Here is a 58,033-nt window from a genome sequence, read left to right as displayed (position 1 = left end):
ATTAAAGTAGCACCTGAGCAAGCAACAAACTGAAGGCTTCACCTCTTCCTCTTCAAAGAAGGACTCAGAAAAATTATTTTGGGTTCATTCAAAAATTCAAATTTGTTCCTTACAGTATTCTCCGAAGTGTAAAGAATAACTTGGTGAATGTGTCTGCTTGAGATTTGATCGTTTAGAAACTTTTTTTTTTTATTCTTTAGTGCAGTTGGAGGCTATTTTAAAATGTAGTAGTATTTTTTCAAAGATTCCTATCCAGAAAGGATAATAGTCATGAGAAATCTGTATGTGCATATATGCACGTGTTCCATTGGTTATTGCAATAGCTTAAGAGAGAGGTATGCCTGACCTGTGGTAGCGCAGTGGATAAAGCGTCGACCTGGAAATGCTGAGGTCGCCGGTTCGAAACCCTGGGCTTGCCTGGTCAAGGCACATGTGGGAGTTGATGCTTCCAGCTCCTCCCCCCTGTCTCTGTCTCTCTCTCCCTCTCTCTCTCCTCTCTAAAATGAATAAAATAAAAATTAAAAAAATAAATAAATAAAAATTTAAAAAAAGAGGTAGTGAAAGCAGGCATTTTATGATGTTTCTGACTTCAGTGGGAATGCTTTTAAGGTTTTAATGTTTTTTACCATGCATGCATAGAAGTTAAAGCTACATCACATCAGTTAATGTGATGAATTGCAGTAACAGATTTCTAGAATTTTTTTGGTTCAAAATGTCTTTCTAGAATATTAATATTACAACTCAGTGTCCAGTCTTGTGTCGTTGCTAACGTCTATCAAAATCTCCCTCTTTCCCACCATCCCAAAATAACTTTATATCTTAGTTAATATTTTATTAACAAACACCTGTGGCTTTCTTCTAGTGTCTTTATAAGTTTAACATATTTTTCTTGAATTTTGTGCTTCCCATCCGTTTTGGGTTCTGGCTTTTGGGAACCCTTTCCTGGGATGCTTCTGTTTCCTGTTTTAGTTTTAACTCTAGCGGTTCCACTGCCTGGTGAGTCCTCCACCTCCAGCTGCAGCCTGTTCTTGTCTCTGAAGTCCTGCTTGAAGAGCCGGTTGTCCAGTTCAGCAGACTGGCGGCTTCACTCAGCCTGGTGCAATCTTTGTTCAAGTTATTTAATGGTAGCAGCCATCTGATTAGTTTTCTCTTCCAAGTGACTGTTCAGTTCACTTTTCTGCCTTACTCCTAAGTCTGAACTCTGCAGCTTAGAGGCAAGTTCATGCTTGAGAGCCCAGAGATCATCCAGCTGCTGCCACAGACACACCAGGGCATCCTGCTTCTCACAGACATCCTTCTCCAGCATCTTCACCACCAGTTCCATCTCCTGCCTCTTGCTGATCTGGATCTCCAGTTCTTTTTCAACATCCAGTCATAATTGTGGCTCCTTCTTTAAATGCTTTCTTGCTTCACCTAGTGTTTGTCCTTTTGAAGTTCTGTCTTGCTTAGGACCCTTCCGGTTGGATTCCAAATGTAGGAGCTTTCCTCTATAACTAGTTCCATTTCTTCTTGCAAGTTCCTCTGTCAGTTTAGTATTGGATTTTTCTAATGCATTCACTTTTGCCTGAAGGTTGTTTACAGTAGCATTCAGGTGTCTGTTGAGTTCTTCTACATAGTTTTTCTGGTCCAGAATTGCAGTAATCTGGCCATCACCTTCACTATCTTTACTGCTGTTTCCACCCTTGAGATATATTGAAAAGTCTATAACTCCAATGTGAACATCCTGATCTTCTCCTTTCATACAGAAATTGGCATCAATGACATTCAGACCCACCAATAGACCAGCAATTATGGATCCTTCTTTTTCCATCATGAGGGCATTTAGCTCATAGAAATCACTGAGTTCCTTTTTATTGATTAAAGCTTTCATATATTCTGAAATTTTTTTTTTTGCATTAATGCCAGTCAAAGCCAGGCTCTTCCTCTGCCTACTGGTGTATTAAATCCTGGAAGATCTTTAACACTTGCTGTTATCTCTGCAGCTTCTGGAACAAGCTTTTCTACTAGTTCTAGAGCCCCCCAGAAGGATTTATTTTGTCCAAGGAAAGTTTTCTTAGTTTTCAAGCCATGTTTCAGGCAGTGCTTCATCACCACGAAGAACTGCTGGAGAAGTGCATAGTCCAGGGGTCCCCAAACTTTTTACACAGGGGGCCAGTTCACTGTCCCTCAGACCATTAGAGGGTCGGACTATAAAAAAACTATGAACAAATCCCTATGCACACTACACACATCTGATTTTAAAGTAAAAAAACAAAACAGGAACAAATACAATATTTAAAATAAAGAACAAGTAAATTTAAATCAACAAACTAACCAGTATTTCAATGGGAACTATGCTCCTCTCACTGACCACCAATGAAAGAGGTGCCCCTTCCGAAAGTGTGGCGGGGGCCGGATAAATGGCCTCAGGGGGCCACATGTGGCCCGCGGGCCGTAGTTTGGGGACCCCTGGCATAGTCAGAGTCCAGAGTTCTCCCCAGGTTCAGAGCTGATTCAATCAAGCCCTTAATGCTCAGCTTGGCCATGTTCATCAGGTTCATGTGTTTGTTAGCCATGAAATAATTAGGATCTTCATGGGTAGGCTCTGGGTCAGGCATAAGTGAGATGTCATCCAGCTCTTGCAGACAGAGCCATTCTCCATCTATAGACACTCGGAATTTGCAAAGGTAGATGGTCTCCATGGCAGCCTGTGTGATCTTGTCAGTGGTGGTGGTTGGCATATCGGTTGGAGGCGTCAGAGCAGACATGATGTCTCAGCTGGGACCACAACACACACACACACACACACACACACACAAATAAATAAAACCTCCTCATCAAAAAAACCCCCAAATCCAAAACTCTGGAACAAAGCTCTCAAGAAAAGGGGTGCATAAGACTAAGGAAAAACACAAGAAAAAATATCTTATGGTTTAAGAACCACTGTTCGAGAAAAACAATTCTGTACTATCTTTTCTCATAGATGGTTCCTACCACATAGCAAAATAAAATGATGCTTGTTTTCTCCCAGGTTCTCTCCTTTTATCTTCCCTTCTCTACCCCCTTCTTCAGCTGAGCTAATAGGCTTTAAATTCTGCACAGCGGATGCTGTTTTAGCCGGCTTAAAAAAACAAAAAAATAAAAACTGGCCTCTGATTGAGTAAGTGAAAAAGCCTCCTTCTTTGTGCAGAAAAAAAAAATACAAAAGAAAAAAAAATACCAATATTTTCAATTTAGCTTTAAAATAATCCTGAACTGCAGAAATCACTTCCAAGACCTGCTCAGATGAGCCGGGATGCTGAGTTCTGATAGGACTGGTTAGGCGCAGTAAGCAGGGTGTTGACCAGAATGGCTGACTAATCACAGATTTCTATTATTAGATCATTATATGTCTAAGGTAAACCTATTTGAGATATTCATTTATAAATATATTGATTTTTGTTTGCTCATACTTTATTTAGAAATTTTACATTTCTAAGCATAAAGGGTGTTGGCCTATGCTTTTCTTTCTCATACTGAGTTGGAGAAATTTTTGCTTGAATTTTAGTTTTGATTTCTTCTTGATTTTTGTATGATAAACTTTTCCAAGACTTATCTACTTTTAATTAGAAATTTTATTTTAAGGATAGCTGTTTTACTTTCTTTTTGATGATCAATCTTGTCAGTTTGTTTTTTCAAAGAAAGTCTTTTTCTTTGCTGATCCTCTGTTCTGATTTTATTTGGTGTTACTGCCTTCTTTCTTTCCACATCCTTTGGATTACCAATTGAGCCACTGGCTGCAAGAGGGGAAGAATGAGAGAAGAGGGAGGGGTGGCGAGAGAAGCAGATGGTTGCTTCTTACTTGTGCCCTGACCAGGGATCAAACCCAGGTTGTCCATACACCAGGCTGGCACTATCCACTGAGTCAGCCAGCCAGGGCCACATATATCTTTTCAAATAATTGTTTTGGATTTCATTGGATAAATACCCAGAAGTGAAACTGGGGTCTTACAGCAGTTCCGGTTTTATTTTTTTGAGGAACCTCCTTACTGTTTTCCACAGTGGCTGCACCAATTTGCAACACCACTAACAGTGCACAGGGGTTCCCTTTTCTCGATATTCTCTCCAACACTTTATTGATAACCATTCTGACAGGTTTGAGGTGGTATCTCATTGTAGTTTTAATTTGCATTGCTCTTATGATTAGTGACATTGAGCACCTTTTCACATGTCTATTGGTCACCTGTCCTCTGTAGAATGTCTATTGAGGTACACTGCCCATTTTTTATTGGATTGTTTGTATTAAGTTATATGAGTTCTTTACAGATTTTGGATATTAATCCCTTATCAGATGTATCATTAGTGAATATCTCCTCCCAATTGGTAGGCTTTTAATGATTTCCTTTGCTGTGCAAAAACTTTTTAGTTTGATGTAGTCTTATTTGTTTATTCACTTTTTTGTTTCCCTTGCCTGAGGAGATATAGCAGAAAAAATAATACTAAAAGCAATATCAGAGTTTACTGTGATTTCTTTTGGAGTTTTAAGGTTTCAGGTCTTACATTTAGGCCTTTAATCCATTTTGAGTTTATTCTTGTAAATGGTGTTAAGAAGGTGGTCTAGTTTCATTTTTTAATAACATGAGACTAAATGAATTGATAAGAATGATTATAATTTTTATATAAAATGTTACTGCTGTTTGATCTGTTTTCCAGATAATAAGAAATTGTTTTCTCTTCTAAGCCACTTACAGTAATTTAGTAAATTACACCTTTGTAAGCTAAATTAAAAATTTATCTCTTTCTTCCTACATGATCCCTCCAAAATTTCAGGTACTCTAATCCATATATTTAAAGGTGTTAACTCTTGGATTCATGTTTCCTATTTAAAGAAAGATCTTACACCTTACACCTAACTCAACCAACTGATTTTTAAATTTTAAATTACTAAAAACTGAAGTAGGTGAAGTCTGCTGTGAAAAACTAATCCAAGATTCTGAACCAGGTCTATATAATCTACACCTTCTTTTTTCCTTACTTCAGTTCTTTCCTAGCTAACAAATAATATTAGAGGCCAAGCGCTTGCTATAATAGTTATTGTTTCCTTTTACCCCTTAATTTCTAACTGGAAAGACAATCAACATTAGGCATCATCTTTAAACCTACTTCACAGGTCAAAATGTGCAACTAGTTACACACATAGCCGGGGATGTTTAATGCCTGGCGTTGCCAACCCCAGCAAAGGAACCAGATTTTGAAGAATACCTTTTCCTTGGACAGGAATTACAGTGATTGTCATGTCAACCCAAAAAAATCTTCAAATTCTCTTGCACAGTTTCTTTTAAACAGAATTTCTCTTGACTACATCCTAACTGAACAAGTTGGGGTTTGCTCTTTTTTTGATAGTTCTTGTTATACTTGGATAAAATACCTCTGATGAAATAAAAATGAAAGTGGATAAAATCCAGGTATAAGCCAAATGATTAAATACAGGGCCTACTGACACCTCATGATTCTTTAATATCTTCATGAACTTCCCTCAAGTATTGCCTCCTGGGTCAGATCTACTCTTCAAATTGGACTTAGCATTTTGTTTGTTATAAAAATTGTTGCTGTTATAAAACTTTGTCTTGCATAGCTCTATGTTATAAGGACACCACTCTGATAATGGGTGCTCAATGTTTTAACATAATCACAAGACCTTTGATACTTCATATGAAAAACTACAGAAACTACAGAAGGTCTTTGCCCTTACACCTAATGGGAAAGCCTTCTTCTATTCTGGTGTTCTTGTTGCTCATATGTGGCCCAAGGCTCCTAAGAGATAAGAAAAACAACTTTCCTCCTACATAGGATGTGACATACTGGGAATGAGTCTTCCTGGTGACAAGGGACCTACAGTGGCATGATATCTCCCTGAAAATGAGCCATCCTGACAGTGGAGTACCAAAGATGCTTTTAATAATTAGTGTTGCTTTCTAGTAATTGATCAGCAATGTTTTCAAGGAAAATCTTGATCAAAAGAGGGAAAAGGTCCTGGCTGGTTGGCTCAGTGGTAGAGCATTTCCCAGCCTATGGATGTCCCAGGTTAGATTCCTAGTCAGGGCACACAGGAGAAGCTCCCATCTGCTTCTTCATCCCTGCCCCTCTCGCTTCTCTCTCTCTCTCTCTTCTCCTCCTGAAGCCATGGCTTGAATGGAGCTAGTTGGCCCCAGGTGATAAGGACATCTCCATGGCTTCCACCTCAAGCACTAAGTGCTCTGTTGCTAAGCAGTGGAGCAGCGGCTCCAGATGGGCAGAGCATCGCCTACTGTGGGCTTGCCGGGTAGATCTCGGTCAGAGCACATGCGGGAGTCTGTCTCTGTGTCTCCCCTCCTCTCAATGAATAAAAAGAAAATGAGGAAAAATATGAAAAATAATATAAACAGAGTTACTTTAAATGGAAGAGCTGCCATCCCAGAGGAACTGCCTTGCATGTCTTACTCCTCAAACCTTTGGAATGTTAAAACAGGGCAAAATAACCTTTGTACTGGGCCTAACGCAACATTACGTCCCAAAAGAACTGTTTGAAAAGACAAGGAAGCAGATATGACTACTGAGTTGATGACTACTGGAATGAAAATTAAAAGAAAATTTAAAACATTGTTTAGAATTAGCTTATCTGCACAAAGAGAAATATCTTCCTTCTATTGATATAATTGTCTCCTTTCCTTTCTCATAAATATCCCTTGCCTTTGTCTCCTAAATCAGAATACTATTTGGGTTTCTGCCTGAACTTCTGCTTTTCAAATAGATTTTCTGCCCCCCCCCCTTTAATGTCAAATAAATGCTTTTTGTCTCTCACTATGGCCTTTTATTTTTAGGTTAACACTTTTATGGTGGATGTATAAACACTAGTTCCTCAATTTTTAAAACAGCATTTACTGGTTCTCTTACTAATGAATTGATAATAATCTTTGACAAGTGTTTATCCTGCATGTGTATAAGAGTCATGATTTTAAATCCTTAAAAATTATACGGTACTACATCACTGGATCCACAATGGGCCAGTTAGAGCCTTTGGAAAACATTTAAAACCAAAGCAGGGGTATAGAAGACATTTTTTCTTCTTGGTTGCTAAGCTGAAAGTATGCAATTTTAAAGCTGCCTGTGACATATTTCTACCACATTTACCTAATACCATAGCCTCAAAATGTTTAAAACAAAAATTTAAAGAACTACAGGAAAAAAATAGAAAATCCCTCCATCATATTAGAAGATAATATTCTTAATAGTATTCTCATAGATTAAGATAGTATTCTCATAGATTGAGCAGAAAAAAATTAGTAAAAAAATGTTTTTATTAAGTTAGGGGTGCGGAGGCAGAGAGACACTCTCGCATGCACCCTGACCGGGATCCACCTGGCAAGCCTCCTACTGGGCCATGCTCTGCCTATCTGGGGCCGCTGTTCTGCTGCTCCACAACTGAGCTATTTTAGCACCTGAAGGGAGGCCAGCACCCAGTGCCAACTTGTTCGAACCATTCAAACCATGGCTGTGGGAGGATAAGGGGGGAGGGATGGAGAAGCAGATGGTCACTTCTCCTATGTGCCCTAATCGGATATCAAACCCAGGACTTCCACATGCCGGGCCGATGCTCTACTGCTGCAGGCCAGGACCTACAAAAATATTTGAAATACATAATTACAAAGCTTAATTTAATGGAGATGTGTGTGTGTGTGTGTGTGTGTATACATGCTTAATTATGGGAAAATGCCTATTCTTTTCAAGTACACATTAGAAAATTGGTTATATACTAGGTCATAAAGTCTATTTTAACGAATTTCCAAAACCATTTCATACAGAACACGTTATTACCTGATAATAACTCAAAATAAAAATCAATAAGATAATTAAAAAAAACCTAAGTTTGTATAGTCACAAGCATACTTCTATGTGACACATGGGTCGCAGAGAAAAACATTCCAGTGTAAATCAGAAAATATTTGAACATAGACTCTAATGAAAATACTCCATATTCAAGATTTGGATTCAGCTAAAACATACAGAGAGGGAAATTTATAGTTTTAATGTTTATCACAAAAGAGTCTAAAGGCTAGAAATCAATAGGGTAAATATCTAACTTAAGAGGTTAGCATAATGAAAGAAGGAATTCAAAGATAACAGAAATAATAATTTACAAAATAAATTTTTAAAAAGATAAAATGTAAAGAATTAACAAAGCTAAAGTGTGTTTTGACCACATTATAACTATACTATTTAAAATCGTAAACACTTCCGAACCCAGGGCTGTTTAGGACAAGGGAAGTGATTTACCTGATGCACAGGCTTTAAGGAGATGTCCCCCAAAAGCTCCAAAATCAAGATAAATACTATTGCAGTACAATATTTTTAAAAATCAAAATCAACACAAAAATATCCACAACCAGTATCAAAAATTATAATCAAGTACCCAACACTGAACTGGCACAAGCCCGAGAACAGTGCTTCCCTTGCCTCACCCCACTCCCAGCCCATGGATGATCTGATAGTGTGATACCAGCCATATTTTCCAAATCTGAATGGCAAAGCTTCTAGTATACTGTTATTAGTTTAGGGTAAACATTCCTCATCACATTATAGATGTACCTGACAAAAAAAGACTAAATTTTATTAAGTGCCTTTTCAAAATATATGAAGGTGATTATTTGGTCTTCCTCCATCAACAACTGATGCCATAAATTATAACATTCCTTCTAATTATCTTCTTTCGCACTGCTGTTATAAGTCACAATTGTCATGATATATTTTAATTGAATGCTGGAATTAAATTTTTTTTTTTTTTTTTTCCGAAGCTGGAAACAGGGAGAGACAGCCAGACAGACTCCCGCATGCGCCCGACCGGGATCCACCCGGCACGCCCACCAGGGGCTACGCTCTGCCCACCAGGGGGCGATGCTCTGCCCATCCTGGGCGTCGCCATGTTGCGACCAGAGCCACTCTAGCGCCTGGGGCAGAGGCCACAGAGCCATCCCCAGCGCCCGGGCCATCTTTGCTCCAACGGAGCCTCGGCTGCGGGAGGGGAAGAGAGAGACAGAGAGGGAAAGCGCGGCGGAGGGGTGGAGAAGCAAATGGGCGCTTCTCCTGTGTGCCCTGGCCGGAATCGAACCCGGGTCCTCCGCACGCTAGGCCGACGCTCTACCGCTGAGCCAACCGGCCAGGGCTGGAATTAAATTTCAGATATTTATATTTAGTCTTTGCATATATACACCTAAGTGACATTCAGTTGTAAATTTCTCTATAGTGCTCTCTCTGTGAGATTCTATTATCACCGCTTTTCTAGCTTTATAAAATGAGATGGGAAAGTTATCTTCCTCTATTATGCTCTGAAATGGTTTAAAAAAATGCACAAGAATTTTCCTGTATCTGAAAGTTTGGTAGAAATAACCTTGATAAGCAGCATTTATCATCTCCTTGGAGTTTTACCTGGGCAGCCTGGAAATACTGTTATCTGTTGTTTGAAGGATAATTACTGCCATGTGAAAGGAATGTCACTTCTCTGATGCCAACAGCAGTCCCCTTATTCTGCAGTTTTGAATTCCATGGTTTCAGTTACCCAAGGTCAACCATGGTCCAAAAATATTCAATGAAAAAAAGAGTCAAGAAATAAAGAATTCATAAGTCTTAAATTGTGTGCCACTCTGATGAAATCTCACACTGTCCTTCTCCCTCTTGTGTGGAACATGTATCATCCCTTTGTCCACACTGTATATACTCCCCACCTTTAGTCACTTGTAGCCTAGTCCTCTCTGTTACCAGATTGACTGTCACAGCATTACTGTACTTGAGTTCAAGTAACTCTTATTTTACTTAATAATGGCCTCAAAGTGATGCTGGCAATTCATATATGTCAAAGAGAAGCCATAATGTGCTTCCTTTAAGGGAAAAGGTATGTATGTATAGAAGAAAAAAAGTATGTGTATAGGGTTCAGTACTATCTGATGTTTCAGGCATCCACTATGGGTCTTGGAAAGTATCCCCTGTGGAAAAGGGGTGACTATGGTACTTACTTTTCTGAGTCTGTTCTGACAGCCTGTGGCTGACTTTCTTTCTCTAGCCAGCATGACTGTCATGACGGGGCATCAACCTCAGTAATGATCCGTCTTCTAAGTATTATCTATGATGAATGTTAGCCATATCCCTTCTGTGTAGGTATCAGCTCCAGTAATATCACCTATAACTTTTCACATGACTGCCATCTGCCCCCTTCTGACCGCCATGGTCCACTCTTTTTTTCATCCCTGTCACATTATCTCGGGGGCTATTATACCAGCTAAGAGGCCTTCTTATCTCCTACAGACAGGGAGAAAAAAATATATAGTTTGTAGAGGACTAAAGAATGTCACAAATTCTTTGACACTACTTCCATCAAGCATCAAGCAGTGACTGCCCTTGAATCTGGCTGGCCCATACTGTTCTGACCAATGAAGTAAGACAGAGTAACTTTATGCCAGTTCTGAGCCTACTTTTAAAGAGAACCAGCAACTTCCTCATGGCCTCCATCAGACCTGAACTCCCATCAAGGAACTTTATTTTTTTCAGCTGGAGAGGCCATATGGAGAGGCTCTAAGATTACAGAGAAGAGGGGACCAACCCAACCCAGCCTTCTAGGTATCCTCTCTAAGGCACCAGGCATGTGACCAAAGTCATTCTGGGGCTTCAAGAACAACCTAACTGTCAGCTCAATAGCACAAAGGAATTCCAGGTGACGTTCTTGTGGAGTAAAAGAATGCTTAGCCAAGCTCTTTCTGAATTCGAATCTGCCGAGTCATGACATATAACGAAGTGGTTATTGTTTGAAGCCACTAAGTTTTGGGATTGTTTGTTACATTGCAATAAGTTTCCAAAACATTCTTTTATAGAAAATTTTATTGTGCCATGTTTTCATCAAACACTCCTGTTTCTCTAACACCAATAATCTTTCTGCCTTCCTTGTATTAAAATAGGCTACAGAAAGTGCTCACTATAGATGTGGACTCCCACTTCGACTAAGACTAGTGATTCTCACATATTAATGCATCAAAAAATTGCATGGGAAATACTAAAAATGCCAGTTCCTAGGACCCTCACCCAGATATTCTGATTCAGTGAGTCAGTCTAGTATGAGGCTCAGGAATCTACATTTTAAAGAAAGATCCATGTGATTCTAACACTAGTGATCCTAAGAATACACACAGAAAAGCATGCAATAAAATGTACCAGAGATGGCAAGACTGTGAACTAAGCCATGACAGTGGGGACGGAGAGAAAGCAATACAAGGTGTTCTTTCCTGGCCTCATCCTCTAGACTCATTTCTAGGCTTCTCACATCTGGATCCTTAAGCTCTGCATCCAAGGAAAAAGATCAAGGTACACTTTTTACAAAGCTTTATGTTTTTCATTTTATTTTAGCCTTTTCAACTCCTATGTGAAGTAGAACAGACATTTTACAGTGAGATGATTAACCTATATCTAACATCAAATACAATATGTGTAAGAAGAGTATCTAAAGCTGAGAGCCCCAGGTCTTGTTACTCTGAGGTCTTTCTTTTACTTTAATATCAAGTTCTTCCAATTAGAAACATTGCCACCAGGAACCATATTCTTCGTTATGATCATTACAGTTGTGCTTAATGACTAGGTGTGGATTGTGAACTCCCACAGCTTCCAGCAGCTTCTGGGCTTCCTCATCAAAGGCCTCTTTGCACAACCTGAAAAAATAAGAGACCATCTCTTCTAAGTATGTAGAATAATTCATTCAAGTTTACCACAGCCCTTTACTTTCTTTGGAAAATGTATTCCAACAGTGGCAGAGGCAGGGAGATTGTTCTTTTAAAGTAGAGACAGAATATTAACATGGCTGGGAGTAGAAAAGGAAACTGAGGGATACACTGAGGGGGGTACTGCAGTTGGAGGACAATAGCATATAGCAGAGAAATAGATTAAAATTTAAAAGGATCCTCCAAGAGCCTTTTTTTAGTCAAGCAAAAAAGTACGACTAATGATGATGAAAAGAGCTAACACATTGTTTATTATATGTTAGGCACTGTTTTAAAGACAAGCTATATTGACTAAGGTGATCAATCCTTAAAATAAGCCTATGTGTAGATATTATCAATTTATCCATTTTATAGATCAGGTAACCAAATCACAGAGAGATTGGAACTAGCACAAGTTCAAATATCTACTAAGTAGCAAGGCCAAAAGTCAAACGCAGGTAGTCTGGTTCTAGAGTTCATGGCTCTTCATCACTGTTACATTATGTCTCTCAAAATTCAGTGTTCTATGGGAAAAAAGCAAATAAGAGCCTAGAAAATATCTAGGGATCCACAATCAGATTAACTCCAAGGCCTGCAAAAAATTAGTGGCTCCCCCAATCTCTCATTCCAGAAAATCTTCTTCCAAAGAAGCCAATGAAGACTTACCCTAGAACTTGAAGTTTACATTCAGGAGACCTCAAGACTTCACATAACTTTGTAATTCCTTCACAACCTAACGTATTCTGGGTCAGGTTCATTTTTATCAGTCTTTGGTTGCTGCTGAGAGTAGAGGAGAGATCCTGACAACAGAGCGAAGTCAAACCACAGTATTCCAGCCTACAGGGAAGAGAGACTACAGATAAAATTAATTGTATCCCAAGACAGAGAGCAAGCACACAGAGATCTGTGAGCTTGGAGTGTAGGACAACTCTAGAAATTTAAAATAATAAGCACAATTAGGGGAAATTCAAAGACTCTAAGTACTTATAATACTCATTATTCTACAACTTATAAGCTGAATATATCCCTTCTTACTATCATAAATTAAAATTTCATAATTATAGTTGAAGGAATAAATAAAATGTGAAATCACACGAAGGGAAACTATTTGAATATTTGAACAGCATTAAAAATATGGACAATACTAGGATAGAAAATTTTAGAAATATGATATCATTTAAAAAGCAATGTATATAATGAGGTCTCTAGTATCATGCCATTTATGTAAATAGAAATGAACGCACCAAAAAACAACCTCACATCTTTTACAAGCACACACACAATTCTATGGCAAATTTCAAATATATTAGGTCAGTTGCCTACAAGTAGGGAGGAGAATGATTAGTGAAAATAAGTTAACCAACTAACCAACCAACAATCAATGGGCCTTTGCATAAACCGATAATATAATACCATGAACTAAGGAAATATGTTAAAATCAACCTTCTGTATCTGATGATTCTCACAACCAACTAATTTTAATTTTTACTTTATGTTTATCGAGTCATTCAACAATTGAGTGCCTATACAGATACTAAGTATACAAAATATTTTTATTAAGTTGTTGCCCACATGGAACACACATTAACACTGTGGAGCAATAGTCCCAGTAATGACATAAAGTACACAAATATCATAGAAAATAAACCTTAGGGTATAAAGTATTATTAGACATAAAGGATTGTCAAGAATGCATCAGGAAACAATCATTCCAAATTTGTAGTCACTAATAACAGTATTGAAATACATAAAACAAAAACTAACAAGTACAAAATGAAAGACACAATCTAACTGCTCACAAAAATTAGAGGATATTTTATCGCTTCATATTCATTTTGAAATATCCTCTAATTTTTATAAGCAGCAAATAATTATAAAGGAGAGTTTTAACATTTTCACAGTAATTGAATTATCTAGAAAAAATCACTACAAATATAGATGATTTGAACAACAGGATTAATAATCTTAACTGATATAAAATACTGCATGTTGTTTCCAAGTGCACTAGGAAGCTAAAATAAAACTATATACTGAACCACGAAACAAATGTCATCTTATTTTAAAGAACTAAAACCAGGTATGTTCTCAGACCACAATGCTAGAGAGGAAATATTAAAAAGGAATAAGAAACTTCTCTTATGTTTCATAATCAAGAAATATACTTTAAAATAACCCATGAGTGAGGCAGCAAGATGGTGATGGAGTAGGCAGATGTACCAACTTCCACCTCCCAGAACCAAAATGGATTACAACATAATTTTAAGAACCATCATCTGGAAAAACCAACTTTGGACTAAGAGGAATTTTCAACCAAGGAACACTGAAGAAGCCACACTGAGACTGGTAGAAAAAGCAGAAATATGGAGAAAGCTGCCCAGCTCCCGAGAGCGAATGGCAGCCCAGAGAACCTCGCCTGGCGGGAAGTGAGTTTAACGGAGAGGAGAGGGTCCTGGGCCCCAGGAGCAAAGCCCCAGCCTGCAGCCCCAGAGCCTAGAAGAGGCACACGGACAGTATTTAGCTGTGAAACAAGTCAGGATACTGTTTGTGAGAAAGAAACAGATTTCTCAGACCCAGGATTCTTCTTAAAGGGACCACGCAGAAATCCACTCTCACAACTACACTCCCGGGGCTCTGGGGGACAGGAGAGAGGAGAGGACCAGAGCAGCGGGAAGAAAGTGTAATCTAGGAGGCACAGGGAGAAACACTTTGAGGGACAGTCACCCTAACCCCTGGGCTGAGTCACCCCCCAAATCTAAAGTGAATATTTCCTCTGGAATCAGCAATACCAGCAAAGATAAGCAGGACACCAGCCAAAGAAGCTCTCCCGCGGCACTCAGAGTAGAGTCGCTTAGAAAGAGGGAGCCTTCAGGAATAGAGAATTGAGTGCTAGGGTCTGAGCTGCATTGCCCTGACCCACACTGCTGAGGGCTTGCCAGAGGGCTTGCCAGAGGGCGGGTAGCAGCGGGACATGGCAGCGCGGACCCTTTGGCAGGGATGGAAACTGGGCTGGCCATGACTGAAGCCCAGCATGAGCTCAGTCTCGCCTGGCGGGCATGGAGTGAACACACAAAAATGGTCCAGCCTGGCTGCAGGGCCAGACAAGCTAGAGCGGTCCTGCCTGCAATCCTGCCCACAGGAGAAAGGTGAAAGCCTGGGAACTGCAGAGACCCATGGCTGAGCACCAGGGCATGCAGCCCTGCCCAGCCCACAGAGCCGGGGCTTGTGAAAACAGCTCCGCCAGCAGGGGCCGGGTGAAAGCCCAGGAACAGGCTGAGACCCGGAGACCCATGGCTGAGTGTGGTTGTGTGGCCCCACCTAGGCCACAGAGACAGGGCTTGCTGCCGCACAGCTATACCCGCAGGGGCAGGGCGGAAGTCCGGGAACAGGCAGACACCCGTGGCTGAGCATAGGTCCACAGCCCTGCCCATGGTGCCAAGGCTTGCGGCTCCCTGGTGCGGAGCGCAGCCCCAACTGCAGGGGCTGGGCGAAGGACAAGGCTGGTGGAGGCTTGTAGACCCGGGCACGTGAACACAGCCCCTCCATCTTAGAACAACAATAGATGGACATAACAAACATCTAAATAAAAAGATAGCAAGTATAAAAAAGGACATTGAAATAATAAAAAAGAATCAGTCAGAAATGACAAATACAATATCAGAAATGAAGACCACAATATAAGAAATTAAAAGCAGGAAGGATGAAGCTGAGGATCGAATCAGCAAGTTAGAGGACAAGATAAACAAAGGCACAGAAGCAGAGCAGCAAATGGAAAAGAGACTCAAAAAGTCTGAGGAGGCCCTGGCCGGTTGGCTCAGCGGTAGAGCATCGGCCTGGCGTGTGGGGGACCCAGGTTCGATTCCCGGCCAGGGCACATAGGAGAAGCACCCATTTGCTTCTCCACCCTCACCCCCTCCTTCCTCTCTGTCTCTCTCTTCCCCTCCCGCAGCCAAGGCTCCATTGGAGCAAAGATGGCCAGGGCGCTGGGGATGGCTCCTTGGCCTCTGCCCCAGGTGCTAGAGTGGCTCTGGTCGCGGCAGAGCGATGCCCCGGAGGGGCAGAGCATCGCCCCCTGGTGGGCAGAGCGTAGCCCCTGGTGGGCGTGCCGGGTGGATCCCGGTTGGGCGCATGCGGGAGTCTGTCTGACTGTCTCTCCCCATTTCCAGCTTCAGAAAAATACAAAAATAAAAATAAAAATAAAAATAAAAAGTCTGAGGAAACACTAAGCTCTGTGACAACATGAAGAAAAATAACATCCATATCATAGGGGTTCCTGAAGAAGAATAGAAAGCAACCAAATGGCACCGTGATTGGCCCACCATGAAAGCTGGAATGCCCACTAGTGGATAGGAGGAAACAGGTTGGTCAGCACTGCAAAAGTGGGCAGTTTTTATAAAAAGGTTTGCTATCATGGGGATAGAAACCTTGTTCAACCCAATTATAGCTGAAAACTTCCTTAATTGATGCAGGGAAAAGTCACACAAGTTCAAGAAGCACAGAGAATTCCATTAAAGAGAAACCCAAAGAAATCTACATCAAGACACATCATAATTAAAATATCAAGCTAAGAGATAAAGAGAAAATATTAAAAGCTGCTAGAGAAAAAAAGGCTATCACCTACAAAGGAGCCCACATAAGGATGACATCCGACTTCTCAACAAAAACACTTGAGGCCAGAAGGGAATGGCACGAAATACTCAAAGTAATGCAGAACAAGAGCCTATAACCAAGACTACTTTATCCAGCAAGGTTATCTTTTAAAATTAAAGGAGCAATAGAAAGCTTCCAAGAAAAAAAACATCAAGGAATCTATTACAACCCAACCAATGCTGCAAGAAATGTTAAGGGGCCTGCTGTAAACAGATCAAAGGGGGAAAAGAATAAGCAAAAGAGGAATACAGCTTTAAAGAATAAAATGGCAATAAACAACTACAAATCAATAATAACCTTAAATGTAAATGTATTAAATGATCCAATCAAAAGACACAGGGTAGCTGCATGGATAAGAAAACAGAACCCATATATGATATATGCTGTCTACAAGAGACATGCCTTAAAACAAAAGATGCACATAGACTGAAGGTAAAATGATGGAAAAAAAATATTTCATGCAAATGGAATTAAAAAAAAGGCTGGAGTAGCAATACTTCTATCAGACAAAATAGATTTTAAAGCAAAGGCTATAGTAAGAGATAAAGGAGGTCACTACATAATGATAAAGGGAGCAAACAGGAAAATATAACCGTTATAAATATCTACGCACCTAATATAGGAGCACCTAAATATATAAAGCAGACTTTAATGGATATAAAGGGCGAGATCAATAGCAATACTATAATAGTAGGGGATTTCAATACCCCAGGAACATCACTAGATATATCCTCAAGAAAGAAAATTAACAAAGAAACAACAGACCTAAAGGACACACTAGATCAATTGGATTTAATAGATATCTTCAGAACCTTTCACCCTAAAGCAGCAGAATACACATGCTTTTCAAATGCTCATGGTACATTCTCTAGGATAGACCACATCTTAGGGCACAAAAGCGGTCTCAACAAATTTAAAAGATTGAAATCATATCAGACATTTTCTCTGATCACAATGGCATGAAACTAGAAATCAACCACAACAGAAAAACTGAAAAATACTCAAACACATATTGTCAATAGAAACTAAATACCATGTTATTAAATAATGAATGGGTTAACAATGAGATCAAAGAAGAAATAAAAAATTCCTACAAATGAATGATAATGAGCATACATCAACTCAAAATTTATGGGACAGAGCAAAAGCAGTCCTGAGAGGGAAGTTCATAGCATTAAAGGCATAACTTAAGAAGCTAGAAAAAACTCAAATAAACAACTACACCCTGCCTCTAAAAGAACTAGAAAAAGAACAGCAAGTAAAGCCCAGAGGTAGTAGAAGAAAGGAAATAATAAAGATCAGAGCAGAAATAAATGACATAGAGGCTAAAGAAACAATACAGAGGATCAATGAAACTAGGAGCTAGTTCTTTCAAAAGGTAAACAAGATTGATGAACCTTTAACCAGACTCACCAAGAAAAAAAGAGAGAAGACTCAAATAAAATTAGAAATGAGAGTGGAGAAATAACAACTGACACAGCAGAAATACAAAGGAATGTAAGAAAATACCATGAAGAACCATATGCCAAAAACTTAGACAACCTAGGTGAAATGAACAAATTCTTTGAAACATATAATCTTCCAAAAATTAATATGGAAGAATCAGAAAACCTAAACAGACCGATTACAACAAATGAGATAGAAACAGTTATCAAAAAACTCCCAACAAAGAAAAGTCCTGGGCCTGATGGCTTCACAAGTGAATTCTACCAAATATTCAAAGAAGAACTAACTCCTATCCTTCTCAAACTATTTCAAAAAATTCAAGAGGAAGGAAGACTTCCAAGCTCCTTTTATGAGGCGAGCATAATTTTGATTCCAGGCAAAGACAACACAAAGAAAGAAAATTATAGGCCAATATCCCTGATGAATTTAGATGTTAAAATCCTCAACAAAATATTAGCAAACCGGATCCAGCAATATATGAAAAAAAATCAGACATCATGATCAAATGGGATTTATTCTATGGAGGACAATGCTGGTACAATATTTGCAAATCAATCAATGTGATTCATCACACAAACAAAAGGAAGGAGAAAAACCACATGATAATTTCAATAGATGCAGAAAAAGCATTTGATAAAATCCAGCACTCATTCATGATCAAAACTCTCAGCAAAGTGGGAATACAGGGAACATACCTCAACATGATAAAGGCCATCTATGACAAACCCACAGCCAACATCATACTCAATGGCCAAAAATTAAAATCAATCCCCTTAAGATCAGGAACAAGGCAGAGGTGCCCCCTTTCACCACTCTTATTCAACATAGTTCTGGAAGTCCTAGTCACAGCAATCAGACAAGAAGAAGAAATAAAAGGCATCCAAATTCGAAAAAGAAGTAAAACGGTCATTATTTGCAGATGATATGATATTATATATAGAAAACCCTAAAGTCTCAGTCAAAAAACTACTGGACCTGATAAATGAATTCAGCAAGGTGGCAGGATATAAAGTTAATACTTAGAAATCAGAGGCATTTATATACACCAACAATGAACTGTCAAAGAAATTAAGGAAACAATCCCCTTCACTATTGCAACCAAAAAAAAACAGTACCTAGGAGTAAATTTAACCAAGGAGATTAAAGACTTGTACTCAGAAAATTATAAAACATTGATAAAAGAAATCAAGGAAGATACAAACAAATGGAAGCATATACCATGCTCATTGTTAGGAAGAATAAACATCATTAAAATGTCTATAATACTCAAAGCAATTTATATATTCAGTGCAATACCAATTAAAATACCAATGACACACTTCAAAGATATAGAACACATATTCCAAAAATTTATATCGAACCAAAAAAGAACACAAATAGCCTCAGCAATCTTGCAAAGGAAGAATAAAGTGGAAGGTATCACTTCCTCATATCAAGTTATACTATAAGGCCATTATACTCAAAACAGCCTGGTACTGGCATAAGAACAGGCATATAGATCAATGGAACAGAATATAGAACCCAGAAATAAACACACACCTTTATGGACAACTGATGTTTGACAAAGGAGGTAAGAGAATACAGTGGAGTAAAGACAGCTTCTTTACCAAATGATGTTGGGAAAATTGGACAGCTACTTGCAATAAAATGAAAATAGACCACCAACTTACACCATTCACAAAAATGAACTCAAAATGGATAAAAACTTAAATGTAAGTCGTAAAACCATAAGCATCTTAGAAGAAAACATAGGCAGTAAGCTCTCTGACATTTCTCACAGCAATATATTTGCCGATTTGTCTCCATAGGCAAGTGAAATAAAAGACAGGATAAACAAATGGGACTATATCAAACTAAAAAGCTTTTGCACAGTTTAAGACAATAAGAACAGAATAAAAAGACAAACTACACAATGGGAGAACATATTCGACAATATGTCTGATAAGAAGTGGTTTAATAACCAAAATTTATAAAGAACTTGTAAAACTCAACACCAGGAAGACAAACAATCCAATCAAAAAATGGGCAAAAGAAATGAATAGACACTTCTCCAAAGAGGACATACAGATGTCCAATAGACATATGAAAAAATGCTCAACATCACTAATCATTAGAGAAATGCAAATTAAAACCACAGTGAGATATCACCTCACACCAGTCAGAATGGTGCTCATCAAGAAAACAACACAGAATAAGTGCTGGCGAGGATATGGAGAAAAGGGAACCCTCCTGCACTGCTGGTGGGAATGCAGACTGGTGCAGCCACTGTGGAAAACAATATGGAGATTTCTCAAAAAATTAAAAATCGATCTGCCTTTGACCCAGCTACCCCACTTTTAGGAATATACCCCAAGAACACCATAGCACTGTTTCAAAAGAAGAAATGCACCCCCATGTTTATGGCAGCATTGTTCACAATAGCGAAAATCTGGAAACAGTCCAAGTGTCCGTCAGTGGACTAGTGGATTAAAAAGCTTTGGTACATATATACTATGGAATACTACTCAGCCATAAGAAATGATGATATCGGCCTGACCAGGCGGTGGCGCAGTGGATAGAGTGTTGGACTGGGATGCGAAAGACCCAGGTTTGAGACCCCGAGGTCGCCAGCTTGAGTGAGGGCTCATTTGGTTTGAGCAAAAGCTCACCAGCTTGAGCCCAAGGTCTCTGGCTCAAGCAAGGGGTTACTCAGTCTGCTGAAGGCCCACGGTTAAGGCATGTATGAGAAAGCAATCAATGAACAATTAAGGTGTTGCAACGCACAAAGAAAAACTAATGATTGATGCTTCTCATCTCTCTGTTTCCTGTCTGGCTGTCCCTGTCTATCCCTCTCTCTGACTCTCTCTCTGTCTCTGTAAAAAAAAAAAAAAATTATGATATCGGATCATTTACAACAACATGGATGGACCTTGATAACATTATACTGAGTGAAATAAGTAAATCAGATAAAACTAAGAACTATATGATTCCATACATAGGTGGGACATAAAAATGAGAGTCACAGACATGGACAAGAGGGTGGTGGTTTACAGGGGGGGTGGCTGAGGGAGGGTAGGTTCACAAAGAAAACCAGATAGAAGGTGACAGTAGACAATTTGACTTTGGGTGATGGGTATGCAACATAATCAAATGTCAAAATAACCTGGTTTATGGCAGCATTATTTATAATAGCGAAGATCTGGAAACAGCCTAAGTGCCCATCAGAGGATGAGTGGATTAAAAAGCTGTGATATATATATACAATGGAAAACTATAGGGCCATGAAAAAGAAGGAAATCTTAACTTTTGCGACTACATGGATGGACCTGGAAACTATTATGTTAAGTGAAATAAGCCAGGTAGAGAAAGAAAAATATCATATAACCTCAGTCATTTGAGGAATCCAATGAACAAAGTGAACTGAGGAACAGAATTGAGACAGAGGAGAGGTCAAAGGGACCAGAGGAAAAGAGAACAGAGGGAAAGGGGATGATAGGATGGGATAAACCTGAAGGAAAGGGGGGAGGGTATTTTGGGGAGGGGGACAAGGGAGATGTTGAGGGGAATATGGGGGAGGGGCGATGCATTCAGGGCAACACTAGAATCTATGTAAACACAATCAATTAAAATCAGTTAAAATAAGGCCCTGGCCGGTTGGCTCAGCAGTAGAGCATCGGCCTGGCGTGCGGGGGACCCAGGTTCGATTCCCGGCCAGGGCACATAGGAGAAGCGCCCATTTGCTTCTCCACCCCGCCCCCTCCTTCCTCTCTGTCTCTCTCTTCCCCTCCCGCAGCCGAGGCTCCATTGGAGCAAAGATGGCCCGGGAGCTGGGGATGGCTCCTTGGCCTCTGCCCCAGGCGCTAGAGTGGCTTTGGTCGCGGCAGAGTGACGCCCCGGAGGGGCAGAGTATCGTCCCCTGGTGGGCAGAGCGCAGCCCCTGGTGGGCATGCCGGGTGGATCCCAGTTGGGCGCATGCGGGAGTCTGTCTGACTGTCTCTCCCCGTTTCCAGCTTCAGAAAAATACAAAAAAAAAAAAAATCGGTTAAAATATAAAATAATCCATGAGTCAGGCCCTGGCCATTTGACTCAGCAGTAGAGTGTCGGCCTGGTATGTGGGAGTTCTGGGTTCAATTTCTGGTCAGGGCACACAGGAGAAGCAACCATCTGCTTCTCCACTCCTCCACTTCCCCTTCTCTCTTTTTCTGTCTCCTACCCTCCCGCAGCAATTTGGCCCCAGAGCTTGCCAGGTGGACCCTTGGGGCAATGCAGGAGTCCAGTTCTGCCTCCTTGCCTCCTGCCTATCACTTAATAAAAAAAAATTAATAAACTAAAATAACCAATTAGTTAAAGAGTTAAAATACTCAACTGCAAAAGGCAGTTAAGTATTTTAGACTCAAAAAAGTAACACATAATATCAAAACTTGAAGGATGGAGTGACTTTTGGTGATGGTTATACAACATATTCAACAGTCCAAATGCTATAGAAATGTTTACCTGAAACCTATGTATTCTTATTGATCAATGTCACCCTGTTAATTTTCTAAATTACAAAAAATTAATTTAAAAAAATTTAAAAAGTAAGAAGGATGAAGTTAATGCAGTGATTTAAAGGCAAATCATAACCATAAATTTGTGTTGGAAAAGAAGAAATATATATGAACTAAGCATCCAACTTAAGAATTTAGAAAAAGAATGGTAAAATAAATTCAACCAAAATAGAAGAAAAGAAATAAGTAATTAATGAAGTATCACTAGAGATATAGATCACTAGAGATAATTTATAAATTAAGCAGATAATAGTATTAAGACACTTGCCAATAAGTTTTAAAATTTAAATGAACACTTGACCAGGCGCAGTGGAGAGAGCATCAGCCTGGGATGCTGAGGACACAGGTTCAAAGCCCCAAGACGGCTGGCCTGAGTGCAGGCTCACCAGCCTGAGCACAGGGCCGCTGGCTGGAGCACAGAATTACAGACATAACTCCATGGTCACTGGCTTAAGACCAAAGGTCGCTGGCTTGAGCAAGGGGTCACTGGCTCAGCTGTAGCCCCCTCCTCCCCCCATCAAGGCACATATGAGAAAGCAATCAATGAACAACTAAGGTGCTGCAATAAGAATTGATGCTTCTCATCTTTCTTCCTGTCTCGCTAAAAATTTTTTTTAGATAAACAGATAAAAGCATAGGAATACTATTACCAAGATTGCTCAATAAGAGAAAATCTACATAATGTATAATTATTTTAAAAGTTAAATCAAAAGTAAGAAAAGTGAGCACACAAAGGAAACTTCAGATCATACAGCTTCATCAGAAATTTCTACAAAGCTCATAAAAAAGTAATTCCAATCTTACACAATCATATGCCAAAACACACACCTGACGAGTTAAATTTTAAAATCTAAGTCTGACAAAATTTGCAAGAGTCACCCTTATACACTGGCAGTGGTAGAATTAATTGGTACAATCCTCTTGACAATATCTGATAAGTTTGAAAACATATTCCCTCATGATATAACAAGTCTATTCCTAATTATTTACCTTAGATAAATGTGTGTGCATGTGCCTCAGAATTTAAGTATTAAAATATTTATAACAACACGAAGTCATAAATGAAAATAACTCAAAGTCCACCTACGATAGAATGGTTATTACAGATTTTGGTGTGGTCACCTATCAAAATCTTTTTTAAGATTTTATTTTTTGATTTTTAGAGAGAGAAGACTGAGAGAGAGGCAGCAGAAGAGTGGGAAGCATCAACTTGTTGCTTCTCATATGTGCTTAACCTGACAAGCCCGGAGTTTCAAACCGGCAACCTCAGCATTCCAGGTTGACGCTTTATCCACTGCACCACCACAGGTCAGGCCAAAGATGTTTTACAGCAATAAAAATAAATTAACTACAGCTACCTGAAGCAACTGGTTGACTCTTACCATCATAACATTGACAGTATAGAATACATAAAGTATCATTCCATGTATATACAGTTCAAAATCAGGCAAAATTCAACTATATTTATAGTTTAAGATTACATACACTCATGGGTCAGTGTAAAAGAAAACAAGTAAATGACTGCCATACAGTCAGGATAATGGCTGCTTCTTGGGGAGGAGGGAAGAAGTTGTGATTTTGAAAGAATGACTGAGGGGAATTTAGTTGGGAAAACTCAAATTTCCTGGCTTGGGTGAGGTTACACCTACTTTTATTTTTAAAATAATTAGTTTTATTCACTTTTCTGTATTTATTTTATATTTCATAATGAAATTGTTTAAGATATGATGTGGCAGAGCTTAAAAGTAACAGAAGAGAAACATAAAAATGAAAGTCATGTTAGAAGTGGGCAAGTGTACTTCCACAACTTCTGAATGACTCGAATGACTGCTTGGCTGTGTTCCTAGTATTTTGGTCATCCTTCCTCTGAGAGTTTCCAAGAGAGTCCATTGCCTGCTAGGATTGAAACTAGTTGTAGAAAAGTCTGAAACGATCAGATTATTCTCCTTCAATGTCCTTATTTGTTAAAAAAAATACTTATATTTTGGCCTAGATGTCCAGGTCCAATAATTTGTCCTGTGTTAACTTTTCTTTATTAATATTTTTTTGGGGGAAATGGCATGCTTTTAAAATCTGTAGATTATGCTCTTTGGGGGTAGGGTTTCCTATCTTTAATTTTTGCTTATCTATTTTCCCAATTTTTCTTCAAGATCACTAATTACGCTTATGTTGGATCTCTTGTCAGTATTTCTTATCTGTAATTTTCTTTAATCTTTTAAAACTCATTCTTCTGTTGCTTGATATTTTCTAATCCATCCTACATATTCCTAAGTGCATTTTTAGCCGTTGTAAAAATGCTGAAAAGTATTTTTAACACAGAAGGGCACTAAAGGGTAAGAATCCACTGGTTTCAGACTTTTCTACAATTAGTTTCAATACTAGCAAGCAGTTGACCCTCTGGAAAACTCTGAAGAAAGATGACTAAAATACTAAATACACAACCAAGCAGTCATTCAAGTTGATAGTGGGAAAAAAAGACATTAGCAGATATGAAATAACCAAGGAGTACAGCAACCATGTTCTCTATTTTGAGGAAACAGTGGGTCAAGAGTCAAGGTATTCAATGAACATTCCATGGTCTCTGCAAGCATCTGGTATTGCTGAGATTTGGAATGGCCCCTCAAAATTAAATAAAAAAGATTTCCTTTTTTTTTTTTTTTTTTAGAGAGAGAGGGAGAGAGTAAGGGGGACAGCAGGCAGGGACAGAGAAAGGAAGTGAGAGAGATAAGAAGCATCAACTCATAGTTCTCATAGTTGCAACACCTTAGTTGTTCACCGAGTCAAAAAGATTTCTAACTACCTCCCTCATTAACTATAGGTTTATATATCTTAGCAGGGCAGTTTGGTCACTAAATGCAACTATTTCTTGAAATGGTTCATGTCTTTTTGGCCTCCTCCTGGTTAATAATTATAGGATGACAGTGAGAGAAGGTTATATAAAACTATTTTGAAATTTCAGGATTGCATCCGGACCATTCCTGGGCACAGTGCTTTTCCTTCCCGAGCAGTAACTCCAGGTCAGCCTGATTGGTATACCCTCCAGGTGGCTAGCCAGCAAGCAAGAACCTTTGGTGTTTAAACTACTCAGTTCGGATGCCTGGATTCTCTTTTGGATTGGCTAGGCCTTAGATCATGATGATAATGATCATTTGGTTGAGAACAATACTAGACAAGAACTAAGGTGTAGCGTATAATGGCTTTCTGTAAATACTGTAAAATTACTTTTCTCTCTTCCACCTGATCCCTCTGGACTGAGGGTCAGGTCCAAGTGGGGGATGATTAGAGAAAGAGTGAAGTTGTGCACATTGGGACAGGACACACTGACTTCATGGCTTGGGGGAGAGTAGCAATACCAATACATGGGAAAGGACACCTTAGAACCTGAGAGGGGCAAGGACTGGGGAGAACCATTAAGATTCTCTTTTTCACAATAATGGGTCCAACAATGCTCCCTGGAAAAATAATGATATGATCTGTGTTTAGTCAAGCAGCAACAGTTATGGCTAGCATGTTGTCCACATGCTATGAAAACAGAAAATGTAATGTAGACATGGCAGACATTAGCTATTCTGCTGTGTTTCAGACTGTTGGTAGCAGCCCCCAAATGTGGACCCCTCCATTTGTTTACAAACACAACAAGTACAACTTGTTTTGATCTGACCAATACAAAAATCATCAGCTTCCCGATGCCAGAACAGCCTGGGTTAGGCCATGTATGGCAAACAAAACAGCTGTGACTACTCAGCAACACTATCTACCTGACAGCCCCAAATCCATGTAGTGGTGACCCAAGTAAATATAACAAATTACACACTGCAGTGACGAGGGCCACATCACCCACTGAATGTCTCTTTAATGGGGATGGGATTGTGGTCCATATTCTGCCATTCTGCCCCCTTTATATACTGTCAATGACAGCAAGATCAGCAGGTCATTCTACACTCCCTTCTATGAGCTGTAATGCGTAAAAAGCCTTATTGTTCCTCCCTGGGTCTAACTCAATTGGCTGAGTCTAGGACGCCAGGTGCATAGTTGAAGCCAATACTGCAATTTGGCCTCCTCCTATGCTTGGACTTCTGTTGATAGTAGTTTTAATTAAATGGTGTATCAGACAAATTGAACAAACTTGGTCCTATCCTCTGTTGGTCTGATTAATCACAGTGGCCAATGGAATGCTACATCCTTGTGAAAATACATCAGAAGCCAAGACTGTATTATATAGAAAAAAGGAGTGCATATTGTTGGAAAACCTTCTATGGGTCTTTCAGCCTCTTACATTTTTGCTGACAAAAATGCAAGACCCTGACAAGTTTTTACCCGGGCCTTTTCCTAGGATGTGTGTGCAATGCGCAGCCTTGAGGGATGAGGCAATATCTCCCCTTCTAGGACAAAGAACAGGCTTGCTCACTGCTTGCCATAAAATGGCGTGTTCCCAAACTCAATGTTCCTCTCTTGGAGTGCAACCTATTGCATGGGCAGTATCTACCAGGCCCTTCACAATGACCCTGTGGACTTAAGGAACAAGGGAACTGACATAAACATGCTCAATGTTTGTGCAGCTACACTGGGAGTAATACAGTCCTCTGTCTCCGACAGGATTCTATGTCTCCTGCCAGCACCCATGAGACAGGAACAGATTAACTTATTAGGTGATAAGTAGGATAAAATTAAATTTCAGACCCAACAGTTACAACATCAGCATTGCGGTGATAAAAATATATAAACAATCAATGGAAGCACAGGGAAAAGTAACACTTTCTTGGAAGGTTCAGAGAGACATATCACAGTGGGGCTTCCCGCATGTAAAGCAAAATTTTTGACCCGGAAGTCAGTAATTCATGCGGTATGAGTAAAAATGTACTCTCCAATATTAGTACAAGATTAAAAAATATAGGCCCTGGCTGGTTGGCTCAGTGGTAGAGCGTCGGCCTGGCGTGCAGAAGTCCCGGGTTCAATTCCCGGCCAGGGCACACAGGAGAAGTGCCCATCTGCTTCTCCACCCCTCCCCCTCTCCTTCCTCTCTGTCTCTCTCTTCCCCTCCCGCAGCTGAGGCTCCATTGGAGCAAAGATGGCCCGGGCACTGGGGATGGCTCCTCGGCCTCTGCCCCAGGCGCTAGAGTGGCTCTGGTCGCAACAGAGCGACGCCCCAGAGGGGCAGAGCATTGCCCCCTGGTGGGCAGAGTGTCGCCCCCTGGTGGGCGTGCTGGGTGGATCCCGGTCGGGCGCATGCAGGAGTCTGTCTGTCTGTCTCTCCCCATTTCCAGCTTCAGAAAAATACAGAAAAAAAAAAGATTAAAAAATATATAAACAGTATCTGAACATAAGTATTCAGAACATAGGATTAGATTTTATTAGATTACAAACTCCTTGAGAGCATCAACAGCATTTTTCTAGATAGAAGATGATTAGTAAAATCTCCCAATTTAATAAGAATAATTATTATAAGGCCAGATGGGATATCTGGAGGATGACAGAATGTGAAAAACCTAAATTAAATATCATTTATTTAATACTTAGCCTGTCCAAGGCACTAAGAAGAATGCAAAGAACTGTGAACTATGGCTTCTTTTTGTTTGTTTTTCTGGAATGCAAAGAACTGTGAACTATGGCTTCTTTTTGTTTGTTTTTCTGAAGTTAGAAGCGGGAAGGCAGTCAGACAGACTCCTGTATGCGATCCCGACTGCAATCCACCCAGCATGCCCACCAGGGGGCGATGCTCTGCTCATCTGGGGAATTGTTCTGCTGCGGCCGGAGCCATTCTAGCATCTGAGGCGGAGGCCATGGAGCCATGCTCAGTGCCTGGGTCAACTTTGCTCCAATGGAACCTTGGCTGCGGGAGGGGAAGAGAGAGACAGAGAGGAAGGAGAGGGGGAGGGGTGGAGAAGCAGATGGGTGCTTCTCTTGTGTGCCCTGACCGGGAATCAAACCCAGGACTTCCACACGCCGGGCCGACACTTTACCGTTGAGCCAATCAGCCAGGGCCTGAACTATGGCTTCTATACTAACAACATGTAATACATATTGATCCATATATTTGAAATTCAGATTCTCATTTCTGTGGGTAACTTCCTTTTAACCCCATTTATATTCCATCCTCTCACCATATATTAAATTTCTTCTAGTTATTCTAGCCACCAAATAACTATAATTTTCCTAATGGAAAACTAAACTCACCCAAGCCTCTGAATATTACAGTTTGGCTGTCTCAAAGTTTCACACAGAATTTTAACTCCATAGTCCTGCAAGTCATTGTTCCCAAGGTCCAGGCTCCGCAGGTTTGGGTTGTTCAGAACAGCAGAAGCCAGATCCAGACAACATGCACTAGTGAGAACACAACCCATCAATCTGCAAGAAATACAAAAGAACAATGAGATGTTTAGTTGTGAGGCTTAGTTTATTCCTGGGAGAGATGTCCAGGTATCTGAGCCTTTGTTCTCACCCTTTTCTATCTATAATCCAGAATGCACATAGGAGGGTCTAAAATTACCAATAGAAACATGGGATTTCCTAATAAGCAGGAAAAAAAAGTAGGTGAAACTGCTTTCTCCCACAAACAGGTTGTTATATGTCAAGCGTCCCAAATCAAGGATATTAACACTTATTCTTACCAATCCTAAAAAAAATACTATAAACTTTCCCAAGGAACCCACTGATGTCTATACTTTCAGTTTCTAATACATTTTTTATATAAAAACACTTTCTAGGACTCTATCTCAAAGTGTTATCTCCAAAGAATCAAGAAGTTACATATAAAAAGATATTTCTCTTGTATCTTTTGTAGGGCATTCTGATCTCAAGCATTCTTTCCCTCTTTTGCCCCCACCCTATTCTTCAATCATACAATCTATTATTCTTCAAATATACCACATTTATCCTGATTCCCCTTCTCTCTCCTCTTTCCCTCTGCCTAGGATATAACAAAATCCTCTTCATTTGTCAAGCCTAAGATGACTCATATCTCCTGTCGCATTCCTTGCTCCTTGAAACTTTTGTCATATCCCTATAACAAAATACGGAATAGATCAGAATTGGTATTTATTTCCCTACTATCAGCATTTTGCAAGTTACTGAAGGACAAGAACATCACCTTAGTAATAACCTTTAGTCCCCTCAGCATCTAGCTCATGTTTGTTGTAAACATAGGCTGAGAGAACAGGCGTGGCCTACAGAGACTATGGAGGGAGCTAAGAAAGCACCAGCAATGCTACAGAGAGAAACTGGGTGAAGCAAATATCTTGTATATATAGGTCACACAGAAATTATGTCTCTCTAGCTGAAATAAAGACATTAGATTTTATGATAATATCCCCATTAAGTAAAATTTTGTCCTCCAATTGAATAATAATCCAGGAAACTTCAGAGAATCACCTTGTAACTCATATCCTATACATTTTCCTAAAGGAAGTACCAATGCTTATTGGACCCAACAGTTCAATCACTTAGTATTGACAGATTTGACAATTAACTATTAAACTCATTTGGAAATTTGGTTATCAAGAGTCAGTGCAGGCAAAGCAGACACCTCGGGGTATACCAGCAATCTTGAATTTGTGGTTTTAAAACAACAATGCTGGGGTGAGACCCTTAATGACTCATCTAGGCTACTAGTCAGTCCCATGGGAGGCCCTACTGGGAAAGTGAGCTGAGATTGCTAAGTGACACCTATATCTTGCTTCAGTCCAGCTAAAATATTTATATAATGAAATATTAAATACTGTGCAGCCATTAAAAATAATCATTAAGGTGACTGTATATATTTAATTGAGTTTCTGAAATAGTATCATGTGAAAAGGCAACCTCAAAGTCACATCTACACAATAATCCCGATTACACATACCCACACCATGCATAGGTATATATACCTATTTACAGGGTAAGAGAGAACGTAATTAGAATAAACACGGTTGCTATTAAAGAATGATTGGATTGTTGGATATTTTTAAAAATTCCCTTCCCAGTTCCTTTAAAAGTCAACCAAATTCTAAAACTGGATTTAAGAAAGTAAAACTAGTAGAGCTCAATTTCGGCTTCATGGATGTAAAGGACACACAATAGAGTCACTGGGGCACAAACGAAGGAAAAATATAGTGTCTACAGTGCAGCCTACTGGCTCTGGTGCTCCTTACCAATGGGAAGTTGACTGTAATTACTGTATTAACCATTTAAGAAAAACCTGATGACCAGACTTCCCCAGCTAGTCTCAGGCGGAAGAGGAAAGAGGGAATTGTTTTCTCTGATAGATACTCAGCTCTCCACCTTTTTTCCCATCCCTCCCCTGCCTCCACAGTAGTTAAAGCTACATAAAAACCAAGGTCAAAGAGACCTACTCCAGGTCCTGAAGGTTACAGCCTGGAAGCCGCAAGACATCACACAGATGCTTCACTCCATCATCCTGCAGCCAGTTTGAGCCCAAATCCAGATGTGTCAGGCTCTTGTTGCTTAGGAGAGAAGATGACAGATGTTCACCGCTAACTGAAGTGAAATGGCAACGTCTCAGCCTACAGGAAGAACAAGGTGAGGAAAAATGGAATCATTGCTCTACTGCCTGGAGATTTGTATCTTTGAAAAGAGTTCATGTTATGATCCCTGTCTACCTGCCAACACTCCACCTCAGGTTACATAGCCTCTTCCCTCATTGCCTCTTTGTTTGTCTCATTTGGAAAACACAGGTTTGAAACCAAATTGGGTTATAAACTGGATTCCTGTTCTTCAGAATTCTCATTATTATATATAAAATGTTAACCTCTTTACCTTGTATGTAAATATAGTACCCTGTTGCAGAAGAAGCTACATGGAGGAGAGCAGTCATGTGGAGTAGAATGGGAATAATAATAGAGTAAGTACTTTTTGTACATAATAAAGTGGCATTTCCAATTAGTAGGGAAATAATATATTCTCCCATAAATGATGTGGGACAAAAGACCTGACATGGGGAAAAACAGAGGCAGACTTAATGGCGGGTGCACCGGGCATGCACCCTGAGCCCCAACTTCTTTTTTTTTTTATTTTTTTTTGTATTTTTCTGAAGCTGGAAATGGGGAGGCAGTCTGACAACTCCTGCATGTGCCCAACCAGGATCCACCCGGCATGCCCACCAGGGGGCGATGCTCTGCCCATCTGGGGCATCACTCTACTGCAATCAGAGCCATTCCAGCACCCGAGGCAGAGGCCACAGAGCCATCTTCAGCGCCCGGAGCCCCCACTTCTGAAGGGCCCCACAAAACCCCAACTTTACACTTTTTTCTAATAACACCAAGTTTAGTTTCATGTGTGCAACTTTAACATTAATAGTACATAATATTTTTTTATTTATTTAAAAATATGGTTAACATGTATTTTTATTTTCCCTGTCTCTCTCTCTTTTTTTAAGGGGCCCAATATTTTCTTCTGCGCCAGGGACCTCAACTGACCTTAATATGCCTCTGGGGAAAAATAAGTTTAAAACTTATAACAAAGTTAATTTGAAATAATTTAACATTTAAATGGTAAAAAGTAAACCATAATGAGTATAAGTCATTTTTTTTAAAGAAAGGTATTTCCTATTATGACAAAACTAGAAGTCATGAGGGGGAAGATAATTAGACTTCACAAAAGTCTGTATTTTTTTTTTTTGTATTTTTCTGAAGGTAGAAACGGGGAGAGACAGTCAGACAGACTCCTGCATGTGCCCGACCGGGATCCACCTGGCACGCCCACCAGGGGGCGATGCTCTGCCCACCAGGGGGTGATGCTCTGCCCCTCCGGGGGGTCGCTCTGCCACGACCAGAGCCACTCTAGCGCCTGGGGCAGAGGCCAAGCAGCCATCCCCAGCGCCCAGGCCATCCTTGCTCCAATGGAGCCTCAGCTGTGGGAGGGAGGGGAAGAGAGAGACAGAGAGGAAGGAGAGGGGGAGGGGTGGAGAAGCAGATGGGCGCTTCTCCTGTGTGCCCTGGCCGGGAATCGAACCCGGGACTTTTACACGCCAGGCCGATGCTCTACCACTAAAGTCTGTATTCAAACTTCTATATTCTAAAATATTCTAAAAATGACCAAAAAGGAAATTAGATATACAACAAGATGCACGGTAAATTTTTTACAATACGTAAAATATAATAGTAATAGTGTATATGTGATATCAGTAACCATAGTATGTAACATAGATAAAGAAAATGATCCAGAAGAAAACTGAACCTATGAAGAGAAATTCATAGATTAAGGGTCAAAAACATTAAAAAAATATGCTCAACATCAAATGCTTTTTAAACTTATTTTCAATTATCTAATTAACACTGATCAAAAAGATTGTAAGGCCTTAGCTGGTGGCTCAGTGGTAGAGTTTCTGCCTGGCGTGCAGATGTCTTGGGTTTGGTTCCCCACTAGGGCACACAGGAGAAAGCAACCATCTACTTCTCTACTGCCCTGCTCCTGCTTCTCTCTCTCTCTCTCTCTCTCTTTTCCTCCCCTCCTGCAGCCAAGGCTCGATTGAGGGAGTTGCCCCAGGCGCTGAGGATGGCTCCATGGCCTCCGCCTCAGGCGCTAAAAAAAATGGCTCCAGTTGCAACGGAGCAATGCCCCAGATGGGCAGAACATCGCCCCCTAGTGGGCTTTGCCAGGTGGATCCTAGTCTGGGCACATGCAGAAGTGTGTTTCTACCTCCCCTCCTCTCACTAAAATTAAAAAAAAAAAAGATTGTAGATACCCTGTGGAGATATCAAAGTGCAGGCCCCTAGCCTGCTGAGGAAATATAAACAAACTATCTGGAGGCAATTTAACCATATATGACAAATAAAAATTTCGGCTAAGTCAATTCCGTGTCTAGGAAATTCTCTAATAGCAACTAACAGAATAATCACAGCATGATCCAGCCATACCATGGCATGCTGCATTTCTGTTTAACGGTATCCCTACATATTTACCTGTTCTGAGCCTAGAATATGAAGTTGGATAGGTAGACTTTAGTCCTGAATTCATCATTTTCTTGTGAGCATTTGGCAAGCTGCAAAATCTTTCTAACTAAGCCTCACGTTCCTCACCTGTTCAATGAGGCACTTAGAACTCAGGTTGCCAATTTCACACCGACAGGTACTTTCGTGCAGGTTAAAAAAATTTAGCCCAAGGCCCAGAACACAGTAAGGACAAAATAAATGGCAGTTATTAATATCATCCTTCTCATCCTCTTCATTATCATTACAACCAACAGTAGGGCGAAAGGAAGAGACAGAGTATGTTCATATTATTTGCCCATTTTAAACATATTTCAAAATGCACATTGTATTAGAAAGCTGAAAACTAGTAGAAACTTACACCAGGCTCCGCAGAGTGCACTGTGGATGTTTCAAGACATCACTCATAAGCTTTACTCCACCATCTCCCAAGATGTTGTCTGCCAAGCACAAATGTGTCAGCCTTTTATTGCCAATGAGAGCCAAAGAGAGATCCTCACAACCAGCTGCCGTGAGGCCACAGCTCTCCAAGCTGAAGGAGAAACACAGATGGGAAGAGATCAGTCCAATCCAAGTTCATGTTTCTCTTCTCCTTCACTGGGAAGTTAAGTTAGTTGTTACAACCCCTACACCTCAACCATAGACTTAACCTCATCAAAGTGACTTCAATTTTGGATTCCATTTCAGCTATGTACAGGGTGTAACAAAACAAAAAATAGGAGGGGAGAGTAGAAGCCTAGAAAAAAATGAAAATAAAAAGTCAATCAGGCAGAGAAAAGTATCTAAAAGTCAAGTACAAGAGGAAGGGCAGTAGAGGGAGAAAAGGAGGAGGTCACCCATGATGGAGAAATGAACTGACTACTGTCACGACCCGGGCAGTTTGCCCACTCAGATCATATGTAAGCCATGTAAGACTCAACAACAACAGCAACAACAAAAAAAACACAGAAAAACCAGAAAGACTCACGACAGTCTCTCTAGGTGACACTTTGGATGTCTTAAGGCTTCACACAACAGCTCCACTCCGTCATCCAATAGATGATTGGTTGACAGATTCAGAAATACGAGGCTCTGGCTTCTGACAAGAGTCTTAGAGACATTCAGACAACAAAGTGTAGTCAGGTTGCAGGATTCCAAGCTAGAAAACAATACAGAAAAACAGAAATGACTTCCTCAGGGAAGAAATATAACCACGGCTCACTCAGCCAGAGCGTTAGGTCATGTGAATCTGGGTCTTTGGGCCCTTTTCTTAAAATCCAGCATGCCTACATAGAAAGAGAGCTGTTTAACTCAATCACAAGGCTCTGGTAGAGAGAGTTAGGATGGGGAGGGTACAAAGCTTGTGTTTTCCATCCCCACATCCCATCTCCCTATGAAAATATGAAATCATTCAAGAATATTTTTAAATGGTCATCCTTTTTCAACCTAGGAGGAATGTCCTCTAGCGACAATATGGAAGAAGGCAGGCTGAAGGAGAGCTGCATCCTTGCGCTCTGACTCTGGAACAGCTGGGCAGAATACTAGGGGCACACAGAGAACTGCACAATAAGGGGACTTCAGGGGGGAAAAGAAAGTGTTAAGAGTCCTATCTGGAGGAAATCAGCCTGCATTACTGATCCCCGCTCTACCATATCATGAAGGTAAATTTAATTTAGCCCCATGACCAGCAATTCCAGGCTGGAAGGCTGTATTTGGACAAAATTCTCAATTGTAATAAAAACAAAAAAAATTATGACTTACCCCAGACTCTGTAGTTTACAAACTGGGTGTTTCAGGGCTTCACATAATGACTTTACTCCACTGTCCCCTATATCGCTTCCTTTCAGGTCGAGATGCAGCAGATTTGGGTTATGTGTCAAGGAACTAGCAATATTCTGACAACCATCAGGGAAAGAGAGAAACCTCAACCTTCAGAAGAAAAATATGCCAGAAGGATTAGGAAATCATCTGTCCCCGGTTAAACACCTTTCTTTGCAAACCCATCTCTTAATACACTGCTCACAAAAATTAAGGGATCAGGGAACATGCAGATACTCCAGTACTTTCAGCCTTTTGTATAGCACTGTTTCACCAATGAAATAAAAGTTGGTTTTGTATCTCATTTGCATAATCAAACAACTTTCTTTGACTTGTCGTTTGCTTTTCTGGTGTTCTTGTTTAATAAAATGCTTTTTTTATTGCTTCATATTTATTTTGAAATATCCTCTAATTTTTGTGAGCAGTATATTATCTACATATTCCTGCCATCTCTTATCTCACACGGGGTTTCTCGTATTTCAGGTCAGGTCATAAATCCAAGTTTCAGAATGTTGCTTAGAAAAACAACTGGATTACAATTTAGGTGTCTGTTATATCCTGACAACTAATACTCTTGACTTTTTTTGACCTTGAAGGAAAGGAATAAAGAAGGTAATAACATCAGGAAAAGTAGAAGAGGAGTTTTTGAACTCTCAACCCCAGAATGACTATCAAAAGTTTTTGGGACTATTCCAAATACTTCAATTACAACATTAATTCACAATATTTAATCCTTTAACCCAAGGTAAGTTTACTGTTATTATCAACTGTGCATCATTAGCAAAACACATTATTGCAAAATATGTCCTATCATAAGCAAAATATGAAGGATTAAATCACCTATTTTTCTTCCATTTTTCTATCTCCTAACTCAGTCAACTATTAGCTATGGCTTATTCTTCTGTAGTGCCTCTGCTAGCCCCAAATTCCCAGCATGTTCATTCACACTGCTCACTAATTGTTCAAAACCTCTCTCTGAAATATCACCTCTCCTCCCTTTGCCCACTAGTTACCCTTCACTTTCATACTCCTTCCAGCCAAGCACAAGAAAATAAAGCTTTTACCCATTTCAGGCACTAACCATCACCATCTAATAAAAGTGCCTAATGTACTCACTAAATATGAAATTAAAAGTACAGCCTCACATGTTAGGGAAGCAGGACATGAGTAAGTAAAGCCACACCACAGCTGTCTCCATGGTGTCACATTGCCCCTCCCCCCAGGGACCTTCGAATTCTAAAAGAGGAAGCTATTTAATCCAAAAGAAGGCATCAGCAATTGTTAGGATTTATATTGATGACAATTCATTGAAGGGACAATGTGAGAAGATATTTGGGGGTGAGCAAAAAGGACCTCCAAGGACCCCTTCATCATAACATACATGCAATTTCCTACTAAATCTACATGCAAGTCCAAACCTAATCTAGTTACTTGAAATCTAAGGTCAAATCTCTCTAAAAACACTGAAATTCGAAGGGAAATACTTAAAGGGTAGCTTGTTAACCCCGAAAAGAACATTAATTTTCAGTGCTAATGGAAACAAGTATCTATCATTTGTTCAACATTCAGTACATATCACTGAACACCAATTAGACCTTGAATGTATGGGCACTGACTGCAGAGGGCAACAGGATCAGTTCCAGCTCCCAGGAAAACCAGAGGGCAAGAAGGAGACATTAAACAAGCAAACATAAAAAAAGTGGTAGTGTATCTAGAATCAAATTAAGAGAAAAAATAACAACTGAAACAGCAAATGTTGGCAAGGATGAGGAGAGTTAGAACTTTCACATATTGCTGGTAGAACTATGAAATGGTACAACTACTCTGAAGACCTGGTTGGCAATTTCTTAAAAACGTGACGCCCTGGCCAGTTGGCTAAGTGCACAGAGCATTGGCCTGGCATATGGATGTCCCAGGTTCAATTTCTGGTCAGGGTACACAAAAGAAGTGAGCATCTGCTTCTCCCCCTTCTTTCCCTCTTCCCCTCCCACAGCCAGTGGCTCTATTGGTTTGAGTCTCAGGCACTAAAAATAGCTTAGTTGATTCAAGCATCAGCCCAAGATGGGGTTGCCAAGTAGATCCCTATAGGTGTGCATGCTGGATTCTGTCCCACTATCTCCCCACCTCTCACTAAAAAAGTTAAAAAGTTGAGCATCCACCTATGAACTAGCAATTCCATTATTAGGTATTTGCCCAAGAGATGAAAATACATGTAAAAAAAATAGATTTGTACAAAACTATTCACAGCAGCCTTATTCATAGTAGTTAAAAATAAGAAATAGCCCAGGGGTCTATTTACAAGAGAATGAATAAGCCTATCATACAGTGGAATGGTAATCAGCAATAAAAAGAAACTATTGAAACATGCAACAAAATGGATGAATTGTGAAAAACAAAATTGTTGAGCAAAAGATGAACACAAAATATGTATACTGTATAAATAATTCCAAATGATTTCCAGGAAAAAGCTAACCTGTAGTGACAGAGGTTGCCTTAGGAACTGATAGCAGGGGTATAAGAAAGCTTCCTGAGGTGGGGGAATTATTCTGTCTTATTTTCAGTATTGGTTACCAGGTGTATGCAATTATCAAAATTCAATGTAGAGGCCCTGACCAGTTGGCTCAGCAGTAGAGCATCAGCCAGGCATGTGGAAGTCCTGGGTAAGATTCCCGGCCAGGGCACACAGGAGAAGTGCCCATCTGCTTCTCCACTCTTCCCCCTCTCCTTTCTCTTTATCTCTCTCTTCCCCTCCTGCAGCCAAGGCTCCATTGGAGTGAAGTTGGCCCGGGTGCTGAGGATGGCTCCATGGCCCCCGCCTCAGGTGCTAAAATGGCTCTGGTTGCAACACCCAGATGGGCAGAGCATCATCCCCTAGTGGGATTTCTGGGTGGATCCCAGTCGGGCACATGTGGGAGTCTGTCTTTCTGCCTTCCTGCTTCTCACTTCAGAAAAAAACAAAAACAAAGCTCAATGTACTGAACACTTAATATCTGCATTTTATTGAACATAAATTATTCTTCAATAAATAATTAAAAAGAAAAAAACAGTATGTTCCAGAACTTATCTTTGAAAATGCTTGTTGACCTGCCAAGAATGCCTTACCTCTGTGTTCTTCTTCATCAAGAAAATTCCTAATTGAGCCTCAAAAACCCATGTCAACACTACTATGCTTTGTGCAATCTTTCCCAGAATAAGTTAGTTATGCTTCCACATTTCTAGAAGTTTCCACTGTTCATATTCTTAGAGCACTTTACACAGTAAATTTCAAGTATTTGTTTACTGTTGGTCTCCCCTAATAAGAAATTGGGACTTAATTAAATGTTCTCATGCGAGACTTACAACAGTTTTTGTAGTTTACAGTTTGGGTGCCTTAGTTCTTGATAAAACATCTTCATTGCTAATTCATCAAGGTTGCTATGATTCAGGTCCAACTCTCTTAAGTCTTCATTTGTATGAAGCACAGAACAGAGATCTTGCCAGCAGTGATAAGCTTCTCTTTGCCTAAATAGTTGGGTAAAGAAAAGATCAATGAATTTATTTATATTTCAGCCCGGGCAACTCTCAGAAGATGGTGGTGGTGGGGGAATAAGTAGTGAGAGCATCCAGCGCAGGTCTGATGCAGGCACAGTCGACCAGGAAGTCATCCTCTTGGCATTCCAGAGGCTTTATTTGCCCAATAGCTTCCCTCAACATACCCCATCAACGTAGAAAATAAAAAACAGACAGACTCCACTTGGGAGGGAGAGGCTCAAGAATGACAAGAGAGAAGTCTTCAAATACCTAAGGAGCCAATATCAAGAAGAAAAATAAAATATGTCCACAAAGAATAAAATTAGGAACAGCAGATAGACATCAGAGAAGCACAAGTTTGAGCCCCTGTCCTGCCATTTAGTAGCTATACTACTTTAAGCAAGTCACATTAATTCTATGAGCTCAGAGTTTTCTTCGTCTATAAAACGGAAACGCCATCTCCCCTCACAGGATTGTGAGAATTCAACAGTCAATTTTAGTTGTACCCAAAAGCACTGTAAATTTTAAAATGCTCTATACAATACTTTAATTATTAACCATACTATCAACAAGCTCATGATAAGCAAGTAAAACAAGGAATAAAAGAGAAGACAAACTAGTGATTACAAGCACAAGCTCTATAACAGGATAGCTCTGAGTCCCAACTCTGCCATTCACTAAACTGGGTTATTCTGGCAACATCACTAACCTACGTGAGCTTCATCTTCTTTGTCTTAGAAAATGAACACAGTGGTATTTACTTCTTAGAATTACTGTGAAGATTCAGTAGTACAAGCTATAGAAAATGACTAGCAAATGGTTCACCTTGTAAATGCTCCTACCATGGAGTAGCTATCTATCTATATTAAAAAATATATAAATTCAGTATGTTGCCTTATACATACTAGCTACTGTAGGTCCTTATAGGTTCGTTGGGTGGTGTTCTGTAAAATTAGACTGATGATAAGGGACAGATTAACAAAGGAAAAGCATAAAAATTTTGTTAGAATGTGCATACACATGGGAGAAACTCAGGCTAAGTCAATGGAGTGGTTAGAATTTGAGGTCTACATACCTAATTTACTAGGAAGAAGGCAGAGGGAGAAAGGGCACTTATGGAAAAACAAATGACTTTTTGGAAAGATAAATAGGCCTGTAGGAGACTAGACAGGAGACATGACAGGTTGTGACAATGTCTGTCTGGGTGTAGGGCCAACTTCTGTCTCCAAGAAGAGATGATAGTTGCTCCTGGAGGAGTTAATGATAGTTGAATACTTTTGGAAGCCTGCTTTTAGGCAGATAAACAATTTCAGAAACTCAAATGTCTTCAGTTCAAAATAAATCTTATGTAAAAGTGGCACTTTTTGGAGTGACATATCCTGATCCCCTTCATTATTCAATAAACATTGATTTCCCCCATACCTTAAATTGGAACAGATGACATTGCTAAGTCATGGCCTCTACATCATCTGAGGTCTTAAATTTGAGAATACTAGGCAATAAATTATTCAAACATTCAAGTGTTTATTTACTACACCAAATATGATGAATAAAATGGTGAATACGATAGAAATCCTGCTCTTAAGTTTACAATATAGTTAGGTTGTAGAAGAGACTGGGGTGACCCATAGAGTCTCTTTTAAAATACTGGGTTCTCAGACTCTTTTTTTTTATTTTAACAATGCCAACTCTAGTATTAGGTACCACTACAACAGAAGTGGGGAGAAGACAGCACAAAGTCTGACTATATTGTGTCCAGAATGCCTTCCTAACATTAATTAGGCATAAAAATACATTCTAATGCCCTGGGTTCGATCATATCTACCTCAAATAGAACTATAAAATCAGAATCAAGAAAACTGATTGAAGGAGATTTTTTCACAACTTCCCAAGGACAGTCAAGTGAGGGTCACAGCATTGCAGCCTACAATTCCTAGTACCATAGTTCAGAGAGAAGTGAACTGTACTCTCAGAAGAGGAATGCTGCGACAGTATGTAACAGCAATGAGACAGCTTGTATAAAGGGGGAAATCCAAGGACTCAGAAGCATGACTTCCTTCAAGTTACATACCTTCCTGGTACCTCAGTTTTTTATAAGTAAAATGGAAATATAAGCAGCCATCTAAGATATTTAAGGGACTAAATGAGTTGGAACTTAGACTATACGGTATGTGTGAAGCAAATGTTAGCTACTATTTAATGTGCACTTAAATCAATGACTGTACACTTACTTTCTAGATAAACTTCCCTGAATCTGTTTTGTAATCTTAAAAATAAATTGAAATATGATTTTTGACCAGCCTTAAATCGGACATAATCAATATCCTATGACCTCAATTCATTTTAGTTAGATCTAGAACTAATTCCACAGTTCAATTCTTTCCCCCGACTTATACGGACAGTCAGAAAAAGCTACTTGAGAGAGGGGTAAGGATATAATAAGCATAAATGCTGAAGGTTCATTTATTCTTTTGAAACACTCATTCAGCACCTATTTCTTTCCTACACCTGACTCTCTCCAGTTTGGTGTTAAAGGGCTGAGATCTTTCATACAAAGGCCAACCTATATCTAGGCAATAGGGAAGGGAAGCTGGGTCAGTAGAGTGCAGAGGAACATAGCCCAGAGAGATGACCTATGTACACCAGTCCAGCAAGAAATTCCTGATCCCCATTCTTCTGAAGGGCATTGTTTTGAAAAGTTAAATATATGTACAATAGTGGGTATAGTGGGTGTGTAAGTCTGTGCTATGTGACATACCTCCTTGAGGACTGAAGCACTCATTCCCTGGTTGCTAGGAGTGTTCACAGCTGACGGCTCTCAGCCAAGTCCTCTCCTGGGATTACCCTCAAGTCAAGAGAGCCACTTTGGGCGAGTTGCTGCCCATTCCCTGTCAGTAGCCGTGGCTGGTCAACAGGGGCTCCAGTGCCTGGGCTCCTTTTCTCAAGGTGGGACAACTCTGAAAGGTTATCCTGGCTCTGGGACCTCAGCTAAACAACCCTCCTTTCTCCCTGACAAAATCCACTTCCTTCACCACCCCACAGGGCACTTCCTGGCAACTGACCTTGAACACACTTACCGAATTTCAGCTGGGAGGCCTGAGTTTAACATCTTCTCAAATACCACAGTGACAGACAGTTTAATGGACCGTAAACACTGGCAATACTTAAGGCAGAATGAAGACACAAGCAAGTGGGTTTTCTCACAAATATTAATGACAACCTTTTGGAAATGTCTCATGGCCTGGTTTATAAATACTTCATCTTGAGTCTCATACAGACAGTGAAACAACTCCAGATATGCCAGCTGTGGTGGGAAATAGTCAGTGTTTCCTAATATTTCCATCCTTTGAAGTATCTTCCCTCTTATCTCCAATGACATTTTACAGTTAAACGTTTCCTCCAGTTGTTTTACTCGCTCTTCATTCAAAAGGCCGAACAAAAAGCACTTCATCTGCATCAAATGGGGGTCTTTATGACTGGTGCTCTCAAGTAATAGCTTCAAGTCGGCAGAAGACTGAGAGGAATGGTCGCGGGTTCCCTGAATGTCTTTCAACATATAGAACAGAGCTGCAAAAAATTCCTGAATGTGTAGGTGGGTGAACTCATAGCAATTTTCATAGTCTGTATCCTTCTGAAGGATATTCATATCCAGGAAAACTGAGACATCAGATTTAATTAACCCATGCTTTCGGAGGTTTTCCCTGTAAAACACATGTGTCATAGTCCATATTCCTTTGGCGGCCAAGTGGCACAGGCTCCTCAGTTGGGTTTGGTTGGGTAGACTAGGACAGCTTGCACCCACCTGCATGAACAAGCTGGAGACATAGCAGGTAAACAGAGCCGTGGTGGTTTTGCAGGCCAATGTGACATCTCCACCCTTCTGCATCTGCTGCTCCAGACAAGAACAAATGACCCAGCACATTAGGGGGACTTGGCACATGCTAAAAAGCACCTCATTGTTTCTTAGTAAACTTAATATTTGCAAGGCGCACGTCTTGTCTTCAAAAAACTGGTAAACGTACTTCTCTCGCGCTTCCTCAGACATGCCCAGTAGCTCTACAGAACGCTGACTTCTCAACAAGGTCTTTAGTTTCTTGCAAGCTGTGAGTCTTGTCGTCACCAATAAGGATGACTCAGGGAGCAGCACTTTCCTCAGCAAACTACTCATGAGGAAGGACACGGGGTGAACCTGGGTCCAGTTTTCACACAGCGCAAACTCGGGTTCCTCAAAGGCGAAGTTCAGCTCGTCAAAACTATCAATAATAAAAAGGAGACTATCTGGCTGGGATATAACCCTTTCAATGGGGCCTTCTGTGCTGGGCCAGTCCTTTGACATCATCTGAACAAAGCTTCTCTCTCTCCATGGGTTAATTTCTCTCGCATTGAGATAAAAAATATAGGTAAATTTCTGCTGATAGAGATGGCCCTGGGCCCAGTCTAACATTGCCTTTCTCACCAAGGTGGTTTTCCCAACTCCAGCAGCCCCCTGAAGCACCACTGTCTGTGGCTGCTCACCGGTTTGGACATCCATATCAAACAAGTGTTCCAACAGTTCTCTGCCTTCGTCAGCGATTTCACGGCGGAAATCTTTAGGTTCTCCAAGGAAACACTTCTTATCCCGCATGAGGCAAAACTTTTCCTGTATCCGAATTCTGTATTCTGTTCCATCACCTAAGTCAGAATGGAGTAGGAAGAAAACAAAGGTACACAGGATCAAAACAAATTCTGTGATTTGCAATGTTAAGAATACTGGACTTGGACTTAGGAATAAGAAGTAATACAGGCTAAAATCAATATGCTGTTGGGTTAGGTAGAAACAAAACATAAACAAAACGAAAATATTCCTGTAGATTTAAAACATGTATTAGAAACAACAAATAGGCCCTGGCCGGTTGGCTCAGTGGTAGAGAGTCCGCCTGGCATGCGGGAATCCCGGGTTCGATTCCCAGCCAGGGCACACAGGAGAAGCGCCCATCTGCTTCTTCACACCTCCCCCTCTCCTTTCTCTCTCTTCCCCTCCCGCAGCTGGCGCTCCATTGGAGCAAAGTTGACCTGGGTGTTGGGGATGGCTCAGTGGCCTCTGCCTCAGGCGCTAGAGTCACTCTGGTTGCAACAGAGCAACGCTCCGGGTGAGCGGAGCATCGCCCCCTGGTGGGCGTGCGGGGTGGATCCCGGTCGGGCGCATGCGGGAGTCTCTCTGACTGCCTCCCCATTTCTGGCTTCGGAAAAATACAAAAAAAGAAAAAGAAACAACAAATATAGAACTGGCAATGCAGAAAAATGTATTTGTGATGAAAAAAAAAATTAAACCCATTCTAGAAATACTTTCTTCACTTTGTACTTTTCTTCCTAAGAGAAAAAATAAGATCTATGTGTCATATTCAGATTTAAAAAGAACACAGGCAGCCCTGGCCGGTTTGCTAAGTGGTAGAGCGTCGGCCTGGTGTGCAGGAGTCCCGGGTTCGATTCCCGGCCAGGGCACACAGGAGAAGCGCCCATTTGCTTCTCCACCCCTCCCCCTCTCCTTCCTATCTGTCTCTCTCTTCCCCTCCCGCAGCCGAGGCTCCATTGGAGCAAAGATGGCCCGGGCGCTGGGGATGGCTCCTTGGCCTCTGCCCCAGGCGCTGGAGTGGCTCTGGTCGCAACAGAGCGACGCTCCGGTGGGGCAGAGCATCGCCCCCTGGTGGGCAGAGCGTCGCCCCTGGTGGGCGTGCCGGGTGGATCCCGGTTGGGCGCATGCGGGAGTCTTTCTGCCTCTCCGTTTCCAACTTCAGAAAAATACAAAAAAAAAATAAATAAATAAATATAAAAAAATATATATATATATATATATATATAATAAAAAGAACACAGGCAACAATTAAACAACAGTAGCCAGAAAGGACCTGATGATAGATCTGAAACTCAGACCAAAATAATCCACTTTATACAGGCAAAGCATTAATAAAAATGAAGATAGAAACATAGCATGAAGAATAAAGAAGAGAAAAAAATTCTCAAGTGTCCATTATAATGAAAATACAGTTTCATTGTTACTCAGTTAAGTCTGATTCCATCTCTAGATCTCAATTAAATGTCATTATCTCAGAAGGGAATCCTTCTCTGAACCCCAACGCTAGCAGTTATTTCTTTCCTATATTCTCAAAACATAGTATACTTTTCATTCATAGCACATATCACAAGCAGTAATTACTCTTAATTTTTTAAAGTAAATGCCATTGAATAACACAGGTTTGAACTGCCTGCATCTACTTATACTTGGATTTGTTTTGATAAATATGCAGTTGGCCCTCCATATCTCTGGGTTTTGCATCCACAGAGTCAATCAAATGCACATTAAAAACACTATTTTTTTTTTTTTGTATTTTTCTGAAGCTGGAAACAGGGAGAGACAGTCAGACAGACTCCCGCATGAGCCCGACCGGGATCCACCTGGCACGCCCACCAGGGGCGACGCTCTGCCCACCAGGGGGCGATGCTCTGCCCCTCCAGTGCGTTGCTCTGCCGCAACCAGAGCCACTCTAGCGCCTGGGGCAGAGGCCAAGGAGCCATCCCCAGCGCCTGGGCCATCTTTGCTCCAATGGAGCCTTGGCTGCGGGAGGGGAAGAGAGAGACAGAGAGGAAGGGGGGGGTGGAGAAGCAAATGGGCGCTTCTCCTATGTGCCCTGGCCGGGAATCGAACCCGGGTCCCCCGCACGCCAGGCCAACGCTCTACCGCTGAGCCAACCGGCCAGGGCCAAAAACTCTATTTTTGATCTGTGGTTGGAAATCTGTGGATGAGGAGAGCTGACGGTAGGCACTGTTTTATGCTATTTTATATCAGTGACTTGAGCATCCATGAATTTTGGTATCCACAGGGGGTCCTAGAACCAATCCCCCTCAGATACACAACTACAATTCTTTTCTCTTTTCCGTGAGGGCATTCAGTACAAACATGTAACAGTTCATATCCCAATAAAATATGCTTAATTCTCCTCCAAGATAAATTATGTAGGGACCCTTTAGTATAATATCTAGTACAATGCAGTACTTAAAAGTACTTTAAAAAGTCATGAAAATGATTTTTACTTTCTTTGTTTACATTTATGTCTTCCAAATTTTCTAACAGTAAATTCCAATGGAGATGAAACCCTAGTTTCTTAAAATTATGGCCAGTTAATACCACAAAAATAAATGTCCTTATATTGAATCAGAAACTAATATCAAAGTGGGAAGTCATCTTCAAGATCATTTAATTAAATAAGCAATTTTTAGGCACTGGCCATTTTGCTCAGTAGACAGCGCATTAACCTGGCACGCAGACATCCTGGGTTCGATCCCTGATCAGGGCTTACGTGAGAAGTAACCACCTGCTTCTCTTCCTGTTCCCCTCCCCTCTCTCTTCTGCTATCACAGCCAGTGGTTTGGTTGGTCCAACCATTGACCTTTGGCACTGAGGGTGGCTCGGTGATTCAAGCACTTGCCCCAGACAGGGGTTGCCAGGGGGATCTCGTCAGGGCATACGCAGTAATCTGTCTCTCTGTCTCCCTGCCTCTCACGTAAAAAAAAAAAAAAAAAAAAAAAAAAAAAAAAAAAAAGCAGTTTTTATTAGTTCTTGGAATAAAGTAGGCTCTCAATGGTTTCTTGAATGAAATAGTATAGCCAGTTAGAAACTAGCATGGCTGATTTAAGAATAAAGCTTTTTCACATGCTCCAGTTTTCTTTGTACTGTAATTAAATTTACATAAACTGGAATTCAACTACATAGAATTCAAATCAAAATAGGAGGAACAAAAATGGGACTGAACTAAGACTGAGAAGACCTGGTTCTAGAAATCACATTTTACACGGATTAGTCGGTCACCACCATGGGAACTCAATCACAGCATCACCTCTGCAGGAGGGAAATAGATGTGATAAGCCAAATAGTCCTTGCCAACTCATAGACTATTTAGTTCATAAAACACAGACATGAATATAACTCTTTTCATTAGACTTTCATCTTTGGGCATTCCCAAATACCGATCTCCTTAGGCCCTGAATCAACATGGCCCCAATTCTGACTTTGGCCTGGGAGCCAGGCTTGTTGACTGGTAACCAGCAAACATGTAGGGTATTAGAAGTTAACAAGAATTGAACAAAAGTGCCCTGGCAGATAAGCCCAATCATGCTTCAAAAGCACAAACTTCTCCTACATCTGACAGAAACGCATCTACTGTACTTACCCAGCACTTCCTCCTGATCACCTTGTGCCTCTCCGGCCCTGGTGTCCTTTGGTCCCATGGTCTGCGCGGCCCCTGCAACAGGTCCCAACAGGATCATGAGATTACCAAAAATAATGAGGGCTTTGGTAATGGCCGAAACAGGTTATAGAATTCTCCTCAGTTGTACAATTCTATGATTATCTGGGTTTAAGAAAACGAGAGCCAACAGAGACTCAGACTGTACCAGTTTAGCTAAGGGAAGAGTGACATGATGTGAAGTAGGAGAACTCTTGCCAGGCCCCTCACCCTGTAATGGGGCAAGTGGTCTAGCTTAAGCCTAAGTTTCCTTGTCTGTACTGACCTCACAAGGATATGGTAAGGCTCAAAGGAAGTGTAAGGAATTTTATATGTCTACGGTATTTTATACTTGGGAATAACTAAAAATACTGACTTGGCCTATGTCCCTTAATAATTTTTTTTGCTCATTGCCCATATTCCAGCAAAAATTTTTAATCATATTTGAGATTTCTTAAAATTTAGCCTAACATATGAGTTTATTTGTAGTTTGGGCAAAGGTACACTAGACGGGATAATTCTTACCACTCGGTTGCTTTAATCATGCTGATTGGCACCAAATAGATGAATAAGGCAAATTGAGTAACAGTACTCAAAATCTTCCTGCCTCTTCAGTGTTTTTAAATGATCCAACAAGCTCCCAATGTAGTTAGTTCACTACCATGGCGTTTGTGTCCCACAGAGTGGTTTAATCTCTCAGTCCCTTTCATAGAATCATCCCAGCAAGCTACAGGAAACAACTCCTCCTCCCCCTCCCAGATACGTTCCTAGCAGCACTCACAGTTGATCTCTGCTTTTGCTCTCGTGCTCAGATCCTTCAGGTTCATCCTGTCAAAGATTTTCAGAGCCATATCCCAGGCCTGCTCCCCTGGATAATGCTTGTTCATCAAGTTAGCCAGGTCCTCTCGCTTGGCCTTCTTCACTTCAGCCCAGGGTATCAGGCAGTGTCCGCGTTCCATGGTCTCATTCTTCAGGAGTAACTTGAATTTACTGAATTCCTCTTTGTTTAGCTCCTCCAAGTATAGTAGCAGCCCAAAGTCAGAAAAGAAGGATGATGACAAACCTGTCATCTTTTCCATAAGTCAATATTCAGGTTTCAGTAGGGAAATATAATTTGAATAAATGGGACCTATGGAAAAGATTAGAAAATGAAATACCTATAAAAATGTAGACTAATTCAACAAAACGTGTTGAAGCCCTCTATATTCTGCTCAGTGCTGACTTAGGGTTCTCTGTAATACATTTTCTATCATATAACATTCCTCCAATATAGACCACTGTATATTTTTTCCACCTTAAGAGTTACTCCCAGTCCCACCATGTATGAGCTACAAGAAATAAAGACAGTTCAGTTCACTCGTCTGCAGAGTAAGGATATCAGAGGCAACCTCAGAGGACTGCGGTATAAATTAAATAGGTATCACCTGGCACAGAACTACTAAGTATCGGCAACTTCCTCATCCCTTCTCTCCCACCAACACCCAACATGTACCCCAGCCTATATATAAAACATTGTTACTGTACCCCAACCAAACACATCATTACTCATGAAGCATATGCAAATGCAATACATCACCATCCACCTGTCCTTGTCATTCATCTCTGTTCACAGACCCATACACACAGTCACTGAGGGTCTGTGTTCCTCACTCAGAAGGTCCTTTCACTTCCACTCCCCATTACATTAGGGTGAGTTCAGAGTTAAAGCCCATTCAAAACATCACTCTCTCACATCCTTGACCTTAACTCCTATGACCTTACTTTACTCAGCATTTCACTCTGAGGCTCTCATTCTAGACTTTATCAGCAACAACCACTCAAATTCTTCAATTCCAAAGTCCTATAACCCAGTTTCCAGTAATAGCTTCCAGTTTATTGAGCAGTTTCATCCTCTTACTCCCCTTGAGACAGTTCTTCAAACACTATCAAATCCTAGCCTTTGGGAACCTCTGTTTTCCTCTTATTTATCAAGCATTTTAAGAACCTTATTCAATTTCTTATTCAGCACAGGTACTCCAGTTAATCACTTAAACCATGTCTACAAGTCCCTCATCTCCTTTGCAGTGATTCACCTTAAGGGACAGAACTAATAAGTGGTAGAGCTGGAACGTGACCTACTTCTTTCTCTAAATCCCCTCCCCTTTCCAGTCTTTCCTAATGCCTCCTTCTATGCTTGCCAATGAGATTGGAAAAGTTGGATGGGGAAATAAAAAAGGTACCAAAGGGAGATTTTACTTCTTAAGCAGAAGGTGAATTGTCTCAAAATGAGACAATAAGTCAGGATTACATCCGACAATAATCGGTGTGTTATCAGCTGTTTTTTGGGGTGGGGAGAGGGGCTAGTTTTGACTTCACTACAGAAATACTCTACAAACTAGGTTCTTTTTTTTTTTTTTTTTTGGTGATTTAAGACATTTTATTTATTTATTTATTATTTTTTTTTATAAATAAATTTTTATTAATGGTAATGGGATGACATTAATAAATCAGGGTACATATATTCAAAGAAAACATGTCTAGGTTATTTTGTCATTAAATTATGTTGCATACCTCTCACCCAAAGTCAGATTGTCCTCCGTCACCCTCTATCTAGTTCTCTGTGCCCCTCCCCCTCCCCCTAACTCTCTCCCTCCCTCCCTCCTGCGTCCTCCCTCCCCCCACCCCTGGTAACCACCACACTCTTGTCCATGTCTCTTAGTCTCATTTTTATGTTCCACCAATGTATGGAGTCATATAGTTCTTGTTTTTTTCTGATTTACTTATTTCACTCCGTATAATGTTATCAAGTTCCCACCATTTTGCTGTAAATGATCTGATGTCATCATTTCTTATGGCTGAGTAGTATTCCATAGTGTATATGTGCCACATCTTCTTTATCCAGTCTTCTATTGAAGGGCTTTTTGGTTGTTTCCATGTCTAGGCCACTGTGAACAGTGCTGCAATGAACATGGGGCTACATGTGTCTTCACGTATCAATGACAAACTAGGTTCTAACCAATACAAGTCTCATGAAATTTTTTTAAAAAGAAACAATAGGAGTACATTTGAGGAAACTTCAAAGGAACAGTGAAATTTCTCCAGGATATACAGACTATGGTAAATGAGAGAAAATGAGGCATAGAACACAACACTCAACTTCCTGATGAGAAATTTACAGATATCAATGTGTATGGGCCTATCTTTCTCATCTTCATTCCTGTAACAAAAGATGGGGGCTACTCCCCTCTTGTATAGCTCATCCCTCCACTTGTGATATGAATCTCATCAATGATCCAATTAAGAGACTTAGTCCATTAGTGATCTCTCTTCTTTATCTTCAACTTCTTCTCCCTCTCCTGTAAGTCCTTCTCACTAACATGTAAACCTCTTACGTCTACTTCAGTTTTTTACAAATGTTCTCTTCACTCCATATTCCCTTCATCTTCACAAACTTCTTCAGAGTTTTCTACATTTTACCAATTATACCTCCTCAATCCACTGCAATCTAACTTTCACAACCAAACTTCCCCTGAGATAACTCATACAGATCACCACCTTGTTGCAAAACCCAACAGGCATTCTTGGATTAAATTTTTATACCTGTAAGCAAGAAAAATAACAGTGCCTACCTTGTAAAGATTAGAAGCTAATTTACAGGGTGCCATACATATAACACTATTTCAACAATGCCTTAATTCCTGATATTCTCTTTCCCCTTGACTCTCATACTCCCCTTTCTTTACTCTCTTCTTGCCTTTCTGGGTGTCCCTTTGAGTCAACAGCTGGTTCTGAATCCTACAGGGTTTCTATTACATGATATCTACAATTACAGTAGAGAGTACAATATACGTACTCTGGCCTCCTTCTCAAAGGTTTAATGCTGTACTTGAGAAATTTGTTTTCTTGTTTTGTGGTTTTCCTTTGTTTATATTTTGGGGAAGAGCATACCAGATGTCTAGTATTGCTCCTTTAAGTGAAGACATTCATAAATTCCAAAATGGAACCCATGGTCTAAGGAATGGATTTCAATTTATAAGTTTACTGATGTGAATTTTTACTTCCTATAATAAAGCATACTTGTTCAAAAAAATTATTCACTCAGCACATGTTAACGATGATCACATTTGTTGAGGATCTACTGTGAAATGTTGTTTATGAAAATTTTATTTACTCTTAAAAGTAATCCTGAATGTTTGCTTTTCTCCACATTTTACAGATATAAGGACTTGGAAATTAAAATACTTTCCTATATAACTACAAAGTTTATTCTTTTTTCATTAGGTACCACTGCCTTTTGTGTGTGTGTGTGTGTGTGTGTGTTTTTCTGAAGCTGGAAATGGGGAGAGACAGTCAGACAGACTCTCGCAAGCGCCCGACTGGGATCCACCCGGCACGCCCAACAGGGGCGATGCTCTGCCCACCAGGGCATGATGCTGCACGCCCGCCCACCAGGGGCGATGCTCTGCCCACCAGGGGGCGATGCTCTGCCCACTAGGGGGCGATGCTCTGCCCCTCTGGGGCGTCGCTCTGCTGTGACCAGAGCCATTCCAGCGCCTGGGACAGAGGCCAAGGAGCCATCCCCAGCGCCCGGGCCATCTTTGCTCCAATGGAGCCTCGGCTGCGGGAGGGGAAGAGAGAGACAGAGAGGAAGGAGGGGGGGGTGGAGAAGCAAATGGGCGCCTCTCCTATGTGCCCTGGCCGGGAATCGAACCCGGGTCCCCCGCACGCCAGGCTGACGCTCTACCGCTGAGCCAACCGGCCAGGGCCGGTACCACTGCCTTTTAATTTTACTTTATTTTCCTAGGCACTGGAAATTCAAAATTAAATGAAACTTCTGTGGCCATGATCTATGATACCTGACTCTGCGTTAAACACTGGGCTAAGGGGGAGAAAAAGGGCTCTACATAGACAATGGCCATCTTCTGAGCTCTAGTAGTTCTAGAAAGAGGGATTCTTTTCTAGAGAGTATAGAAATGAGAAGGTCCTGGGAAGTGACATTTTATCTGGGAAACAGGGTACTACCACCCTTTCATACGCTCCTGCCTGATTTCCTTTTTTGGTTGGTCTTACAGGTGTCCCCAAACTACGGCCCACGGGCCGCAATTTGGTCCCCTAAGGCCATTTATCCAGCTCCTGCCGCACTTGCAGAAGGGGCAACTCTCTCATTGGTGGTCAGTGAGAGGAGCACTGTATGTGGGAGCCCTCCAATGGTCTGAGGGACAGTGAACTGGTCCCCTGTGTAAAAAGTTTGGGGGCCCCTAACAGAATCCCCTAGAGCAGCTTCTCAACCTCACCACTACTAACATTTTCGTGCCAGATAATTATTTGGGGGACACTATAAGTGCACTGTATACTGTTTAGCAGCATTTCTGAACTATACCCATCAGACACCATTAGAACCCTCAATCTCCCATAGCTGTGACAAATAAAATGTCTTTAGACATTGCCAAATGTCCCTGGGGCAGCAAACTGCCCCAGTTGAAACCACTTCTAAAGCCTTACACTTTACTACTCAGTGTGCAACTCATCAAATCCTTCTCTATGATATTATCATAATAAACAAATCAAAGAAACAGAATAGACAGCTCAGAAAAAGGCATTGCTAGATTTTAATGTATAATAGAAGAAATACCATGATTGGGAAACATTCAGTGCAGGTTATTAAGGAAACCTGTAAACTAGTCAGGTAAAAATTAATTAGGATCCTCACAGAATAAATCTCAGTAAATCATTAATACTTCAAACCAGAGGGGGAAAACAGCAAAGAGTATTCATTACACTTCAGGAGAGGAAAGACTTACCAGCTTGGTCACAATAAGGGAAAGGGTCTGAATACTAGGAGATATATTGTTAACTATGGTGAAATTAAAACTTCACGTCAAGCCCTGGCTAAGTTAGCTCAAGTGGTTCAAGTGTCGTCCCCAAATGTCAAAGTTGCAGGTTTGATCCCTGGTCAGTGCACATATAGAAATCAACCAAAGAATGCAAAAATAAGTGTAACAACAAACTGATGTTTCTCTTTATCTAAAATAAATAAACAAATAAATAATATATTTAATAAACTTCTTGTCCATAAGAATTCAAGCAAAGTTAAACCCAATCCAGCAAAAATGTTTATTGAAAATTTGGTCAAATAGAGTTTAAGCATAAATTTGTAAAACCACTTTAGAACTGCAGACATTAACTACTAAAATTGAAGATATGCCCCCAGATCCAGATCTTGGTTTCTAATAACCCTTCTCCAGTAAGACAGATCTAGAAAGGATCTAAGCACAGGCACACCTCAAAGATACCGTGGGTGTGGTTCCAGGTCACTGGAATAAAGTATCACAATAAAGTGGGTCGTACTTTTTTTACTAGTGTAATCTTGCCTTCAATTTGTAAAAAGAAAAAGATAATGCAACAAAAAAAGCATTTTTTAAAAAGTGTAATAAAGGTATGCCTGTATATAAAAAGAACTAGTATAAAACAAGTGAAAGCTGAATTGTGACAATAGTTTTAAATGCCTTACTTGTTATAAATATACTATAGCAACACATATGCTAAAACTGGGGAAATTTGGAGAGAAGTACATGAGACTTCTTTCTGTAAATCTAAAACTATTAATAAATAAATGATTTCTCTTTTGAGAGAGGCAGGAAGAGAGAGAGAGAGAGAGAGAGAGAGAGAGAGAGAGAGACATCAAGCTATTCCTGTATGTGCCTTGATGGGGAAATCCAACTAGCAACCTCCGCGCTCCGGGACGACGCTCCCACCAACTGACCTATCTAGTCAAGGCTTATTATTTTTTTTTTATTGAGTATTTTTAGAGAGGAAGGGAGAGAGAAGGGAGGGGGAAGGGAAGCATTTGTTGTTCCACTCAGTGGTGCATTTTTTGTTTGCTTCCCAGGTGTGCTCTGACCGGGGATTGAACCTGCAACTTTGTTATTTCCAGAGGATGCTCTTAACTGACTGAGCTAACTAGCCAAGGCCTAAATGGTGATTTTTTTAAACTGAAGATCTGCATACTCTACACTCCTTAGAATATACCCAATAGAAATGTGTGTGCTGGTACACCAAGAGACATAGAAGAGTAGTCACAGCAGCATTGTTTCTAATTGCTAAGTGCTGGAAAAGATCCAGGAGTTCACCCACAGCAGAATCAATAAACAAACTGTGGTAAATTCACACAATTAGTTCCTGCACAGTAATGAAAAATATGATCTGCAGCTACATGCCATTAGAATGTATTTCAAAAACATCATTAGGCCCTGGCTGGTTAGCTCAGTCCGTTAAGAGCATTGTCTCAAACAACAAGGTTGCGGGTTCAACCCCTGGTCAGGGCACACATGGGAAGCAACCAAACAATGCACCACTGAGTGGAACAGCAAATGCCTTCCTTCCCCCTCTCTCTCCCTTCCTCTTTCTGTCTCTCTAAAAATTAATAAAAATTAAGCCCTGGCTGGATAGCTCAGTTGGTGGGAGCGTTGTCCCAGAGCACAGAGGTTGTCAGCTGGATTACGTGGTCAGGGCACATACAGGAGTAGATCTATGTTGCTGTCTCTCTCTCTCTCTCTTCTCCTTCTCTCTCTCAAAGAGAGGAGGAGGAGGAGGAGGAGGAGAAGAAGAAGAAAGAAGAAGCTGCCAAGCCTAAAAAGAAGATATACCATATATAATTCCATTAATACAAAGATCAAAACTAAAAATGAGAAAACTAAACTATCCTGTTTATGGATGGATGAATAGGTGTTAAAGCCATATTTTTTTTCTTCTTTTCCAAGTGAGAGGAGGGAAGATAGAGGCAGACTCCTGCATGTGCCCTGACCGGGATCCACTCCGCAACACCCCATCTGGAGCAGATGCCCAGCCCATCTCCCGCCATGCTGGCAACCCAGCTATTTTTAGTGTCTGAGGTCTCTACCTGAACCATCCTTAGCACCGAGGCTGACGCACTCAAACCAATAGAACCATGGCTGCAGGAGGAAAGAAGGAAGATAGAGGAGGAGGGAGGGAAGAGAGAAAGGGGTAGAGAAGCAGAATCCAACTCAGGACATCCATACACCTGGCTGATGTAACATCCACCGGGTACAAGAACAAACGTCGGAGACTTTCAGGAGTATAGATGTAACTTTATTGGCCAGTTTTACCTGCGCAGGGGCAAATTCCCGAGGTGTCCAGAGACACTGTGCTCATAAGGAGCTGCAGATGGGAATCGCACCTAGCGCTCACAGCTAAATCTTTTTATAAGCTAAGCAAGCAAGCCTCATACAGAAGCAGATGTGGCGGTAACCTATTTGCTAAGGGGGCTGCACATAGCATAGCAACAGTGGCTGGGGTCTAGCTCATTAGCGAATTCCAAACCTAAACTTCTGATAAGGGTCTTTTAACCAATAGAATGCAAACGTTTGTCTCTTTTTCTTTTTTTTTTTTTTCTTCTCTCTTGGCCTCCCAGAGTCCCTATCTGTCTCTGCTTCTTGAACGACCTTGGGCATGTTATTCCTAACAGAACAGGAGCAGGACCTGCCTGTAACCCTTAAGTTCCCTGTTCCATTAGTGCTCTGCTTATTTTCTGATCTTCTCTTGGTCCTTACAGCTGACACTCTACCACTGAGCCAGCTGGCCAGGGTAAAAGCCTTATTTTTTAAATGGGTTGGGGTAAGGCAGTAACTACAGGAAAAGTTGGTTAAATGTTACCTCTACAGGGAAGGAGGCATTTGTGATTAGGGAGGTGCCCCTGGGGCTTTTGGATGCTGGTAATGTTCTGTGCCTTGACTTGGTGATGGTTTATACGGATGATCACTTGGTAATCCCTCTCTAAGCCACAGATTTATGTTTAAATGCACTCTTCTATATGCATCATAGTTCACACTAAAATAGAGTTTTAAAAGAATTCACATCACCAGAAAGACATAATACCCAAAAAGCAAAGTGCTAAAACAAAATATTGCAAATAATCTATACAATAAGGGAGAAAGGATAAATGGGTAACAAGTATTTCAGAAAAAGTTCAAACTTAAGCAGATATAAAAACTAATACAAACCAGGTGATATCACTTCACAATAATCAAAATGGCAAAAAATAAGCTTTAGAAGACAATATCATATATATGAGCATGAGAATGGTGTGCAGCATAAATTGTTATATAAATGTCAACTGCTACACCTTTGGAAAGCTGCATGTCCACAACTATGGAGAGCTTTAAAACTATGCATGACTTCAACCAGCAACCACTTCTTTCCAATGGAAAGTATCCCAAATACAGAAAAGAACGTTTTGTGTATCAGGGCATTTATTTAGAAAATGAATGTTAAAAAATTAAAATTCAATTATGATTAATAAAATACATGCATAAATATACGGCACATTTGATTTTTCTGTGATTAAAATTACCTCTCTTAACAGCAATATGCAACACATTCAGGGTTAATATTATATGGTAGAGAAATAAGGATTACAACCATGAAATTAAAACCAAACCTCTGCATTAAAAAAAAAAAAAAAGACAAAGAAAATATACCAAAATATTATCCATGGTTGTGTTTGGGGTTTAGAATTATTTATAACAATTTTCTTTAATGACAATACATTCCTTAAATAAGTGAAACAAAAAAAGATAAAAGGTATTGTAGTATCAGTTTGTCAAATCTGCACTAAAACTTAGAAGGTGGGAGCTCAGTTTTAGGCCACTGGTGGGGGAGAGAGTGAGGGTGATAAAGCCTCACTACTATAAGTAGAGGATGATTCCATGCAGGGAGCACGCGCTCTTCTTTCTAGAACTTTGCTAGGAAGGAGGACAGAGGCTGGTGGAGTGGAACACAGGGACTGAAAACTTTTAGGCTGTACTGTCTTCAAATGGGAGAGGGCTTGAAGGAGGCACAGCATGGAGTCACCAAGGAGCACAGGTGGAGAGAATATTCTGGGGCTGAATGACCAACACCTGATCCAGGCGGGGACAAGAGAGGCATGCATGCATACCAATCACGACTGGTATAAGTGGAATAATCATAACACCTGAACTCAGGCCATACTGGGTCCTTTAGCACGTCCATACTCCAGTCCTGGGCTCTCTGCCTCATCAGGTGACCGCGGCCGCGCACAGGGATAGTGGCCTCTCCCACCAGGACTCCGCCCGCACCCACACCCGCATGCCGCCCGCGTTCTCCACCTCAAGGTCCCGGCAGCTCCTCCTTTTGGACCTTGGGCCCAGGGTCCGGATCCCCTTCCTTGTCTCCCACACAGAATGTGGGCGCTCCAAGACTTCCCAAGGACTCTAACTTCCTATTTGGAAACGGGCAAAACACATCCAGAGAAGAGAGGCTGTCCATACCTGGGGTCGGCATGGGTGTCGGTGACGATGGTTAAATCCCAGCACTGAAAGCCACGAACCAAAAAGTTAAAGGAAGAAGTGAAAAACACGGCTCAACTGGCACCTGCCAGCGACGCCAACAGGGAACTCCCTCTTAAATCCTTCGCCTGATCTCCCTCGTCCGCCGCCAGGGCGCGAAGAGCCCTGCGTGGGCAGCGGGTGCAGCGAACCCTACCGGCCCGCCCAGCGAGGCTTTCTTCCCATTGGCTGGCCGGGCAGGGGGCTCTGGCGCAGGCCTGCCCCGGGGACTCGCCCTACTCCCGCACTGAAAGAAGATACATGGTTCAATATAGGGTTCTATGCGCGCAACACAGCTAGGGCGCACGGCCTCCTTCCTTTCCTGAGAACCAATAACCTGCGGGGAAGAAGGGGCGCAGGGCCTCCTTCCTTTCCTGAGAACCAATAACCTGCGGGGAAGAGGGGGTCTAGGAGTTTGACCCCAGCTTTGGATGAACTTTCCGGGTCTGACTGACTTGCAATAAGCAGCGTTCCTTTATTAACCGAACCAATACTCTAAATAATTACTGGTGTCTGACAGTTTTCCGAACCCTCTCAGTAGTGAACAAAACATCCAAAATTTTGCTTCCGGCCTCCCCTAATTTTTTTGTTGAGTTCAGCAAACCTGTTGTTAAGGTGGCACTTATAATCAGGGTTCTCTCTAAGGTGGGCGCCTGGGCAGCTGCCCGATATTGAAATCACAAATTTATGTTCCTTACTCTTTTTTTTTTTTTTTAGAGAGGAGAGAGAGAGGCAGAGAGAAGGAAGGGGGGAGGAGCTGGAAGCATCAACTCCCATATGTGACTTGACCAGGCAAGCCCAGGGTTTCGAACTGGCGACCTCAGCATTTCCAGGTCAACGCTTTATCCACTG

The 58,033-nt window shown here is 40.8% G+C and overlaps 1 protein-coding gene and 1 pseudogene across 1 annotated transcript; both read right to left on the bottom strand.

Moving 5' to 3' along the window:
- Positions 1-1,084: 1,084 nt before the first annotated feature.
- On the bottom strand, positions 1,085-2,776 carry LOC136319645 (protein RUFY3 pseudogene; annotated as a pseudogene).
- An 8,331-nt stretch (positions 2,777-11,107) lies between these two features.
- NLRP14 (NLR family pyrin domain containing 14) lies at positions 11,108-57,274 on the bottom strand. Its single transcript, XM_066253822.1, has 12 exons — positions 57,125-57,274; positions 47,620-47,967; positions 46,785-46,856; positions 41,658-43,251; positions 38,410-38,571; positions 35,014-35,181; positions 34,241-34,411; positions 33,635-33,805; positions 30,679-30,849; positions 28,526-28,696; positions 12,399-12,569; positions 11,108-11,684 (listed from the first exon to the last, which is right to left on the bottom strand). The coding sequence occupies exons 2-12, from the start codon at positions 47,915-47,917 to the stop codon at positions 11,549-11,551; spliced, it is 3,285 nt and encodes a 1,094-aa protein (XP_066109919.1). The 5' UTR covers positions 47,918-47,967; positions 57,125-57,274; the 3' UTR covers positions 11,108-11,548.
- Between the last annotated feature and the right edge of the window lie 759 nt (positions 57,275-58,033).

Source organism: Saccopteryx bilineata, chromosome 1 (assembly GCF_036850765.1).
Source record: "Saccopteryx bilineata isolate mSacBil1 chromosome 1, mSacBil1_pri_phased_curated, whole genome shotgun sequence".
Taxonomy (NCBI): Eukaryota; Metazoa; Chordata; class Mammalia; order Chiroptera; family Emballonuridae; genus Saccopteryx; species Saccopteryx bilineata.
This window is presented reverse-complemented; position numbering and strand designations above follow the sequence as displayed.

Coding starts and splice junctions, on each gene's coding strand:
- NLRP14 (XM_066253822.1), bottom strand. CDS start 47,917: ATGGAAAAGATGACAGGTTTGTCATCATCCTTCTTTTCTGACTTTGGG. Junction 28,697..30,678: donor TGTAACCTTCAGGACCTGGA/GTAGGTCTCTTT, acceptor TATTTCTTGCAG/ATTGATGGGTTGTGTTCTCA. Junction 11,685..12,398: donor TGTAAACTTCAAGTTCTAGG/GTAAGTCTTCAT, acceptor TTATTTTTTCAG/GTTGTGCAAAGAGGCCTTTG.